General features: G+C 44.3%; 1 protein-coding gene across 2 annotated transcripts; it reads right to left on the reverse strand.

Moving 5' to 3' along the window:
* Positions 1-18,301: 18,301 nt before the first annotated feature.
* bod1 (biorientation of chromosomes in cell division 1) lies at positions 18,302-40,166 on the reverse strand. Of its 2 annotated transcripts, none has more exons than XM_078231157.1 (4): positions 39,909-40,166; positions 29,108-29,232; positions 24,810-25,009; positions 18,302-20,517 (listed from the first exon to the last, which is right to left on the reverse strand). In XM_078231157.1, the coding sequence occupies exons 1-3, from the start codon at positions 40,026-40,028 to the stop codon at positions 24,811-24,813; spliced, it is 444 nt and encodes a 147-aa protein (XP_078087283.1). In that variant the 5' UTR covers positions 40,029-40,166; the 3' UTR covers positions 18,302-20,517; position 24,810. The 2 variants fall into 2 exon arrangements, with proteins under 2 accessions (XP_078087283.1, XP_078087282.1); XM_078231156.1 differs by having other exon boundaries at positions 19,996-20,517; positions 24,822-25,009; positions 39,909-40,116.
* Positions 40,167-72,089: the final 31,923 nt, after the last annotated feature.

Below are 72,089 nucleotides of genomic sequence, written 5' to 3' on the forward strand. Positions count from 1 at the left end.
TCATTGCAACGGGATGAGAAAATCCCACCAGCGTAAACAGTGATAAGATTTCGGCCCATATATATATATATATATACACACACACATATCAGCCCCTCTACCCTGATCAACCCTCTCCATTACTTTGTCAAATAACTTGACCATGCCAGTCAAACACAATTTGCTTTTAACAAGTCTGTGCTGACTTACATTCATAATATACACATCTTCCCTCCACCAAGAAATCGCTTCCATGACTCAAGTATATGCATGAACATACTCAAAATCAGCATTGCTGTGGTGGTCTTCTCAGGTCTAATGGATTCGGTCACTTCTATTCGCATTCTGAGCATCTTTTATCAGTGTTGTCTCACGTTCTTCTCTATCTACTTGTATAATAATTTAACTTGGGACCTATAACAAAGTATCCCTGGCATCCTGAGCCAGATAATCATTACTTTGGAAATTTAGTTCTCCAAAGACAGTTTTAGTAGCCAGTTGTAAATCAATAAGCTGCTTTATTTCACAGTGAAGTGAACACACAGAACAGTCATTAAGACTGCACTCATTTAATTCAAACCAGTACAACCAACCTTTGTGTCATAATGTAAAACGAGTAAGACTTCATACTTTTCCATGTCAATGAGTCACATTACTTGACTTAAACAGAATGGCTATAAAATGTCGTCCTGCATTTGACTACAAAATGTCGTCCTGCATTCCTAACCAGTGCAGTACTGAGGGACTGCTGCACTGTTAGAAGGGTTGCCTTTTAAACTGTTTACTACTTCAGGTGGATATGAACGATCCCATGGCAATGTCATGAAGAACAGCAAGGGATTTCTGTCGGCCAACCTGACCAATATTTATCCCTCGACCAACATCATTATCATCTGGTTATTACCATATTGCTGTATGTGGGACTTAATTGTGCGCAAAACTGGCCACTGCACTCCCTACATTGCAATGGCTACTCTTCAAAAGTACTTCACTGTCTACAAAGCACTTTGGGATGGCCTGAGTTTATACTACACATAAACGAAAGTCTTTCGTTGTCTGAAAGAAAGCCCTTGAATCCGATTGCCCATCTATGACAGTATCTTCTTCTCAGTTCATAGCTGGAGCCCAAACAAGTGCCAGGGAGTGGCGACTAGGGGATTTTCACAGTTACTTCATTGCTGTGTTAATATAAGCCTACTTAAATAAATAACTTTGTTTAGAGAGGAATAAAAGACATTTTGCCACAATGGGTATGAGAAGTATATTGATTATTAAGACAAGTTAAATGATAATGATTCGCAGTCTTGAGGAAAACATTGGCAACCACCTTTCATCTAGAAGTCCTTTTCCAAGTTTGTGAGATTAGGCTTCGCATTAAAAGCCAACACGAACATTGACATTTTCTAAATCTGCTGAAGGGTCATTGCGTAGTGAAGGCTGAAGGAAAGGTTAGGAGTTCCATTATTTCAGTAACCATAAGGAATCATGGAGGACATCACAAAGATATTTTTGCAGTTGATGGTCTTGGTGAAGCAAGGGTGCTCATTGGTGACCTTGAAGAAAACTGCCCAAAAAGATTGAGCAATTTTGTGGGGGGAATTTCCCCTTTTCCGAAGGTACTTTAAATCAGGTGCCAAGTCAGTATCAACAGTGAGATCAGCAAGCAGATAGGCAAACAGTTATATTCACACAGCAAACCAGAAAGTTAAAAGCACTTAACATCCTTCATAGAATCATAGAGTCATGGAGGTATACAGCAAGGAAATAGGCCCTTCGGCCCAACTTATCCATGCCGCCCTTTTTTTTAACCCCTAAGCTAGTCCCAATTGCCCGCGTTTGGCGCATAACCCTCTGTACTCATCTTATCCATGTAACTGTCTAAACGCTTTTTAAAAGACAAAATTGTACCCGCCTCTACTCCTACCTCTGACAGCTTGTTCCAGACACTCACCACTCTCTGTGTGAAAAAATTGCTCCCTCTGGACACTTTTATATCTCTCCCCTCTCACCTTAAACCTATGCCCTCTAGTTTTAGATTCCCCCACCATTGGGAAAAGACTATCTACCTTACCTATGCCCCTCATCATTTTATAGACTTCTATAAGATCACCCCTAAGCCTCCTATGCTCCAGAGAAAAAAGGCCCAGTCTATCCAGCCTCTCCTTATAACTCAAACCATCAAGTCCCGGTAGCATCCTAGTAAATCTTTTCTGCACTCTTTCTAGTTTAATAAATCCTTTTTATAGTTGGGTGACCTTAACTGTACACAGTATTCCAAGTGTGGCCTTACCAATGTCTTGTACAATTTCAACAAGATGTCCCAACTCCTGTATTCAATGTTCTGACCAATGAAACCAAGCATGCCGAAAGCCTTCTTCACCACTCTATCCACCAGTGACTCCACTTTCAAGGAGCTATGAACCTGTACCCCTGGATCTCTTTGTTCTATAACTCTCCCCAATGCCCTACCATTAACTGAGTAAGTCCTGTCCTGGCTTGATCGACCAAAATGCATCACCTCGCATTTATCTAAATTAAACTCCATCTGCCATTCGTCAGCCCACTGGCCCAATTGATCAAGATCCTGTTGCAATCCTAGATAACCTTCATTACTGTCAGCTATGCCACCAATCTTGGTGTCATCTGCAAACTTACTAACCATGCCTACTAAATGACAAGTAACAGCGGACCCAGCACTGATCCCTGAGGCACACCACTGGTCACAGGCCTCCAGTTTGAAAAACTACCCTCTACAACCACCCTCTGTCTTCTATCATCAAGCCATTTGGCTACCTCACCCTGGATCCAGTAATATTTAACCTTATGCAACAACCTACCATGTGGTACCTTGTCAAAGGCCTTGCTAAAGTCCATGTAGACAACAACAACTGCATTGCCCTCATCTACCTTCTTGGTTACTCCTTCAAAAAACTCAATCAAATTTGTGAGACATGATTTTCCACTCACAAAGTCATGCTGGCTGTCCCTAATCAGTCCTTGCGTCTCTAAATGCCTGTAGATCCTGTCTCTTAAAATACCTTCTAACAACTTACCCACTACAGATGTGAAACTCACTGGCCTGTAGTTCCCAGGCTTTTTCCTGCAGCCCTTCTTAAACAAAGGCACAACATTTGCCACCCTCCAATCTTCAGGCACCCCACCTGTGACTATCGATGATTCAAATATCTCTGCTAGGGGACCCGCAATTTCCTCCCTAGCTTTCCTTTTAGTTTAAAATATTCAGATAATGAAATAAGATTTTTTTTTAAATCTCAACTTAATATCAAGATAAAGAGACATTTGACCTTCAACAAATACAGAATTGGTTTTCCACACTAGAAAGGATGTGTAGTATTGATCATGAAGTTCGTACGTGGTTAAAATAAAACTTGTACTTCATTCAACAATGTAGAACTTTTTCTAATGTTCCTTACAGTGATACTAACAGTGAAAAACTGGACGTTTTCATCAAATCATGATTGCAAGGGACACAGCATTTTTAGGAACCTTTAGAGCATATCCTATGGAACAGCCTAGGCTCACTGATAGTGATTTCTAGATTCCTATGCTATGCCATGCAAACTCTCAAAAGTTGCCGTTAATTTCAGTGGCATAATGTTGGCATATGCTGATACCTTGTCTGTTATAGGCTGGCAAAATCCAGGCCAATGTGTAATGAGAGGTATTCCAAAGGTTGAACAAATGTAAATAATTATTGAGTTTATATGGTGACAAATAACACTGGGTTACTGCAAAATGGTAAGAAGTCTCACAACACCAGGTTAAAGTCCAACAGGTTTATTTGGTAGCAAATACCATAAGCTTTCGGAGCACTGCTCCTTCGTCAGATGGAGTGGAAATGTGCTCTCAAACAGTGCAAACAGACAAAATCAAGTTGCAGAATACTGATTAGAATGCGAATCCTACAGCCAGCCAGGTCTTAAAGGTACAGACAATGTGGGTGGAGGGAACATTAAACACAGGTTAAAGAAATGTGTGTTGTCTCCAGACAGAACAGCTAGTGAGATTCTACAAGCCCAGGAGGCAAGCTGTGGGGGTTACTGATAATGTGACATAAATCCAACATCCCGGTTTAGGCCGTCCTCATGTGTGCGGAACTTGGCTATCAGTTTCTGCTCAGCAACTCTGCGCTGTCGTGTGTCGTGAAGGCCGCCTTGGAGAACGCTTACCTGAAGATCCAAGGCTGAATGCCCGTGACTGCTGAAGTGCTCCCCCACAGGAAGAGAACAGTCTTGCCTGGTGATTGTCGAGCGGTGTTCATTCATCCGTTGTCGTAGTGTCTGCATGGTTTCCCCAATGTACCATGCCTCGGGACATCCTTTCCTGCAGCGTATCAGGTAGACAATGTTGGCCGAGTTGCAAGAGTAGGTACCGTGTACCTGGTAGATGGTGTTCTCACGTGAGATGATGGCATCCATGTCGATGATCCGGCAAGTGTGGGGGAGCACTTCAGCAGTCACGGGCATTCAGCCTTGGATCTTCAGGTAAGCGTTCTCCAAGGCGGCCTTCACGACACACGACAGCGCAGAGTCACTGAGCAGAAACTGATAGCCAAGTTCCGCACACATGAGGACGGCCTAAACCGGGATGTTGGTTTATGTCACATTATCAGTAACCCCCACAGCTTGCCTCCTGGGCTTGCAGAATCTCACTAGATGTTCTGTCTGGAGACAATACACATTTCTTTAACCTGTGTTTAATGTTCCCTCCACCCACATTGTCTGTACCTTTAAGACCTGGCTGGCTGTAGGATTCGCATTCTAATCAGTATTCTGCAACTTGATTTTGTCTGTTTGCACTGTTTGAGAGCACATTTCCACTCCATCTGACGAAGGAGCAGTGCTCCGAAAGCTTATGGTATTTGCTACCAAATAAACCTGTTGGACTTTAACCTGGTGTTGTGAGACTTCTTACCTTGTTCACCCCAGTCCAACGCCGGCATCTCCACATCATGATTACTGCAAAATACCATATATACATCAATATATAATGTTATTCCTGTGACATGTAAACCATCATTGTCCTCTGTCATAGCTTAAAATCATTGTTGGGTTTGTGCTTAGTGAAGCTGGAAGAACTTTGTTCTCTAATTCCCCCATATTCCCTCAAAGTAAACTTTATTATACAAATACATGTCTCCCAAAAGCATTGCACTATCAAAGGGCAGCACGGTAGCACAGTGGTTAGCACTGCTGCTTCACAGCTCCAGGGTCCTGGGTTCGATTCCCGGCTTGGGTCACTGTCTGTGTAGAGTTTGCACATTCTCCTCATGTCTGCGTGGGTTTCCTCCGGGTGCTCCGGTTTCCTCCCACAGTCCAAAGATGTGCAGGTTAGGTTGATTGGCCAGGTTAAAAATTGCCCCTTAGAGTCCTGGGATGTGTAGGTTAGAGGGATTAGCGGGTAAATATGTGGGGATAGAGCCTGGGTGGGATTGTGGTCAGTGCAGACTCGATGGGCCTCCTTCTGCACTGTAGGGTTTCTATGATTTCTATGAATTACTAAAACATATATGCAAATAAAATCCCTTCAAAACAATATTTAAAAAATCAAATATCACTTTTACATTACATGAGCAAAACCTTTAGCCTCTCTATGACTCTATAGACAGTTACATGGGTAAGATGGGTATAGAGGGACACCTCTATACCCAAACGCTGGCAATTGGGACTAGCTGAGTGGTAAGAAAAAGGACAGCATGGACAAGTTAGGCCAAAGGGTCGTTTTCCATGCTGTAAATCTTTATGACTCTATGACTCTTGGACCAATGTTTATGAAGGGGTGTGATCGCTACGACTCTCAACAATTTTTACAGAAAGTATCCTTTCGGATGTATCACAGCTTAGTATGGCTTCTGCTCTGACCAACACTGCAAGAAACTACAAAGGGTTGTGAATGTAGCCCAGTCCATCATGCAAACCAGCCTCCCATCCATGGACTCCGTCTACACTTCCTGCTGCCTTGGGAAAGCAGCCAGCATAATCAAAGACTCTACGCATCCCGGACATACTCTCTTCTACTTTCTTCTGTCAGGAAAAAGATACAAAAGTCTGAGATCACGACTCAAGAACAGCTTCTTCCCTGCTGTCAGCTGTTAAGCTGATCTTTCTCTACACCCTAGCTGTAACTGCAACACTATATTCTGCACCCTCTCCTTTCCTTCTCCCCCATGTACTCTATGAATGGTATGTTTTGTCTGTAGCACACAAAAAGCAATACTTTTCACTGTATCGTAATACATGTGGCAACAATAAATCAAATCAAATCAACTCAAATGTATGTGCATGCATGTGCGTGTAAGAGAGATGGAGAGAGGTACCTACATACCATCTCTCGAAAAGATACAGCTTAAAATCCCTACCTTGTAGGAAATATATGTTTGTCATTGTCAACCCATGGAACTCTATTACTTCAGATCTCCCCATAACCAGGGAGCCACACCACTTTTAAAAAAAGCATCAGAAAACAGTTCCAAGTAAACTCCAGAATGGACCTTGACATTCATCGGGCACTCAATTCATCATAATTCTTTAGGAAAATTTGTACAATACAGCTTTGAGCAAAAGTTAACAAAGTATTATATCATCCTAGTAAACATTCACAGCAACACTAAGATGGGTATAACCTTGGATGTGCCAATGAAATGTGACTTTACAAGCTGGATCTGTACTGGTGAGCAGACCATTGACATTTAATGCTTTCCAAATGTGGTTGAATCCTATTTTAAGACTCGACAGTTGAACTATAAAACACCAAGTCTGGTCTCTATACTAGAGTAGAATATTGGATATTTTTTCAGATTTCAGACCTCCATCGTCAAGTTCATCATTATTTGATCTAAAAGATCGTACTTTGTACAATTAGATAAAACCTAGCTGAAGGCAGGGAGTAGATAAACAATGGGGGATGGTATTTTGTGTTGTCAAGTTTAAGATGCATGTTTTATTTTCTTTCTCATGTGTAAGTGCATCATGTCATTCTTTGTAAAATGCATTTATAGGATACATATTTCATTTGGTGTTTACTTACTGATGTGAATAATGATTTCTGGTAAAACCCGGGCAATAATATACCTGCATTTTGTACACCCGGGTTTTTTTGCATGTGTTCCCCTCAAAGTGACTTCCTTCAGTTCAGATATCGGGGCACATGGCCTGAGAACCGCTCCATGATTTCCCCTGATAAGCTGATAAGATTCTTTTACCTCAGTTTACCTCCCTCCAAGCAGAAAGCATTGCCTGTGAGGCTCTCGCACAACAGACTGATCATGAGGTCATAAATACTTGTGCCAAGCCTATTGAATAGCATGCACCCACCAGATATATTAATTTAATGTCAAGGCCTTGTTTAAACTGACTCTCTAATTCACTTGTGAACAGGGTGGAAAGCAGCAGGAAAGCAGAGGATTCTGGAGGCAGGTTGTAGCTGAAGGCTTAGTTCAGAAATTTATATTAAAATAAATGATATGCAATTATGAGGGTGTATCTTGCATTCCTGAAGAAATGATTTACTGTAGTTCAAACATTTTGTAATAGATACTGGACACAGAATTTTTCAGCAATTAACTGAGAGTTATCGTTCGATAAATCTGCAGTAATTATAGTTGATGCTTGTGTGTGAATGCCCTTAGACGGCTGTTGTCAGCATCAAACCTGGCTAAAAACTTGAGTAAAATCATTAGGTACAACGGAAGCAGTATAAATAAATACAAAAAAAATCAAGGAGGAAAAGCAATTGCAGAATTCAGAAGGTACCCATTGTTTTTTGTCAATTCATACTCTCAGGTGCATGTGTTTGAGACTTTATCAAAAATGATTTAATATATCCAATTCTATGAAACATTTTGTTGTACTGTCTTTCACAGAGTCAGGCAGACATTTTGTATTAGTCATCTAAATTGTATTAGGTCATCTAAATGTTTAACCCTGTGCAACAAAATAACTGTTCAGAATACATTTAAGAGTTTTAATTTTACCTGAACTATTCAATTAAGTTTGTTAAGATCAAGTAAATATGGCAATTTATAATCGAGTTTCATAACCTTGCTCAAAATAAACCGACCATTGCTCTTATTTAGGACCTGTGTTTTTCTTTGGCACCTCAGTCTCTTTTCTTTGCTGGATTCCATGCTACTGTATCTACGCTCTTCCACTAGTTTCCATGTTACTGTATCTATGCTCTTCTGCTAGTTTCCCCTTGCTTGCTCAATGTCAATTTTTCTATTGTACCTCCAGTTAAAGGTGAGTAACCATTTCAAAAAGTGCCAGACTCAGTGGGGGAATTTGCCCGCTTTTAGGCTAAGTTCCCATGCCGGCAGGAAAATGGGAGTGTTTCCCACTGGCATTGGCAACATCTTTCAGGTGTGATTCACCCACCTAAAAGATGCTAATATGCTAATCCCGTGCAACCCACTGGCCAGCCCTGCTGTTCAGAGATCAGGGCGCCATTTGTAAAGGGTGCCTTGATCTCCGTACTCAGAGACAGGCCCCTTCTCCCCTCACTAACCAGGGGAGCACCCTTCACCAAAAGGGGCATCCTACCCCACCCCCCCCCCCCCCCCCCCCCACCCGCTCAATACCATGCAGGCATAAGGGTGACCTGATTTGGCCCCCCTGGCACTCACAGCCTGGCCTGGTACCTTAGGTCTGGAAGGGGGGGTGGTCAAGGAAGTAGGTCCAGTGACCATTTGCCCCTCTGTTATTGCCAGGCTGTGGAGGAAGGGTCCCTTCCTCAAGGGTCCTGAGGATTGGGCTTGGGCTGGAGACAAGGGGTTGACCTTGCCACTCTCCCCTAGGATAGGGGTCTCATGGCTGGACTGTCCCTTCTAGTCTTGGCAGACCTGAAAATCACCCCTGGCAAGATGATGTCAGGCAGCTCTGTAAACAACATCTGCATTCCTGCCAGTGAGCTGTAAAAATTTTGGTCGCCAGGTCACTTTAACCTCCATGCCTTCTGGTCACCCGGCAACCTTCAACATCACTGCAGCACTCCATTCTGCAGCAGAGATTTCCCTTTCCCCTGTCAGAAGCTGCAGGGGTGTGAGCAGACCCCTTTGATGACCTCTGACAGATAGGGAGATATCAATTTCACCTTTGGAGAGGGGAAAGGGGAGGTGGGGGTTCCATTCTGCACAGCTGTGCACTCGGCCCCAATGTACCCACACAGCTTAGATTTGAAGTCCCTGAGCCTTCCTAGGAAGCTGAAACCTTTGAAACCCTCTCTACTCCATTGGAAATCTTTGATCTCTGTCAATATCAACGTGTAATGCCTTGAATCTTCCATTGCCAGCTTAATGGATTTCTACTCAGGCTCCAGTCAGCTATGTTTATTTACATTTCCCTTGATATCTGAATGCAGCTCAAGTACATCCATTGATCCTAACTGCAATGTTTACAAAGATTCTAAGCCTGTTTGACACACTGTGCTTTCTTCAAAAGGAATAAGTGGTCTGCAAAATACGGGGGGATGGCCTGTGATTTGAGAGGTTGAATGGAGGATGCCCCTCTCTCTGAGGGGTTGGTGGTGCTTCCCTGGCATCCGCAGGTCTACCCTGTTCCCGCTGGTGATTGCCATCACCAAAGGCTGCCTGGTGCAGTTCCCACTGGGGAGCTGGGTGAATGGCAAGGGGGTTGGTGAATGGACCAACAAGCCCGTTAATTATATTACAATTAGCGGGTTTGTGGGGCAGCAACCTGATGGGGCTGGCTGAGCAGGTCAGGTAAATCCCTACATCACGTCTGCCATGAATTCCAATTTTTGGCCGACGTCCCATTCAGCAGGTCATCGGGATTCCCGTCAGCCATTTGATGAGGTCAATGAATTTTTTTTAATTCATTCGTGGGACATGGGCGTTGCTGGCTGGCCAACATTTATTGCCCATCCCTAGTTGCCCTTGAGAAGGTGGTGGTGAGCTGCCTTCTTGAATCGCTGCAGTCCATGTTCTGTGGGTTGACCCACAATGCCGTTAGGGAGGGAATTCCAAGATTTTTACCCAGCGATTGCAAAGGAACGGCGATATATTTCCAAGTCAGGATGGTGAGTGGCTTGGAGGGGAACTTGCAGATGGTGGTGTTCCCATTTATCTGCTGTCCTTGTCCTTCTAGATGGAAGTGGTCCTGGATTTGGAAGGTGCTGTCTAAGGATCGTTGCTGAATTGCTGCAGTGCATCGTGAAGATAGTACACACTGCTACTGAGCGATGGCGGTGGAGGGATTGAATGTTTGTAGATGTGGTGCCAATCAAGTGGGCTGCTTTGTCCTGGAAGGTGTCAAGCGTCTTGAGTATTGTTGGAGCTGCACCCATCCAGGCAAGTGGGGAGTATTCCATCACACTTCTGACTTGTGCCTTGTAGATGGTGGATAGGCTCTGGGGAGTCAGGAGGTGTGTTGCTGCCACAGCATTCCTAGCCTCTGACCTGCTCTTGTAGCCACTGTGTTTATGTGGTGAGTCCAGTAGAGTTTCTGGTCAATGGTAACCCCAAGGACGTTGACAGTGGGGGATTCAGTGATATTACATCATTGAATCTCAAGGGGCGGTGGTTAGAGTGTCTCTTATTGGCGATGGTCATTGCCTGGCATTTGTGTGGCGCGAATGTTACTTACCACTTTTCAGCCCAAGCCTGCATATTGTCCAGATCTTGTTGCATTTGAACATGGACTGCTTCAGCACCTGAGGAGTCGCGAATGGTGCTGAACATTGTGCAATCATCGGCGAACATCCCCACTTCTGACCTTGTGACGGAGAGAAGGTCATTGATGAAGCAGCTGAAGATAGTTGTGCCTCGGACACTATCCTGAGGGACTCCTGCAGAGATGTACTGGAGCTGAGATGACTGATCCTCCACAACCACGTTCCTATGTACCAGGTATGATTCCAACCAGCAGAGAGTTTGCCTCCTGATACCCATTGATTCCAGTTTCGCGAGGGCTCCTTGATGCCCCATTCAGTCAAATGCAGCCTTGATGTCAAGGGCTGTCACTCTCACCTCACCTCTGTAATTCAGCTCTTTTGTCCATGTTTGAACCAAGGCTATAATGAGGTCAGGAGCTGAGTGACCCTGGCGAAACCCAAACTGGGCATCACTGAGCAGGTTATTGCTGAGCAGGTGCTACTTGATAGCACTGTTGATGACCCCTTCCATCACTTTACTGATGATTGAGAGTAGACTGGGCGGTAATTGGCCGGGTTGGATTTGCTCTGCTTTTTGTGTACAGGACGTACCTGGGCAATTCTCCACATTGTTGGGTAGATGCCAGTGTTGTAACTGTACTGGAAGAGCTTGGCTAGGGAAGCGGCAAGTTCTGGAGACATCTTCACTGCTATTGCCAGAATGTTATCAGGCCCATTGCCTTTGCAGTGTCCAGTGCCTCCAACCATTTTTTGATATCATGTGGAGTGAATCGAATTGGCTGGAGGCTGGCATCTGAAATGCTGGGGACCACTGGAGGAGGCCTAGATGGATCATCCACTCGGCACTTCTGGCTGAAGATTGTTGTGAATACTTCAGCCTTATCTTTTGCACTGATGTGCTGGGCTTCTCCATCATTTAGGATGGGGATATTTGTGGAGCCTCCTCTTCCAGTGAGTTGTTTAATTGTCCACCACCATTCACGACTGGATGTGGAAGGGCTGCTGAGCTTAGATCTGATCCGTTGGTTGTGGGATCGCTTAGCTGTCTATCACTTGCTGTTTTTGATGTTTGGTATGCAAGTAGCCCTGTTTTGTACTTCACCAGGTTGACACATCATTTTTAGGTATGCCTGGTGCTGCTCCTGGCATGCCCTCCTGCACTCTCCATTGGACCAGGGTTGATCCCCTGGCTTGTTGGTAATGGTTGAGTGGGGGGTATGCCAGCCACGAGATTGCAGATTGTGCTGGAGTACAATTCCACTGCTGTTGATGGCCCACAGCGCCTCATGGATGCCCAGTCTTGAGTTGCTAGATCGGTTCGAAGTCACACAACAGGATGGAGGTTATTCTCAATGTGAAGGCAGGACTTAGTCTCCACAAGGACTGTGTGGTGGTCACTCTTACTGATACTAACATGGACAGATGCATCTGCAGCCGGCAGATTGATAAGGATGAGGTCAAGGATGTTATTTCCTCTTGTTGGTTCCTTCACCATCTGCTGCAGATCCAGTCTAGCAGTTGTATCCTTTAGGACTCAACCAGCTCGATCAGTAGCGCTGCTGCCGGGTCACTCTTGGTGGTGGACATTGAAATCCCCCATCCAGAGTACATTTTGCGCTCTTGCCACCCTCAGTGCTTCCTCCAAGTGTTGTTCAACATTGAGGAATACTGATTGATCAGCCAAAAGAGGACGGTATGTGGTAACCAATAAGAGGTTTCCTTTCCCATGTTTAATCTGAAGCCATGAGACTTCATGGGGTTCGGAGTCGAAGTTAAGGACTCCCAGGGTAACTCTCTCCCGACTGTATACCACTGTGCCGCCACCTCTGCTGGGTCTGTCCTGCCGGTGGGACAGGACATATCCAGGGATGGTAATGGTGGTGTCTGGGGTATTATCTGAAAGGTATGATTCGTGAGAATGACTATATCAGGCTGTTGCTTGACTAGTCTGTGAGACAGCTCTCTCAATTTTGGCACTAGGCCCCAGATGTTAGTAAGGAGGACTTTACAGGGCTGTTTGCTTTGCTGTTGTCTTTTCGGGTGCCTAGGTCAATGCCAGGTCATCCGTCCGGATTCATTTCTTAGTTGTTTTAATCGCTACAAAGTCTCAACAAAGTGGCTTGCTAGGCCATTTCAGAGGGCAGTTGAGAGTCAACCACATTGCTGTGGCTCTGGAGTCACATGTAGGCCAGACCAGGTAAGGACGACAGATTTCCTTCCCTAAAGGACATTAGTGAACCAGTTGGGTTTTTCCGACAATTGGCAATGGTTTCATAGTCATCAGTACATTCTTAATTCCAGATATTTTTTATTGAATTTGAATTCCACTATCTGCCGTGGCGCAATTCGAACCCAGGTCCCCAGAGCATTATCTGGGTTTCTGGATTAATAGTCGAGCGATAATACCACTAGACCATCGCCTCTCCCAGTGGATACAATACAGCACAAATTATTTTCCAGATTATCAACTCAAGTAACAATTCAACAAAATGCCTCACTAACCGGAATATAATGCAGTAAATATTTCAGTACACACCCCTTGAATTCATAGACATTATCAACACTGAACCCTGCACCAACAACATTCTGAAGGTTACCACTGACCAGAAACTCAACTGAACCAGCTGTTAAAAAAAATGCTGCAGCTATTGGAGCAGCACAATAAGAAGTCACACAACACCAGGTTAAAGTCCAACAGGTTTATTTGGTAGCACAAGCCGCAAGCTTTCAGAGCGCTGCCCCTTCATCAGGTGAGTGGGAGTTCTGTTCACAAACAGGGCATATACAGTATTTGTGGCTTGTGTTACCAAGCTTGCGGCTTGTGCTACCAAATAAACCTGTTGGACTTTAACCTGGTGTTGTGAGACTTCTTACTGTGCTTACCCCAGTCCACCGCCGGCATCTCCATACTATTGGAGCAGGCCAGCCTCTAACTAGAAACTCATTTCCTGACCTACCCAAAATCTGGCCACCATCTACACAGCATAGGTCAGGAGTGTGTTGGAACATGCTTCACTTGCCTGGATGCCTGTGACTGGAACAACACCCAACACATTCAGCAGTCTGCTTGATCTGTGTCCCATTAACTACCTTAAAAATTTGCTTCCTCCACCACTGGCACACTGTGCCTGGAGTACGCACTACTCAGGAACTTGCCAATACTTCTTTGACAGCACCTCCCCATTGCAGAAGAACAAGAGCTGCAGATGCAAGGAAGCATCAAAGCCTCCAAGTTACACACTATCCCAACGTGCACTTACGTGGGCATAGTCACTGGGCCAAAAAGTCCTGTAACATCCTAACAGTACAGTCCCTTACCCACTTCACCACATTGCTACGGCATCCCAAGACCACCTATTAAAGGACAACAAATACTGGCTTTGTTAACGATGCCCATAACTCAAAGTATTAGTTTAAAATATTAAATTATATTGCATATTAACCACAGGCACTTTAAAAGTTTAAAATCTGTACCCAATAAATGACAAACTAATTTGCATTTCACCACATCACTCTTCTTTTCCAGCCCTGCACCCACCCCTCCATCCCAAAAGGCCCACTTCAACAACCTACCCAATTTTTATTCCTCTCCTCTTAGTTCCCATGCCCAGCACTAATCTCCAGCTAACACTCCTCCAGGTCTCTTCTCTCCACCCAGTATCTCTCCTTAAAAGGTGAGAGGCTGGGATGAGGAGCTCACTGTCTGAGGAACTTCAGATGTGAATGACATTCACATTTATTTAAAGCCACACAATTGGCATTTATTGAACATGTCGGTTCATTTTTGCATCAAGTTACATTGAAGCTCTGAACGAAATGGTGAGCAGACATTTCTTGGGGGGGAATTGCTAAATTTTTATTCAAAATTTGGTTACCTATGAAGTCACCTTTTCAAGAAACAGCATTTTGGATTCGGAACCTTGATTAGGTACGACAAGCAATTCGTACACATAATACGTCAAATATATTGTCAACTTTCTAAAGATTCACCCAGGTTGACATGCTAACTATGTTACAAAGCGGAGTTAACTGCACATGAATTCTGCCTATCGCATCAGGATTCCTTTTAAATTACAACCAACATCAATTTTCCTGGGGTAATTTCAATATTTTTAATAGTTCTGCCAAAATAGGAAGTACGAATAATGGCTCGAATGTCTCTCAGAGCGGCAATCAGCGGCAGGTTGCCACTCCTTAGTTACTTATCTGCACTTGAAGTAGAAAGCAACCTTCCTGACTCATGCTGGGTGAAACTGGAGAAGCATATCCCCAGCTCCAGCAGCGAAGTGCAAACGGAGTGGAGCAAAGAATTACATGCCTCATCTTTAACAACGTTATCTGCCTAAAGCAGGTGAGTTAAAAAACCCCACTGAAAGAAAGGTAAGTTTCTAACACTAGTGAATGTTATGCTTTGGGGTGAGTGTTTGGTCACCAGCGAGTTGGGGAAGGGGGGTGGGTGGGGTGGAGAAGACATCCAAATGTGGGGGGTCTGGAGATTGGAGTAAGGGAGAAGTCATTTGGGTTGGGGTATCTGTTTGGGGGTAGAGGGAGTCATTCAGGTTCTGCGGGGGTAGGCAGGGGGAAGAGAACCAGGCATGGTAGAGTTGGGTTGTTTGGTCCAGTTGGGGAGGTTGGCTGATGCTTGGGTGGGGGTTGGTGTGGTGCCATGCAGTTGGGGTTGAGGATGTGTCATTTGGGTCGATGGGTTGTCACCCGGTCAGTGGTGGGGGGGGGGGGGGGGGGGGGGGGGGGGGAGGTCATTTGGGGATGTCGGGGAATCTCATGCAGGTGGAGTGCTAGTTGGGGGGGATTGTTTGTGTGTGTGTGTGGGGGGGGGGGGAGAGAAAGAGTACCACGCAGGACTTGGTCTGGGTGTTTTAAATAGTTGATCTTGAGTTCAAAGTGCTTTTTCTCCTAACTCTTCAGAGAACTATGAGTTTTAAAACTAACAAATCCAACTGAACATAGCAATTTAAAACAAGGGGAAGTTAGCCCTTCTGGACAATTGCTGGGTTAACCCTTTTGTGGGAACTTCCAAGAGGGATCTCCCCCAGCACATCTTTGGGTTACCCACTTGGGGAGCCAAGACACTATGGTCCACTATCTTTTTGAATCGGACCACTCGGTCAGATAATGAGGGAGTAGGATTGATGCTGTATATTCTTTGGGCTTATCACTGTGTTTTTAGCAATAAACTTCAGCACAATTCACTTGAGTAAATCCACCATATTCATCAACATCAGTACACAGTTTTAGATTTTACTGAAAAAAATGTTAACAATGCTTATTTGGAGTAGCTTTTTAAAAATACATATATAAACTGTGATTAAGACTTTATTTAGCAATTAGCTCAGCATTTTTATCTAACAAATTCAACAGTAAAATGCTAAAAGAAATTTTGTCTCTCACCATTTGCAAATGTTCTGTTTGATTGTAACGTGGATTGTATTATGGTGCACTCTTGGTGACAACTATAATCCCCATGCCGCAACTCAAGTTTTCAAGATGAGCTGAAAATGCATTGAAATTGAACTTAGCCACTGAGATTTTTGACTAAGTGTTAAGTTGCAATGCTCGACAGATACAGTCCATAGGTATGACCGTATAGTCCATGACTAAAAATGAAATAAACACAGCAATTTTCATATCTTGTAGTAAACTTTTATTTTGGTAGAAAGGAAACATTTACAATGTTCAATTTTATTGAACTTACCCAAAAGTTGCATTAGCACTTTAAGTATGACATTAACCCAAAATCACACTTGGATACCTTTTACACAACTCATGAAATTAAATTTCTCTGATCTAGCTTCAAATCTTTTTAAAAATAAAAAAAAATACAGTTTGCAAGTCTTCTACTTCAGAGCTGATACAAGACCATTTTTAGTTTCGTTAAGCCACAAGATTAGGAAAGGATATCTTGAATTTTAATGGAAGAGTAAAACAGTGGAGATTATGTAAAACAAACTTGTGTAACTGCCAGCATTACAGAACAGTTAATTCACAATTACCAAAACTGTAACCACAGAAATTGACAACCTGTCGGAACTAGTGAATCTGGAATTGGATGACATGTGGCCTACTCAAATCGAAGTGAATCTAATCCAGAAATATGGCCTTTAGCAATGTTAGAATCAAATTTAGAAAAATAACAGACATAAACTATTACACCAAGGTGAAGATATTCAAGGCATCTAGGAGCCAGCATATACATTAACTGACAATAAAAATCATCATATAGGTCAACCAGACCCAATGAGCAACACAATTTTGGACTCTACCACAAATTAACCCTAGATACTGAATGCCAGTACAATGGGTGCTTGTGCACCTTTTACATTACTAAAGGTGTGTAACCATGCATTTGCAAGGGACCAGCCCTACAATTAGTTCACAGAACCAGCAATTCTACATCATTTGTTACCTTTATAAATGGTACCCTGTTGACTCTCAGTCTAGACAAAAAGATATTTATGGCTTTCAGTAATTTAAAGATGGTCTACTTTAAGCAGAGTTCTCTGAAAGCATAGTCTTGATGATCCAGTGATTCAACTAAAATTTGGAAGCTGTGCAAAAATATTGGAAGCACTAAAGGTTTCTAACTTGATACCTGGCAAAGTGTGACCCTCTTAAATAGACTATTAATGCATTTGGAATTCAAGGAGGCAAATATCTGTTTTTAAGGGTCTCCAAGCAACATAAATGGTTCAAATTACTTAAACTGGTCACAAAATAAATACACAAAATAAAAACCCTGAGCATTTTGGGACTTTACTCTCCCATATTTTACTTCACATTAAATATTCCAGTAGAAGGAGAAATTATATTGAGATGTGTCTGTAAATTACAAAATTAACTCCTGAACTGATATGGTTGATAAAATATGGAGTGGTTACAAGAGAAAGTATATGTGCAGAATGTAACAACATATATTTGGGCTCTCCAAGTTTTATGCTGGTAGCCAAAAGCATACCTGTTGCTTCAACCTGAACCACTATTCCTTTTTCATTTCTTAATTTTCTTCCCTTCTCTCCTGAAAGTACTGATTGCTCAAGGTGCCATTTTGCACAGTCAAGCCTGCAAAGTTGAGAGCTTGTAGGGGACTTAACCATGGAGGTGGTCTTGCAACTTCACAAAGGGAGATCATCCATTTTAAATAACTGTGGCCAAGCATTCAGAATTTTGACTTTGGGGCTCAGTACTGAATTAGTGCACATTTCTAATGGTCCAAACTTTGGCTTCAGATTTTAGTCACCTATAGATTATTGACACCAGAATCAGAAACCTAGAATTAAGGCAGAAATCTGAATTTTGAACTTCAGCAGGTCGACAGTCCCCAGGCCTATATTACGACATTTCAGAAAGCACTGTACAAAATGACGAAAAATTATGCTTGATTATTCTCTTTGAAATTCAAACCAATAATCAGGAATGAATTGGTGCAATAGCCACGAGGTACTGACATTTCCAATTCCTAGCAGATCAATATTTTCTCAAGGAGAACCCAGATATTATTGTAGAATGAAAAAGCAGGATCATCCAGTAAATGTGTAAAATAAGATACATTTCATTACCCGTGGAGGAGAGGGAGGGCGGGGGGGGAGAAACTATTCTGTTTAGGGAAGTTTTCAAGATTAGGAAAAGGAATCAAATTTAAAAATTTGTTTTTTAAAAAAAATGCACAAACTGTAAACTTTTCATTTGCCCTAATTTATACCTTCCTCCATCCCCAGATCACTTTAAGGCCGTTCATATTGGTGTATGAATAATCAGTGACTATAAAATCAAACAGCTCAAATAGATCTGGACTAACGAGACTGCGAGCATCACTGCTGAGCCTGAACCTGCCATCATCCAATGTCCACAAATCTATTTGCAGTAGCCACTAAGGAGCAGGAACTTATTACAGCAGGGGCTCTGAAACCAGTTGCGGTGATCCATTCTGCTAAAGATTCCCCAAGTTAGTACAGACCACAGACTAAATATGAAGCCTTTGAGCTGCCTTATCCTGGTGCCAGCATTGTAGGTCCACAAAGAAATATCTACTCTGTCACTGGGATAGGAATCTGAATTTAGCATTGTAAATACAGGGAGCTGACTCAAATGCAGGCTCATAGAATCGGAGCTAAAAGAGTGCCAATACGAAAATGGCTGTGTGTGATACAGTCCCATCTCTCAGCCAATGAAGCGGTGCACCTTGCACTATAGTCCAGTTGCACTACACTTTGCAAAGCCCAAGTAGTACAAGATTGTTTTATGGGTTGACTGCATCACTCCTTGTCTAAGAGCTGTTGCTTTCAAACCATGGGCCCCATTATAGAATTATGTTATCCGTTTTATTTTGCTGTATACACAAGTGCATTTTGCATCTCAGATGTAGCACGGAGGGTGGTGGCACAGTGGTTAGCACTGATACCTCACAGTGCCAGTGACCCGGGTTCAATTCCAGGCTTGGGTCACTGTCTGTGTGGAGTCTGCATGTTCTCCCCCGTGTCTGCATGGGTTTCCTCCGGGTGCTCCGGTTTCCTCCCACAGTCTGAAAGGCGTGCTGGTTAGGTGCATTAGCCATGCTAAATTCTCCCTCAGTGTACCCGAACAAGTGCCGGAGTGTGGCAACTAGAGGATTTTCACAGTAACTTCATTGCAGTATTAATGTAAGCCTACTTGTGACTAATAAATAAACTTTACTTTAAAATTGGCCTGCATTGGAAGGGACCTCTGCCAAGACACAGAATGAAAGATGGAGAAAAATCCAGCAGTGTTTCTACACTATCAGATAGCTTGCATGCAAGTGATGCTTTCGTAGCCTCAAATTAGGCAACAATTGAGTTCCTATTATATCTAATTTTCCTGAAGTTATAATGCAATATTTGGCTTTTCAAATACCGAAAAGGGGAAAGAAAAATCTATTATTCAGCATAATAAGGTAACAACTCTTGTCCCATGACATAAGGCTCTTCTGAGAACAAAATTGCAATTGTAAAACTGGACTAAACGTGCTCTCACTGATTACCATAGTTTTCAGTGTACAAAGATCTAGTTTACTTGTATCGAGAGAAGAGCTATAAATTCTGCTGTATAAATTCTTTAGAACAAATAGAAGCTTTCAATACAAAATTTCTAGAGTAACATTTTAACAAAAGATTTCCTGAAAAACTAGTTAACCCTTTCAGTACTGAATTTATATAACCGATCAAATTACTGGCATACAGGGTCTACCAACTAACGTCCCATGAATAATTGGATGCTGAATGTTTTAAAAGTGATGAGAAAAAACAAAGAATAGACAATGATTTTACTCTCAGCATTCTATGAACCCCAAAATGTTAAACGTGTATTTTGTAGAAGAAATGCTATTGCAGTCCTCAAAGGGTTAAACCACTATTTACTTTTTAGAAAGAGGAATTGCTGTTGAGTAGGTTGTTTGCTATCTTTCATGAAATACAAAATTGAAAATTTAAAAAAAAACTGATCTCTTTAGTATACGTCCTCCTTCAATGGAAATCATAATTTGTCCAGTTATAATAAAACATTTTCTTCATTTATTCTGACCGTCTTAATATTTTTCAAAGTTTGAAATGTTGCCCAAAGCATCATAGCATCTGTTCATATTCAATCTTCAAAGTTCCCAAATTCTGTCTGTAATTGAAATCCATCAAATTCCATTTTTACTTCAGTGCCCAGTTACTATCGCTTCCTCAATTTAACAATGATGCAGCAATGCTGCTGTAAACAATAGACAGCATTCAACTTAGTTTATGCTAGATAAGCACCTTTGCCCCAGAGTAAAATTTATTCTTGACTGATCGTGCAACAACAGCTGAAGATATCACTGAAGGTAGAAAACAGTCAGTCGTTGTTATGCTGGTGTTAGGGCATTTGAAGCGTTACCTGCAAGAAAATGAACAGCTTTCAATACTAGTGCAGAATATCGTAAATCTGAACTTTATATATTCTAATAGATCCAAAAATGTTCTTACATTTAGGGTAATTACACACAAGGATTTATTATTTTAAATGTCAAAACTGAGCTGCCTGTACACAAAGCCTTGTCATCCATCATTCCATTCTCACTGAATGATACTGACTCCCTGTCCTCCAGGGTATTATAGTTAAAGTCCAGTTTTTGGTCTTTAAATGCATCTATGGTCTTGCCCGTCCTATCCTTGGAACTGCTTCCAGAATTGTATCCTTCATTTCTCTGACTCTGGTCTTCTTTGCATTTCTTATTCCCATCTCCCTGCATTGAGTTTCAACTGACTGTGTCCTACTCTCTAGAAATCATTACTGCTGCCTCTCAGCACCAGGGACCCGGGCTCGATTCCTGGCTTGGGTCACTATCTATGCGGGGTCTATATGTTCTCCCTGTGTCTGCGTGGGTTTCCTCCGGGTGCTCCGGTTTCCTCCCACAGTCCGAAAGATGTGCTGGTTAGGTGCATTGGCCGTGCTAAGTTCTCCCTCAGTGTACCCAAACAGGCGCTGGTGTGGCAACTGGGGGATTTTCACAATAACTTCATTGCAGTGTTAATGTAAGCTTACTTGTGACACTAATAAATAAACTTTAAAAATTAAATTCCTATACCACACCACTTTTGTCTCTACATTTCTAAACCCCAGGTTGTCATTCATCCAAACTCTCTCACTACGGTTCAATGGGTTTGTTTTATTCATTCCCTCTTTTCCATCTCTTTATTGAAAGCATCTTGAAGAATTTTCCTTGATAAAGAATTCAAGAAATGCAAAATATATTGTTGGCATCCTTTGCTATTTCACATTGGATAGATCTATCAATACTCACATTCATACATATAGAAAGTGCAAACTAAAACACGGTCATAAAGAAAATCACTGTTAGCACTTCAAAACTATATTTAAAATATATTGCACTGGTAAAGCATAAACAACTATACACTGAACAAACTGGAATATTAAACACAATTTAGAAAATTTTCATAAAAGCTAAATATTGCTGGATATCTAAAAAAAATCAAAATGCTGGAAAAAGTCAGGTCTGGCAACATCTATAGAGAGAGAAACAGAGTTAACGGGCCTGGTTTTACCATCACGTTGCGCTTGTTTTCGGGAATGAAACCTTGATAAAGTCGGGCATGAGATGAGTAGCCCGATCCGTGCCTGCCTCCACGCTGGTTCCCCCCTTATCAAGGCTGAAAAATGGTCACAATCGGGCAGGCGCGATGGTCATTTAAATGCGTACGGGTCCGTGCCACTCTGCCTGTGATCAGCGGGTGTGAAAGGAGGGGGGGGGGGGGGTCCGCTGCTACTCTACCTGTGATCAGTGGTGGGGGGCCACTGCCATTCTGCCTGAGATCGGTGGGCGGAAGGGGGGGGCCTGCAATTGCTCTGGGTGGCGGGGGGGATAAGAGGGTCAATAATGTTGTGGGAGTGGGGCAATGTCTGTGGGGGCCAGGAGGAGGCATTATTCGGCCTGGGACGGATGTGGCAGGTGAGCAGCAGTCTATCTTTTTTTTGCACAGAAAAAAAGATAGATCGAGAGTGTGTATGGGGGCGCCTCAGAATGGGTCTAAAAGTCTGATCTGAAACACTCTCAGTTTCATGTCCGCCCAGCACTGAGAATCAAAATGATAAAATAGGGCCCAATGTTTTGAGTCTGTATGACTCTTCTTCGGAGCTGAAAAGAGGTAGGAATGCGATGAGTTTTATGTCATTGGGAGTGGGTGGGGGGGCAGGGAGCAAAATAGAAGGTTAGGATAGGTTGGGGTTAGGAAAGATTAAATGATGTCATGGACAGAAGACAAAGGGAGTGGTAATGACAGGAACGAGAAGGTTATGGTCAGTAAATTTACAGATGACAAAAAATTTGGTGTGGTAAATAGAGAGGAGAAAAGCCTTAGATTACAGGGTGATGTAGACGGGCTGGTCAAAGGGACAGAACAGTGCAAATGGAACTTAACCCTGAAAAGTGCGAGATAATGCATCTCGGGAGGACTAATAAGGCAAGAAAATACACAATGCTAGGACGCTTGGAAGTTCAGAGGGACCAAAGAGTGCATGTTCAAAGGTCCCTGAAGGCTGCAGGACAGGTAGATAAGGTGGTTAAAATGGCACACGAGATACTTGCCTTTATTAACCGAGGCATGGAATACAAGAGCAGGGAGATTATGATGAAGCTGTATAAAATGTTTGTTAGGCCACAGTTAGAGTACTGTGTGCAGTTCTGTTTGTCACATCATAGGAAGAATGTTATTGCACTAGAAAGGATGCAGAGGAGATTCACCAGGTTGTTGTCTGGGCTCCAGCATTTCAGCTATGAAAAGAGGCTGGTCAGGTTGGGGTTGTTCTCCTTAAAACAGGGAAAGCTGAGGGTGACCTGACTGTATAAAATTATGAGAGACATAGATAGGATAGGAAATATCTTTTCCCCTAAGTTGAGGGAACAATAACCAGGGGGCATAGATTTAAGGTAATGGGCAGGAAATTTAGGGGTGATTTCAGGAAAATCATTTTCACCCAGAGGGTGGTGGGAATTTAGAACTCATGGCCTGAAAGGGTGGTAGATACATGAACCCTCACAATACTTAAGCAGCATTTAGATGAGCACTTCAAATGCTCTAGCATATGCTGAAAAATGGGATTAGAACAAATGGTGCTTGATGGCTGGTGCAGGCACGATGAGCCGAAGGACCTCTTTTTGTGCTGTAAAGCTCTATGACCAGAATACCCCAACCTCGCCTGCGGCTGGGATTCTTCAGTCTTGCTTCAGTGGATGGAGTTTTAGCTGAGCGCCAAAGTCTCCGTTCTCACTGGCAGGGCGAATTAGATTGCAGAATCCCACCCATTGACTATGACTCTATGAAAACAAAAAATAAAGAAGGAGTTCAGAGTTCATGGTGTGAAGTCCAGAAGGCTGTAAAGTGCCTATTCAGAAGATGAGGTGCTGTACCAGTTTGCATTGGCCTTCACTGGAACATTGCAGCAGCTGACAAAAAAAATTGATGCGGTAAACAGAGAGGCAGAAATGTGAGCATGAGTGCAAGATGGTGAATTGAAATGGCAAGCAACAAGAAGATTTGGGTCATGTTTATGAACTGAGAGAAGGTGTTCTGCAAAGCAGTCACCCATTTTACGTTTCGTCACCCTAATGTTCCCTCCCACTGTGAGCAGCAAATGCAGTAAACTAAACTGAAAGAAGAGCAAATGAATCTCTCCTTCATTTGGGAGGAGTGTTTGATGGTAAAGGATGAGGAGGTAAAGGGGCAGGTGTTTTACCTGCTGCAATTGCTAGGGAATGGGACAGGGATGAGGTATTGGGACGACAGAGGAGTGGAACAGGGCGTCACAGAGGGAACTGTCCCTTTCATATGGAAAGCATAACAACGTTAATCACATATTAAAATGAGCCCAAGCAGCTTTTTCAACCTCTTGATAAGAACACATTCTGCACTGTTCCCCAAATAATGCTAAGGTAGGGAGCAGTATAGATAGAAAAACAACTTTTCTAACTGACTTTACTTACAAAATGAAACAATGGGAAGACTTCATTAAACTATTGCTAATGCACAAACAAATAGAAAAAAAATTACTGAATCACAATGACAAATCAGGCTAATTAGAGTAAATGCTTTTAATAAAAAGCTTTAATAAAAATTCTGCAGCCAACAACAATCACAAGATGATTTGTGAATCTAAATTTTAGCATGGTGTAAATGAGTGCCACAGCAGAATAGACAATGACCTTCCAAATCCAACCATGCCTGCTGATATGAATATCTGCTGGATGTGAAAGAAAAATGGCAGCCTCAATCCAGAACAAAAATCAGCTCTAATTCAGATACCACAGATTAATAGAAACTCACAAAAGGAATGTCCTGTGGATAGTGCGGCTCGATGGGCCAAAGATCTTCTCCTGCTTAATACTGTTACTAGGTTTTACTCTGCAATTTGTTCTTTTGTATCAGACTAGGTGTGTTTGTTGCTGCACTGGGTGCCTAAGAATACTGCAGACGCAGGCAATTTTATTACCTGTGAGTTACATGTCCCTTTGTTTATATGGCTTCATTAGCAACTTGGAAGAAAATATAAGCCTAATATTTTTAACATTATGACAATGAACTTAAAATTTTACTTTTCTCAATGTGAAAATGATATACAAAAAAACAAACAAATGAATGCAAAAAGAGAAAAATAAAAAGATGATACAAGACCTCAGGGTGTACCTGAAGCTGGAGCAGGGAGCTCCTGTTTTTCAGGCTCTGGAGGTGGATTTGGCACAACTTCCTCATTCATTTCTGTAGCCATAAATTCATGGACCGCCTTCTCTATCTGTGGTTTGAATATGTGATACAGTTTTGGATCCACGACCTGAGAAATAATTCTGTCCACGCCCGATTCCAACATGCCTGATCTTGGGTACATAAATAATGATAAAATTATATAGTGCCCTTTTTGCAACATCAATTGCTTAGACCAGAGCTATACTCATTCTCCATACTCCATTAAAGAGACTACAAAGGTAACTTACATGCATCTCATGAAAATGTCTGACATTGCCACCTCATTGCAAAGTAAAATTGAGACCAATAGGTGCAAAAATGTTCCAAAATATAAAGAAACCATAGAAATAACTATTGCAATAATGTTAAGCAGACAGTAGTCACTTTAGTAAACTTAAAGCACTAATTTTTTTTGAAAAACTAGCTGATGTTAAGTTACCATTGCAAAAGATTTGCTTGCATCAAAAATGCTATATAAATGCTAGGAGTGAATCTTGTATCAGAAATTAAATTTAACAGTATTTGCACAACACATGTCTAGGTTTAAATTAGTAATTGAGATAGTTTCTACTTATCCCTCCATATTGAATGCCATATCAAACCGAAATAAAGTAATTACTTCCAGGGGACAGAGGTTGTGTAGTTGATACTGACAGCACTTGGGTAAGAGAAAAACATCAGTTTGGCAAACTATTTTTTAAGCTGTTTAATTAGGTATTCAAGTAAAGAAAGATTACGAAAGGACTGAAGAAAAAGATTATAAAATGCAGAAATGGTTCCTTCCATATTTATATCTAAGAGAAGCTCAGCAAAAATATTGGGCAGAATTTTCCCGTCCCGTCCGCCACCAGAATTATAGCGGGCGGGGCACAGACCATGCAACGGTCCTTTGACCTTGGGTGGAATTTTCTGGCCTTGGGGCGAGCTCGGCCTGAAAATCCCGCCCATTGCGTTTGTTACTGAGGTCACAATACCTTTTACATATCATTTTAGATGTGCTATTTCTTCAGTAGAGTCATGCACTTTTATTAAGATAATTAGCAAATTCAAAATACATGAACAGAGGGACTGCAATATAGGCAGCCTAACAAATCCACACACTTGCATTTCTAGGCTACATGTAACAGCAGCAATATGTTGTGGAAAATGGTCACTGGGTGAAATTTTCAAGGAGAAAAAAAATCACAAACTGTTTTGAGATTGTTGACTTTTTTGAAAGGACGAGGAATTAATTATTTTTCAGACGCAATTCCAAGTGTGTCAGAATAGTCTGGAGGTAACAAAAGGATGGATGAGGTTTCAGCAGCAGAACATCTAAGGCAGGGGTGGAGATTGACTATGTTAAGGAGGTGAAAATAGGTTGTGTTAGTGACAGAATGGATATGTTTAAAGCTCTTCTAGGGGGCAAAATGTTGAGGTTGCTTACAGTCTGCTTCAGCCTCAGACAGTTGTCAGGGAGAGGGATGGAATCAGTGGCAAGTTAGTGGAGTTTGTGGTGGGGACTGAAAACATTTGGCTTCATTGTGTTCAGTGTTTAATTGGAGGAAATTTCTGCTGATCCAGCGTCAGATAAGCAGTCTGACAATTTAGAGACAGTGGAGAGGTTGACAGAGGTGGTAATTCTGGGTGTCATCAGTGTGTGTGAGAAAACTGGAATGTTTTTGGATATCACAGAGTGGCTGCTTGTAGACCACAAATAGGTGGGATCCTTGGGGAATACCGAAGGAATAGAAAGAGAAGCCATTGATAGTAAATCTCTGATTATGATTAAATAGATAAGAATAGAACCAGGCGAGTGTCTGGAGAAGGACTGGAGGAGGATGGTGTGATCAACGATACCAAAGGCCTCAAACAGTTTGAAAGGAAATAGCTTGCCTTTGTCACAGTCACGTAAGATTTCATTTTGGACTTTGATCAGAACAATTTCAGTACTGTGGCAAGAGCAGGAACCTGACTGGAGGGATTCAAACATTGATGTGGGTACGAATTTCAAGGCAACAACAGGTTCAAGGATTTCGCAGAGGTAAGGAAGGTTGGAGATGGGGCAGTCGTTTGTAAGGACAGGGAAGGTCAAGGGCTGTTTTCTTTTAGGAAAATGGCGATGATAACAGATTTGAAGGAAAGAGGACAGAACCTGAGGAGACAGAACCATTAACTATGTCAGCTAACATGGGAGCAGAAAGGGAAGTTGGGTTGTCAGGAGTTTAATAGGAATAGAGTCAAGAGAGCCAGAGCTGAGTCTCATGGACAAGATGAGCTTGGAGGGCATGAGAAGAGTTAGGAAAGAGAGAAATAAAAAGGGAAGACAAGTTCAGGGGGAAGGCAGGAAGTGGCATCTTAGAAGTTTTGCCCGCAGGGCCAGAGGAAAGGAGGTAAGTGACAGAGGCAGGTGATCGGATGGTCTCAGTCTTGGTGATAAGGAAATCCATGAAGTCCTTGTCTTCATCATTAGAGGTGAAGAGAAGAGAAGAATTTAAGAAGATGGCTTGCAGTAGAGAAACAAAGTCGGATGTTACCTTTGCATGACCTTTGCAGAATGAGTGGGACCTGATAAAGCTTTATGTGGCCCAGCATGATCTGGTAGTGAATGGCTAAGCCAGTTGTCCTCTACATCCTTTGAAGTCTATATCACTTCGACTTGAGGCAGCAGATATGCTGGCCATACCAGGACAATAGCTAGGGTGAGAGAGAGCAATGGCTTTAACAGGGACTAGTGCATTGAAGTTGCATGTGGTTTAGAAGATTGGTAGCTGCCGAAACATCATGGTGAATGGAGGACCAAAGGCTAGATAGTTGGCATTTTGAGTGTGCAATTTTTAAGTGAATTGGGTGAAGAATTGGCTGAAATATGGAATGGAAAAGGGAGGAGAGTGGAAAATGATACAATGAAGTGATCTGAGATGGCCTTACCTTTGATTGATAAGGTCATGTAAGTCAACTGGCAAGGTCAAGCTGGGAAGTCCTGAATAGGAGTTGGAGAGTTTATATGGAGAATAGGAGGACAGTGAACTCTGGAGGGAGAACATGATGAATTGAAATGGAGATTAAAATCACCATGGATGAGCGGTCGCGCACTGTAAAGACTGAGGAAGGAAAGAAGTGGAAATAGTTTGTTGAACAAATTAGCATGGTACTTAGGTGGGCATTGAAAATCAGAACTTTAAATAAGCGGCGAGAAGGGTGGAAATGGAGAGATGTTCAAATGAGGAGGCAGTGCCAGAGAAATAAAGGAACAGATCAAGATGAGATTTAGCTAGTAGCACTATACCACCACTGCGGCAGTCAAACTAAAATATGTGATGAAAGCTATAGCCATGTGGGGAGGCTTCAGTTAAGAGGAAAGTGCCACCACCCCTCAGTCAGGTTTCAGTCAAGACCATGACATTGATGTGATTATCCACAATAAGCTCCAATATGATACAGTCTTTGTTTGTGAATGAAAGGACAGTCTGAGAAAGAGGTGCAGAGGAGCAGTGAGAGGTGAGATGTTGAAGTGCAAAGGGTCAGCAGTGGGAAGGGCAAATTGGATATGGAGTAGATTGACAAGACCAGTCCTTACTTAGCCAGCACACCGAGTGGGAATATAGTGAGAGAGTAGGATGGGGCAGTTTGGAGTGCTGGCCATAAGGGGGCAGCACAAGTGTCTGTGTACATTTTGGAGGATGCAGAGAGACAGAGGGAAATTGTAACTTTATCTAAAAGGGAGCCAAACCTGGCTCAGTGGCAAAAGAGTAGTAAGGCCGTGAGTACTGATGTGTTGGGAATTTGGGAGGGCAGAGTATGTGACAGGGAAGAAAAGATGCACAACGATTAGACAGACGAGTCTAACAGGGGCAGAGAAAAAAATAAAAAGTAAAATAAGCCACATTTATGCAATCTGTCCTGAGAGTCAACTCTCTAAGCCCCAATATCTTTCTGGTGAATCTACATTACACTATCAACTCGACAAACAGATCTTTCCTGAAGTGCTTTGCTCAAAACTGAACAATAATCTAGATAGAGTCCAGCCAGGTTTTTAAAAATCTAGAAATAAAACAAATTGTGATCAGTAAAGTGATATTAAAACTGTCAGATTGTGGCAAAAACCCAAATAACTTGGGCCGTAAAGCCAAGATGAAAGCTGCATTTCCAAACTTGATGGAGGTGTAAATCAGGCAGCATGAAAGTAGCCAGGCGATGGATAAAACTCTGGAAGCTGTGAAAAGATTTAAATAAAATAGTGTACTCACTTACAGACCCTTTGTCGAAGTTCATTACGTAGCTGATTTTTGTTAAGACTTGGATTCCACTCATGATTAGCCAAGTGATTGGATACAAAATTATCAACTCGCTGTCTGAGATTCTGATAGGCTGGCTGCACAGGTTAACAGAAATAGGTTAAAACAAAGCAAATTAGGTATCAACAATTTAAATGTACTGTATAATACTGTACACTGAACACAATCAAAATCCCATCCATACTGCTTAATGCAAATGGCACCTCCTTAGAGTAACACATTGATTTATTAGGCAAGGACTCCATTGACTTATCCACAGTCAATGTTTTGCTCTCTAAGTTGAGTCATAAAGCCTTAAAAAGATGGTAAACTGTCCCACGTGAAACAGAAGATGTCCAAAAGCAAGTAACTTGGGCACTCTCTTAGCCACACATGAACACAGTGCAGAACATTGAAAACAAAAAAAGACTGCAAAACAAATGCTCCAGAACAGCAGCTACAATCATCCTATCCACAAAAAATGATTCATCATAAACTGACCCCAAAGCTTCCTATCCAAGACCATCAAGTCTGCAACATTGCCAAATATACGTACAAACTTGTGGTTATAATGTTCAGATACTCAAGGATAAATGCAATGTACAGCATAAACTGGAGATTAGAAGTCAAAACATATTGGGGCTGATTTTACTCAATGGACGGGACGAGCTGGTAAAATCACACGAGTGGCCAGAAATTAGGTTTGTGCCCGATTTCGCGCCTCTCGCAATCATACTGGCACCAGATATCTGGCGCATTTAGCCTCCCACCCATTTCTGGCAAGAGGCTGAATAAGTTATTCAAATATATGTAAAGACTCATTTCCATGTGATTAGCAAGCCCGAGATGCAATCGTCCCAGCTTATTTGCCTTTGTGGCCTTGACGAGAGAGGTTCTTTCCGGCAAGATTCATGTATGGTCCCCACAAATGAGAACCATTCATGATGGCCTCCCCGGTAGAACCAGAGGCCATTGAGCCCCCCCAGGGAGGTCAAGGGCAAGGGTGGGTGTCCCTTGGGCAGTGCCAGCCCAGCACCCTAGCAGTGCCCAAGGGGGACTGGCACTGCCCACTGGTCAGTGCCGGGGGGGGGGGGGGGGGGTGAGGCCTGAAGGGAGCAGGGCGATTGGATAGGGAGGGTGCCCCGCTGCCACTCTGCAGAAGATTGGTGGGGGGGGGGGGGGGGGAGAAGAGAAATTGATCTTGGCAGCGAAGGGAGGGGCGGCAGTGGTATTTCCAGGCGGTGAGGGGCCCTCGATTGGCACCCCAACCACGACCCTCAAAGTTTACTCCCTTCATAACCAACGCACAGTATCAGCAGTATGTACCAGAAACAAGATGCACTGCAGCAACTCACCAAGGTTCCTTCAACAGCGCCTTCTAAACTGGGGACCTCTACCATCCAGGACAAGGGACGCAAGACACATGGGAACACCAACACTTGTATGTTCCCCTCTAGACTACTTACCATCCTAACTTAGAAATATATCACTGTTCCTTCACTGTGGCCGGGACAAAATCCTGGAACTCCCTTCCTAACAGCACTATGGATGTACTTACATCACAAGGGCTGCAGTGATTCAAGATGCTAGCTCACCAGCACCTTCTCAAGGGCAATTAGGGATGGGTCATAAATGCTAGCCTAGCCAGCGATGCCCACATCCTAAGAAAGAATAAAGAAAGGCTTCAGAATCGGTATGACATTGTGATGATGAATTTCTGCTCTCAGCTGTTTACTCCGTTTGTATCGATTGTCTGCTGGCTTTTTGCACTCATCATGAATGATGTGGAGAGTTTTCCCATCGTGACCACATCCTTGAATCAGAGCTCTGGGCACTCAGCTGGTCTTTTGGCATCGACTGTCTCCCTGTACAGCATCCTTGGGATGCATCCATCTTCTATCCTGCACACATGCCCAAGCCAGCAAAGCCTTCTTTGCTTGATAAGCACTAGCATGCTCGGCATGCTTGGCCTAGAAAGGACTGCATCATTGGTGAATGTCTTTCCATGTGGCGCCAAGGATGTGTCTAGAAATCAGATATGTGAGATATTAAGTTTTTGTTCTTGGTAGGTGCACGTTGTCCAGGCTTCAGTGCTGAGGATGCAGGCCTTATAGATAAGCATCTTGCTTCTGCAGGTCAGTTTGCTATTTTTTAAACAATTGTTTTGATAGCTGGCCAAAGTTGGTGGCTGCCTGATGCATGACCTGAGCACTTTGTCAAGACACAGGTTTCTGCCATTATAGACCCATGGTAACAATTGCTCGTAGTGATGTGTTGAGTCTGACCACCAGCAGAGACATAAAACCCTGCTCCATAACTACAGTTTTCTTGACATTGATAACGAGGGATAACATGAGCCAGGTATGGGGCACAATGACCCATAAGCCTTTGGAGCTTGTCTTCTGTCTGGGCAACTAGTGTAGCATCATTAGCATAGTTCCATGTTCACGGCATGTCATACATTGTCTTGGCTTTCAGTCTGGATAGGTTGAGGAGTTTCTCATCATGTGTGGAGGGACATTGCTTCCACATCAGCAGGGAGAGTATAAATCAGTAGGATCCAGAAAGGGATAGCAAAGAGAGCTGGGACTAAGACACAGTCCTCGTTCATTCCATTCTTGATCTCAAAATGGTCAGATGTGGAGCCTTCAAAATAAATGGTGCCGTGTTTGTTATGAAAAGGCCATATGAAACTGCGAAGCTGGGAGGACCGCTGATATCCTCTACTACCCAGTACAGGCCTGTCCTGCTCACTGTGTCAAATGCTTTTGTGAAATCTAGAAAAGTAAGCATTTGCTGCTCTTTGCACTTGTTTGAGTCTGCCACCAGACAGTCCATGTAGGTGGGAACTACAAGATGGTCTGTATACAGTGGGCTGACATCCAGCAGGAGGCTCACCTTCAGATGGCATGACTACTTACTCAAGGGTTATATTCCTATCATTTTCTCAGTGATTGTATTCCCACCCAAATCATAAGGGCTGGGTTCAGGCTCCACTTCAGACTTCCCCAATGAGCAGTGCACAGAGTGCCAACAGAGGTACCGTGTTTGCTGGGTGTAGGTGGCAGGCCACAGCACAAATGTTAAGTTGGGGCTGGGTTCTTGCATCTTGATGGTAGCCCAGCCATAAGATACTCCAAAAAATGTGAAGATGGGTACAGAGGGATACGGACCAAACATGTGCAATTTGGGCTAGCTTAGTGTTTTTAAAAAAGGGGCAACATGGACAAGTTGGGCTGCAGGGCCTGTTTCCATGCTCGAAACCTCTATAAAGGGGGCACCAGAACACTACCTCAGCTCTTTCCCTAGCAAGTGTTTCAAGATTCCCATGAGAGACTGGTTGCGTGGTATCCGAGGATAGAACACAATAGACTAATTTGGCATATGTCATCCACTCTGCAAATATGTTTATAGAGCACAGTTTTAAATTAGCCCCCACTTAAACTGTCCAAACTCAGTTTTTGAGGTCAGAATAAATTCCTAGAATTGATGATGGGATAACAGAATACTAACAATTTTATAAATAAAATATTGGATCCAAGGCAGTAGTTTTGCTCTCCTTGTGAATGCACTCTTCATCATCCAGTAACCTTTATGAATGTTTGACATAAAGCTCAGGCAATGAACTCAACCGGAGGTAAATACAGACAGAATTAGACCTCGACTGATAGATTTGCATGCTTATGCAATGGCTCCAAAATCACTTTACAGTTATATACACACACATCGAACTTATTCCAAACAGTGAAATAAAACACTGTAGAGGGAATACAATACAATAAATATCTTGTGCCGCTTGTTGCAACTTATTAGGGCTGATACATCAGTCTATTGCAGAGATGTTGAATTTTTACTATTAACCAACTAAAATACTATTTCCTACTAACGAACATCCAATCCTGGCTCCATAGAAAGTTATGATGTAGAGATGCCGGCGGGGTATAGAACATAGAACATAGAAAGCCACAGCACAAACAGGCCCTTCGGCCCACAAGTTGCGCCGATCACATCCCCACCTCTAGTCCTATCTATAGCCCTCAATCCCATTAAATCCCATGTACTCATCCAGAAGTCTCTTAAAAGACCCCAACGAGTTTGCCTCCACCACCACCGACGTCAGCCGATTCCACTCACCCACCACCCTCTGAGTGAAAAACTTACCCCTGACATCTCCTCTGTACCTACCCCCCAGCACCTTAAACCTGTGTCCTCTCGTAGCAACCATTTCAGCCCTTGGAAATAGCCTCTGAGAGTCTACCCTATCCAGACCTCTCAACATCTTGTAAACCTCTATCAGGTCACCTCTCATCCTTCGTCTCTCCAGGGAGAAGAGACCAAGCTCCCTCAACCTATCCTCATAAGGCATGCCCCCCAATCCAGGCAACATCCTTGTAAATCTCCTCTGCACCCTTTCAATGGCTTCAACATCTTTCCTGTAATGAGGTGACCAGAACTGCGCGCAGTACTCCAAGTGGGGTCTAACCAGGGTCCTATAAAGCTGCAGCATTATCTCCCAACTCCTAAACTCAATCCCTCGATTAATGAAGGCCAGTACGCCGTACGCCTTCTTGACCGCATCCTCCACCTGCGAGGCCGATTTAAGAGTCCTATGGACCCGGACCCCAAGGTCCTTCTGATCCTCTACACTGCTAAGAATGGTACCCTTCATATTGTACTGCTGCTTCATCCCATTGGATCTGCCAAAATGGATCACCACACACTTATCACAGGTAAACACAGTAAGAAGTCTAACAACACCAGGTTAAAGTCCAACAGGTTTATTTGGTAGCAAATGCGTTTGGTACCATAGCAAATAGCATTTGCTACCAAATAAACCCGTTGGACTTTAACCTGGTGTTGTTAGGCCTCTTACTCCATAGAAAGTTAACATACTGGGAACCTCAATTTAAAGGTTAGCTTTCACCTGCTTCAGCCATCTTGATGCTCAGTGATTACCCCCCACCCCAATATTTTAATCTCTGGGTTTTGCTGACACCCATAAAGCACTTCAGCTTTGTTCGAACAATTTATAAATTGTTTAAATTGTTTAGTTGAATTATTGTTCGTTACATACTGTTCATCATCTATTATACTCCATATAAACACACGCAGCATCCCTCCCCACCGCCCTGCTCCCCCATTCCCATAATTATCCTTGACATCCCTTATATAAATCTATGAACTGCATTAACAAAGTCAATTTAATATTACAAAAATGAATCACAATCTAGTTAGCCCTCCAGGATGTCAACATTCTTTGCAAGTTCCCATATTTTCAACTTGTGTTAAAAATATCCAAGTATTTGCCAAGAAAACATTATTTATGTTCATATTTGTTTACTGATAGAACTACTATGTTCATTGGTGTGTCTGACACATCCAGAAAATATACTGGAAGGTTGTCAGCAAATTGCGACATAGTATTTCAACTCAGTAGCTTGAAGCATGATAAATCAGAAGAGCAAAGCTCAAAACAGTTTATATCTGTCAGCTGAACTCCCTATTGGATTACGACATTCCAATTCACTGACAGCAGTCCAATATCATTTATATTTAAACAGTGAAGTTTAAACAAACAGCCATCAAGCTGTGTGATTGAATATAGAGTCTTAAATTCCTTTTTTGCAAAACTTCCTGCTCACTAACATTGGCATATGATTGATCGAGAACCAAAATCAGTCTCTTAACAAACCACTGGGTGTCTTAAAGTGTCTCTCTCTCTGGATGCGGAGTTGCCAGCGTTGGACTGGGGTAGGCACAGTACGTAGTCTCACAACACCAGGTTAAAGCCCAACAATTTGCTGGTACAAGCTTTCGGAGTGCTGCTCACTCACCTGACGAAGGAGTAGCGCTCCGAAAGCTCGTGCTACCAAATAAACCTGTTGAACTTTAACCTGGTATTGTGAGACTTCTTACTGTCTTTCTCTAGAATCAGTGCTCCCCCAACTCTGTCTCACCCCCACCCTGGAGCCATGTGCTCCCCTCTCGCCCCCCCACCACAGAGCCGGCGCTTCCCTCTCGCCCCCACCCCGGAGACGCGCTTCCCTCTCGCCCCCACCCCGAAGCTATGCGCTCCCCTCTCACCCCACCCCAGAGCTATGCGCTCCCCTCTCGTCCCCACCCCAGAGCTATGCGCTCCCCTCTCTCCCCCACCCCAGAACGATGCCCTCCCCTCTCATACCCACCCCAGAGCGATGCCCTCCCCTCTCGTACCCACCCCAGAGCGATGCCCTCCCCTCTCGCCCCCACCCTGGAACCTGCGCTCCCCTCTCGTCCCCACCAATGAACTGCGATGCGCTCCCGTCACCCCCTCGGCCTGCAGTGACTGCTCCCCTCTCGATCCCGTCTCCCAACAGCGAGTGTTTCACACCCTCTGTCTTTCAGTCTCCCTGGAGTGGGCGCTTCCTACCCTCTCACTCCCTCCCTAGGGTGGGTTTTTTAATTTCATTGATGAAATGTGAAAATGGCTGGCTCGGCCAGCAATTATTGACCATTCCATTGTGATGCTAATGTGCCTTTATGGAATGTTTTTTAAAAAATCATGTTCTCTGCAGTTTGTAAGCAGTCCTTTTGGTTTCATTGTGGCACCGGCTGCCTGCATAGATGTCTTTTTATTGCTCCTTCATTGGTTTAGCTGGGGTTTTGTTTATTTTTGATCTGGGCTTAATGCACTGGCTTGGAATTTACGACTGGGTGGCAGGTCATGTGTTTTGGACTTTTTTTTCATAGTGAACTCAAGGTTTAATTTTCAATTTGGCTGCTGGCTGCTGTTTTAGTTAGGTGGTGTTTGGATATCAGACTGAAAAGCAGTGTTTCTGTTTTTCTCTTTCCCTGGTATTGTACATTCTGCTGGCTAGCTGGAAGCAGGTATCCTTGCCTTCCTGGAGTGAAAATTCTGCTGTTGATGGTTTGCTAGTTAATACCGACAGCCTCTGTCTCTCTCCCTTGTGTTTTGGGAAGCTGTTCTGACTTTAAGCTTGTGTGCGCGCATGTGTATGTGTGCGTATCAAGAGGACTGCAGCATCCAACCCAAGGACTAAGTTCCAGCATCATGTGAGCATTCACATTTTCTGTGCTAAACCTGTGGCAAGGGTTTTATTTATGGGATTTGTTTGGTTGGAAGGATATTTAGCTGTTAGGGTTTATTACAATATCATGTTTTTTTCTTGTTTGTAATTGGTAAAAGTTGTTAATTTTCTTTCTATACATGTTAACTGTATTCTTAAATAAACTTTGTTTGATAAAAGCCCCCTAGTGGGTCAGTTGAATCATATCGGAAGTGAAACATCTCATGCTTACCCTGGCCAAATTCAAATTGCAAAAAAATGACCCAGGCGGACTTCATAAAACACTTGGGAGTTTCTGACCTGAATTATAACAACTAACTGCTCTTGGGAAAATGGTGGTGAGCTTGTCTTCTCGAACCACTGTAATGCTTGTGGCTTAGGTACACTCTTTGTGCTGCTAGGAGGGTGTACCAGGATTTTGACCCAGTGACAGTGAAGGAACGATGATTATTTCCAATTCAGAATAGTGGATGGCATGGAGGGGAACTTCCAGGTGGTACTGTTCCCATGCACCTGCTACCCTGGTCCTTCTGGATGGTGGTGGTCGATGCTATCTAAGGAGCCATGGTGAGTTCCTACAATGCATCTCGTAGATGGTACACACTGCTGCTGTTTGTAGGTGTGGTGCGAGTCAAGCAAGCTGCTTTGTCTTGAATGATGTCAATCTTCTTGAGTACGTATGAAGCTGCATACATCCAAGCCAATGAGAGTATTCCATCACATTCCTGACTTGTGCCTTGCACATGGTAGACATGGAGAGTCAGGAGGCGAGTTCCTCACTGCAGGATATTTAGCCTTTGACTTGCTCTTGCAGCCACAGTATTTATATGGCTAGTTCAGCTTCTGGTCGATGGTAACACCAACGATGTTGATATCCCAGGATGGGGGTTTAGTGATGTTAATACCATTGAATACCAAGGGATGATAGTTAGATTTTCTCATGTTGGAGATGGTCACTGACTGGCACTTGTGTGGGGTGAAAGTTACTTGCCACTGGTCAGCCCTGGATATTGTCCAGGTATTGATGCACTTGGACATGGTTTCTGCTTCAGTATGAGAAATTGGTGCTGAATGTTGTACAAACATCAGCGAATATCTCCATTTCTAACGTTATGATGGAAGGAAGGCCATTGATGAAACAGCTAAAGATGGTTGGGCCCAGGACACTATCCTGAGGAACCCCGGCAGTCCTGGTACTGAGATGATTAAACTCCAACAACCACAAGCATCTTCCTTTATGACTCCAACCAGTGGAGAGTTTCTCCCTGATTCCCACTGACTCCATGTTTTGCCAGGACTCTTCGATGCCTTACTCGGTCAAATGCTGCCTTGATGTCAAGGGTAGTCACCCTCGACTCACCTCTGAAATTTGTCTCTTTTGTCCATGTTTGAACCAAGACTATAAGTGGTCAGAAGCTGAGTAACCCTGGTGGAACCCTAAACTTCAGTGAGCAGGTCATTGCTAAGTAAGTGCCGCTTGATAGTAGTGTTGATGACCCCTTTCATCACTTTACTGATGGGGTGGTAATTGGCTGGGTTGGATTGATCCTGTTTTTTTGTGGACAGGACATAACTGGGCAATGTTCTATACTGCTGTGTAGAAGCCATTGTTATAGATGTACTGGAACAGCTTAGTTAGGGGCACAGCTAGATCTGGAGCACATGTCTTCAGTATTATTGCTGGAATATTGTGAGGGCCCGTAGCCGTGGCAGTATCCAGTGCCTCTAGCCGTTTCTTAATATCATGTGGAGTGAATCAAAGTGGCTGAAGGCTGATGCTGGGCACTCTGGATTATCCACTTGAAGATTGTTGCAAATGTTTCAGCCTTACCTTTTGTACTGATGTCCTGGGCTCTTCCATCATTGAGGATGGGTATATTTTTGCAGCCTCCTCCTCCAGTGAGACGTTTAGTTGCCCACCATTATGACTGGATTTGGCAGGACTACAGATCTTAGATCTAATTGATTGGTTGTGCAATTGCTTCACTCTATAATTTGCTGCTTATGTTGTTTGACATGCAGTTGTAGCTTTCACCAGGTTGACACCTCATTTTTAGATATGCCTGGTGCGGTTCCTGGCATGCCCTCCTGCACTTTTCATTGAACTGAGGTTGATCCCCTTGCTTGGTAATAATGGTAGAGTGGGCGATATGCCAAGCCATGAGGTTACAGATTGTGGTTGAATACTCTGCTGCTGCTAATCGCCACAGCAACTCATGAATGTCCAGCCTTGAGTTGCTAGATATGTTTGAAATCTGTCCCATTTAGCATGGTGGTAGTGCCACACAACACAATGGAGAGTATCCTCAATGTGAAGATGGGACTTTGTCTCCACAAAGATTGTGCGGTAGTTACTCCTACCAATATTGTCATGGACAGATGCACCTGAGGCAATCAAATGGTGATGATGTGGTCAAGTGTGTTTTTCCCTCATTGCAGACTGAATCTAGCAGCAACGTCTTTTATTGATGACACTGGAGTCCCCCACCCACAGTACTACATTCTGTGCCCTTGTCCTGCTGTGCTTCCTACAAGTGGTGTTCAACAGGGAGGAGTACAGACCATCAACTTGGTAGGAGGCAGGTATGATGCATTGAGCCTTCATGAGGGCCAGAGTCGACGTTGATGGCATGATAGCAATGTTGATGATCGCAGGTCAACTGCCTCCCAATCGTATACCACTATGCTGCCACCTCTGCTAGTGTCCAGGACGTGATCTGTAAAGTACACAGTTGTCTGACTGTTCTGTGACACAACTCTTCCAATTTTGAGAGAAGCTCCCAGATGATAGTAGGAAGGACAGGGCTGGGTTTGCCGTTGTAATTTCCAGTGCCTAGGTCAATGCCGGGTGGTCTGACCAGTTTCTTTCTTTTTTACTGACTTTTTAGCAGTTTATCAACTGAGTGATTTGCATTTGAGTCAGGCATATTGCTGCAGATCTGGAGTCAGGCCAGATTAGGTAAGAATGGCACATTTGTCTTCCCGAAAGTACATTAGTGAACCACATTCATCCTTTCCTGACGTGGTCCCAACCAGGGTTCCCCTTTATCCTAAGTCTCTGGTTTACTAGTCCAGGGACAATATCCTCCTACTCCCTTTCCTACTTTCCTGGTGCCCGGAGGCACCTTGAATCACTGTGTTGCTGGTCTATGGGATAGTAAGTCACTCTTAACTTGGATTAATTCCTAGACAGAACCTGCCCGGCACCGGCTCTCCCGGGAACCGAAGGACATCAGAGTGTCTGAAACCCACCCATTGCCCCACCAGGTCCCAGATTGCCTGAGGCAAACAAATGGTGAGGATGTGGTCAAGCGTGTTTTGGCACCACCGCAGACTTAGTCTAGCGGTAATGTCCTTTAGTCTATACTGGTGTAGGCTACCTTGGCGAATGACATTGGAGTCCCCTACCCAGAGTACATTGTGTGCCCTTGTCCCGCAGTGCTTCCTACCAGTGATGTTCAACAGGGAGGAGGAGGGTGAGGCGGTATTGTCCCTGGGCTGGTAAACCAGAGACCCAGTGTAAAGCTCTGAGGGACCCTGGTTGGGGGGGACCAGGGCAGGAAATAAAATGCATGTGGGTTCACTAATGTCCTTTAGGGAAGACAGCTGCTCGAGCCGGACGCCAGAAACGGGGCCCCCTAACCCAACCGCCGGGCCCCTTGGCGGCCCGAGGGGGGCCCAAACCCGGGCCTCGCTCTCTCTCTCACCTTGGTATCGACATCAGCCAGACAGTCTCTGCGGAACTCGTCGAACAGGCCGCGGCTCTTCAGATGATCCACGATCATGGCGATGAGGTTGGGATCTTCGGGCGGCAGGTTCTTGGCCATGATGGTGGAAGGGAAAGCCGGGGCCTTGCTCTGAACCTCACTCGGGATTGTCAAGCGCTCGGCAGGGCAGGCAGGCAGCGGCGGCAGTGCGTCTGCGCACCCAGCGGCGCGCTGCTTTCTGGGGGATGTAGTTCCTCGCCCACTGAAGCCGCGCGTGCGCGACTCCAACTCCCAGGTGGCCGTGCGAGCAACAGGGCCCGACCAGGGAGCGCGTGCGCATTAGTCTTTGCTTTGGCAGCTGTCATAGAATCCCTACGGTGTCCTTTTGGTAAAATTGGAACTGACTAATAGTCGACACTGTTCCTTAGATGCAGGTAAAAGTCACACATAATAAGCAACAAAGCTGAGAAAGAGCTTCAAAAATGTTGATCCCATCTCCTTCCAAGAAAATACCAAAAAGCAGCATGAATAAAGGTCAATTGCCTTAAGGTGATTGCACAAGTTATTTTCACATTAACATAGAATTTATCCTTCATGTTGCATAATCCAGTTATTATTCCTGAAAAATGTTCCACCCTTCCAATCATTCAGGTTATAAGTTCCTACAGCGTGATAATAGGTGCATCTCAATGGGGCCAAAAAGAAAATATCCACAACAGCTCATAGAACATGCATGCTGGCCTGGCAACACATGATGTGAATAGCAGAATACACTCACAGCACTTTGCTACTAATGTCATTGTAAAGTCATTGCACCGACAAGGAGTTTCACAGTAACTTCATTGCAGTGTTAATGTAAGACTAATGAATAAACTTTTTAACTTTACTTTTATGGATCAGATGTAATCTCTGCAGTCTTGCCACATCCAGTCGTGAATGGTGGTGGACAATTAAACTACTATGGCGAAGGAGGCTCAACAAATATCACTGTCCTCAATGATGGAGGAGCCCATCACATCAGTGCAAAAGAAAGGGCTGAAGCATTTCAGCAATCTTCAGCCAGAAGTACCAAATAAATGATCCATCTCGGTCTCCTCCAGAGTCCCCAGCATCACAGATGCCAATCTCCAGCCAATTTGATTTACCCCACATGATATCAAGAAATGGTTAAAGGCACTGGATACTGCAAAGGCTATTGGCCCTGGTAATATTCAAGCAATAGTATCGATGACTTCTCCAGAGCCTGCCGGGCCCCTAGCAAAGCTGTTCCAATACAGCTTCAACACTGGTGTCTATCTAGCAATGTGGAAAATTGCACTGCTGCACGGTGGAAGCAATGTGCACCATCCACAAGATGCACCGTAAGAACTCGCCAAGGTTCCTTAGACAGCACCTCCTAAACCCATGATTACTACCATCTAGAAAGGCAAGCGTATCAGACACATGGGAACACCACCTGGATGTGCCCCTCCAAGCCACTCACCATTCTGACTTGGAAATATATCACCATTGCTTTGCTGTCAGTAGGTCAAAATCATGGAACCCACCACTGCCCCCCAACAACATTGTGGGTGTACCTTCACCACATGGACTGCAGAGATTCAAGAAGGCAGCTCGCCATCGCCTTCTCATTGAATTGGGGATGGGCAATAAATGGTGGCCTAGCTAGAGATGTCCACATCCCATGAATTAATTTTTTAAAAAATGAAATGGGCAAGCTTCACAACAGCATGAAACATTTAGATATCAGCACCATGCATCCCAAGGCACTACAGAGGAGTAATCAAAAATAAAGAACCAAAGAAGGTGATATTAGGAGGGTTGAACAAAAGCTTGTTTGAAGGGCGACACGGTGACACAGTGATTTGCACTGCTGCCTTACAGCACCAGGGACCCGGGTTCAATTCTGGCCTGTCTGCGTGGAGTTTGCACATTCTCCCCATGTCTACGTGGGTCTCCTCTGGGTGCTCCGGTTTCCTCCCATAGTCCAAAGATGTGCGGGTTAGGTTAATTGGCCGTGCTAAATTGACCCTAGTGTCAGGCGGATTAGCAGGGTAAATATGTGGGGTTGTGGGAATAGGGTCTGGATGGGATTGTGGTTGGTGCAGACTTGATGGGTCGAATGGATTCATTCTGCACTGTAGGGATTCTATGATGATATCGATTTTAGGGATGGTTTAAAAAGGAGAGAAAGAGTTGGAGAAGTAAAGGGGATTATCATAGAAATCATAGAAACCCTACAGTGCAGAAGGAGGCCATTCGGCCCATCGAGTCTGCACCGACCACAATCCCACCCAGGCCCTAACCCCGCATATTTTACCCACTAATCCCGCTAACCTACGCATCTCAGAACTCTAAGGGGCAATTTTTAACCTGGCCAATCAACCTAACCCGCACATCTTTGGACTGTGGGAGGAAACTGGAGCACCCGGAGGAAACCCACCAGACACAGGGAGAATGTGCAAACTCCACACAGACAGTGACCCAAGCCAGGAATCGAACCCCGGTCCCTGGCGCTGTGAGGCAGCAGTGCTAAACAATGTTGCTCCAGGATATAGTTTAAACATTTGGCTTCCAATGGAGAGGTCAAGGAAAGAGGATTGGAGTATTTGTGTATCATGTAAATAGGAAAGAGGGTGGGCGCAGGGAGTAGGGGTGAGAAGAGAAATCAATTACTGGAATCATAGCATCATATAATTTTTACAGCACAGTAGAAGGCCATTGGCACATTGTGACCATGCTGGCTCTTTTAGGAGCAATTCACGTGCTGCCACTCCCCCACCTCCCTGCACATTCTTCCTTTTCAGATAGTTAGAAAATTTAGGAAATGTAGAAACATGTACAGCACAGAAAGAGGTGATTCTGCCCATCGTGTCTGCACCAGCCTAGTCCCATTTTCCAGGACTTGTTCCATATCCCTGGAGGTTATGGGACTTCAGTTGCATATCTGGACACCTATTAAATGAGTTGAAGGTTTCTGCCTTTACTATCCTTTTAGGCAGAATGTTCCAGACCGTTACCACCCTCAGTGAAAAATCATTCCACACTCCCACCCTCCAATCCTTCCACCAATCACTCTAAATCTATGTCTCCTTCGTCAACAACCTCTCTACTAAGGGAAATAGGTCCTTCCCTCCAATCAATCCAGGCCCCTCACACCCTTGTACATCTCAATCAAATTTTCCGTCATCCTTCTGTGTTCCAAGGAGAACAACCCCAGCCTATCCTATCTTTCCACCTAGGTGCAACTTTACTGCCTTGGCAACATCCTCATAAATCTATGTATTCTCTCCAGTGCAATTATATCTTGTCTATAACAAGGTGACCATAACTGCACACTGTACTCAAATTGTGGCCTAACTAGTATTTTACATAGTTCCAGCAAAACCGCCCTGTTTTTATATTCTATGCATTGGCGAATAAAGAAAAGTATTCCATATGGCTTCTTAACCACCTCATCAACCTGTCATGCTACCTTCAGAGATATGTGGATACTCACTCCAAGGTCCTTCAGTTCCTTAATGTCACTCAGTATCCACCTATTTATTGTGTATCCCCTTGCCTTGTTTGACATCCCCAGATGCATCACCTCGCACTTCTCTGGGTTTAATTCCATTTGCAACTTTGCTGCCCACTTGACCAGTCCATTGATGTCTTTCTGCTGCCCACAGCTTCTCTCATTATCAACCACACAGCCAACTTTTGTGTCATCTGCTAACCTCTTCATAATTCCCCCTACATTTATGCCCAAATCATTCATAAATACAACAACAAGCAGGGGACCTAGTAGTGAGCCATGTGGAAACAGCCTTCCAGTCGCAGAAGCACACATCAACTATTACTCTTTGATTCCTGACACTAAGCCAATTTTTGAGTTTTTTAGCCAGTGAGACATTGTTAAAAGCCTTGCTAAAGTAAATGCAGATCACATCTATTCTCCTTGTTACCTCCTCAAAAAATTCAATCAAATTAGCCAGGCATGATCTCCTCTTAACAAATCCATGTTGATTACTCCATACCTTTCTGAGTAACAGTATATCTTGTTTCCCAGAATTGTTTCCAATAATTTGCCCACTACTGAGGTTAGAATGGCAAGTAATTATTCGGTCTATCCATCATTCCATTTTTAAGCAAAGGTGTGATGTTAGCAGTCCTTCAATACTCTAGCATCACACCTGCATCCAGTAAGGATTGGAAATGATGATTTCCTGGTGATTTATTCACAAGCTAGGATGCTAATTCCTTAATACTTCCTGTCTCACTATGTCTTTCACTCTAACGTTTCACACTCCTCCTCCTTAACCATAATGTCGGCATTATCCGCCTCTTTAATGACGACAGAAGCAAAGTATTCATGAAGAACGATACCCACATTTTTCGCTTCCGCACGCAGGTTATCTTTTTGGTCTTTTGTAGACTCTACACATTCCTTAGTTGTCCCTCACTCTTATTGTATTTATTAAACATCTTAGGGTTCTCCTTGACTCTGCTTGTCACTAGTCTTTCATATCCAATCTTTGCTTTCCCAATATTTTTTTTGATTTCACCCTTGCATTTTCTATACTGCTCTTGTCTTTGTATTGATTCCTCAGTGTCTGACATCAGCTTTGTTTTTTGCCTTATCTTACCCTGTAAGCTGCTTGAATCCAGGGGGCTTGAGATTTGACCATCCCACACTTTTTCTTTGTGGGATCATGATTACTCTGAATCTCCCCTTTGAATGCCTCCCACTGCTCTGACACTGATTTACGTTCAAATAGCTGTTTTCAGTCCACTTTTGTTAAATGAATCCTCAGCTTAGTAAAATTGGCCTTACCCTGAATCAGAACATTAACTCATACTGTTATAGTATGCTTGATGTGGATCATAGTATGCTCCCAGCAGTCTGACTGATGCTGTTTTACTCAGATCAATCCACTTGGCCTCATTTGATTACCCTTTCAGCATATCATCCCTCTTCACAGTTGTAATTATTTCTCTGATAAAAATTGCCACTCCCTCTCCCTTTTCTCCCCTATCTCTATCTCTGAAAATCCTGGAATCAGGAACATTGATCTGCCATTCTTGTCCCTCTTTAAGTTATCTTTCTGTAATAGATATGACATTATACTGTCACATTTCTATCTGTGCCCTCAGTTCAAATGCTTTTCTTTGCGATACTCCCTGATTTGAAGTATATGCTCTCGAGCACTGCCAAACACTTTTTTCCCCCTAACCCTTGTTCCCTCTTCCTTCCAGATTAATTCATTAATTTTCTGCTTTTCATTTTCATTTCTGATTCTGCCCCATCTAAATTCACTCTCAGGCTTCCTTTGCAATCAACTATGTTCCTTTCCAGTCGGGCATCCTGAGTTTTTACAGACATCTTGGCAAAATCAAGTGTAGAGCCAAGGAACAGCAGTAGGAATGGTGGCCAGGGATTTCCATTGAACAGACAGTTTCCAGCTCTGTCACCTGTGCCATCGGCAGGCAAGAACAGAAAGAACCACTTCTGCCCTCCTTCCCATCGAGGCTTTGGGAACAACTTGGCATAAGTTTATTTGACTATAAAGGGAAAATATGTCCTATAGTGATCAACTATTACTCCTGCTGGGTAAAGGTGCAAAAGCTATGTGGCTGTTGAAGCCAATATTACCTTCTTGAAGAAAATGTTTCCTGCATATTGCATTCCTGATGTCATCTCCAATAATAGATCACAATTTGCCAATCGGTGCTTTCAATTCTTGTAAAGTCGTATGGACTTGTACATAGAACATAGAACAGTATAGCACAGGAACAGGCCCTTCAGCCCATGATGTTGTGCCGAACACAACGCCAAATTAAACTAATCCCTTCTGCCTGCTGTTGGTCCATATCCCTCTATTCCTTGCAAATTCATGTGCTTATCTAATAGCTCCTTAAACACCCCCATCGTATCTGCCTGCAACACCACCCCTGGCAGCACATTCCAGACAACAACCACTCTCTGTGCAAAAAAACTTGCCCCTCACATCTCCTTTGAACTTTTCCCCTCTCACCTTAAGTGCATGCCCCCTAGTATTAGACATTTCAACCCTGGAAAAAAGATTCTGACTGTCAACCCTATCTATGCCTCTCAATTTTATAGACTTCTACCAGGTTTCCCCTCAGCCTCTTGCTCCAGAGGAAACAACTCTAGTTTGTTCAGCCTCTTCTTATAGCTCATACCCTCTAATCCAGGCAGCATACTGGTAAACCTCTCCTGCACCCTCTCCAAAGTCTCCACATCCTTCATGTCATGTGGTGACCAGAATTGAACACAATACTTTAAGTGCGGCCTGACCAAAATTTTATAAAGCTGCAACATGACATCCTGACTCCTGTACTCAATCCCCGACCAGTAAAGGCAAGCATGCCATATGCCTTCTTCACTACCCTATCTACTTGTGTGGCCACTTTCAGGGAGCGATGGATGTGAACCCCAAGTTCCCTCTGTGCATCAATGCTGTTCAGGGTCCTGCCATTAACTGTATACTTACCCTCAACGTTTGATCTCCCAAAGCGCAGCACCTCACATTTGCCCAGATTAAACTCCATCTGCCATTTCTCACCCAGATCTGCAACTGATCTATATCCTGCTGTATCCTTTGACAACCTTCTAAAACGTCCACAGCTCCACCTATCTTTGTGTTGTCTGCAAACTTGCTAATCCACCCATCCATGTTTTCATCCAAGTCATGCCAAAATACCCTTAGTCTAACTGTGAAGGTGAGCAAGGGGTTACGCACCATCAAAAGCCTCTTGAAGAAGAAGACAACCTTGAGCTCACTCTGCTTGGCTATCGTTCGACACCATTACATAATGATGGCCACAAGCTAAAGACCCAACTTCCTTTCCTGACCAACACCTTACTACCAAATGTCATGGTGTAAGAAGGAAGAAGGCTACCGAGCAAGTCAAGCTCATCCGTTTAACCGGGGGCTCCAGATTTTCCGACTCTTGGAAGGAGAGAGAAGGTATGGATCAGAGACCAGGAATGGTAAAAGCTGAAATAATCTAGTGTAAGATGTTAGCCTCATAAATAAAACAATCCTTGTTTAAATAGTAATCTCATAGATGAAAAAAAAAATCCTGCTATACGGATTTATAAACAAACTAGAATTTGGAGTTTTTAATTTATCAATTTCTGGTGAGATTGATTTTATTTAATTGATGAGGTGACATATCTACCTTTCTGAAATGTGTATTGAGCTAGTGTCTGTAGTGTATTTTGCTTCCATTCTCTAACTGTGGGAAAGGTCCTCACTCAGTACAGTACATCAAGGCAAAGGGATGTGATTCAATGAACTTTAGGACAGGACAGTGTTTAATTCCTGAGAAGACTCACCAGACACACTTTTCAAAATATTCCCTCGGTTGTCCACTTGGTGGCAGCAGACCTTCTTCTGTTTTCAGCACACCCACCTGAAATCAAACTTGATGCTTGAAGTACAAAGGGACTACCAAAATCGGTCACTTTGAAAAAAATACAGTGAATGGAAGTCAAAACAGATTCCAAGGCCGGAATTCTCCGGCCATTCAATCCCCGCCCCCACTGCCAGCGAGAACGGAAAATTTGGCGCTCTGCCAAATCTCCATTCACTGTAGTGGGACCGGAGAATCCCAGCTGCGGGTGAGGTCGGAGAATCCAAGGCCCCAGGTCTTTCAAATGTTACAAGCAAATTTCTATTTCTATTTATATGGTGAGCATGATCAAGGTGACGCCAGGTTAGGGCCTGATTTAACTCTGTAAGTAGGTTTTGAATAGGTTAAAATTAAGCCCGAAATGTTGACCAACACTCTCCCTAGTTAGCACTTAGAGATACCTCTTATTTTGCAAATGGTGCATTTTAATTAACCTTTCGTTCTTCTAATGTGACTCTGCAAATTTAATGACAAGCTATGGACACTTTTGTCCTTCGGACTTTAAAAAAAATTTCAGCCATGGGTTTTGGATATCGCTGGCAGGGCTAGTTATTATTGATGTGGAGATGCCGGTATTGGACTAGGGTGAACACAGTAAGAGTTTTAACAACACCAGGTTAAAGTCCAACAGGTTTATTTGGTAGCAAATAATGCTAAACCAAGCTAATGGTATTTGCTACCAAATAAACCTGTTGGACTTTTCTGCCGGCATCCAGTGTCTGTGCCCATACCCACTTCCGGCAAAAATTATTGGAGAATGTTCCTGAGCAGGAATCTTGGCTAAGTTTGACCCGTATTTTAGTGTGAATCTTCTGAAGCCTATGACACAACTGTCCCATCTGACATCAGCGGACTCCTCAGAGAAGAGGAATCAGACCTGCAAAGCAAGCCATCAGTGTTAGACTAAACCCAAAGCAGTGGAAATGAATTGTTATAAGCAGAACACAACTAGCTTGTCCCATGAGAATGCCAAGAGATTAAAGAGTGACATAAGAGACAGATAACTTCTTTTCATAAGGAGTGATAGAAATATTGAGTTTCAAATACCTTTCCTATACGATGCTGAGAAAAGCTGTGGAGGTAAAGAGACTGAAGGCAGTAAACAGCATGTTTTGAGATAAATTTTTATACAGCATGTATTTACCAACTGAATAGTTGGCAATCTGTATAACAATGTCCAGACAACCGTAAACTGTGAGATTAAAAAGTCAGTTATTCAGTGCTGATTATAAAGCTTTAGTACACCATTCATTATTGAATGGATGTCTGGAAGAGGTAGTTCTGGCCAGGAACATTATGTGCTGAATACTAATAGGATAGCCAGTGTAGCAAATTACAACGAGATCACTCAAATGTTGTATTATGTACACATGGGCTGTATGTGAATATGGGGCCTTTTCTGGTTGTAATTACTCTGTATTCTCATAGTCTCTACCAGAAGCTTCTAAAAAGCTGGTACTCCTTTAAACTCACACATTACATGTTCAATATACCATGTTATTTTATAATACAGCATTTTATTTTCAATGTTTTAATTTTTCTTGGACAGCATAGGCCTGTAGGTTATGTAAGTAGCAGACCAGAAAACATTTAAAAACAGGGCTCTTCATTTATAGGTGTCGGGATTCTCCAACCTCGCCCAGGGCTGGGGTTCTCCAGTGCTTTGGCTGAGCACCAAATTCTCCATTCTTGCTGGCAGCGGATACGACATCGGAGAATTCTGGCCAGGATCTAAGAAGACAGAGGTCGGGATTCACTGGGCCTGGTAGGAATCCCAACAGTCCGTTGAATTGGGCGTCGGGCCTAAAAATAGGATTCCTGACAGGTGGCCAACCCGTCACACTTCTCCTGGCTCGCTGCACCGGCCCTGATGAAGCTCCCGCCCAGAGAGGGCAGGGACACAATGAATGTTCTGTTAACATGCATGTAATTATTGGGCTGGAAGGCTGATTCAGCACCCTCCCACAATGCACCCGGCCCCCGCCCCCTCCCCCACCACCCGCCAGCCGTCACTCCACTGGATGGGCTTTGGTGCAGGTCCTGACAAACATGGATCTGGTGCTTTGTCTTTGAGAGGGGGCAAAGAAGCAAGTGTTGTGCCCATGTGCCTCTCTGCCACTTTCACGTTGCAGAGGGAGGGTCCCCCAAGGAAACTGGGGGTTGGGTGGGCTCGGGCTGGGGGGGAAGGAATTGACCTCGGGACTCTTCCCCCAGGATGGTGTTCTCATGGTTGCACTTATCTTTCTTGTCCTGGGAAAGGTGGTGTTCACTCTCAGGATGTCAATTTCAGACACCATTCTGGCAAATGCATTATTGCCTCTGTCCTTTAAAACCTTCAAAGTGCCCTGGCCACTTTGATATTCATGCCCCATGGACACCTGAAAACCTTCAAAATCACTGTAGTACTATATTCCAAAGTAGGGATTTACACTGGTTAATGTCATAAGCTCCAGGTGTTAAATGACTTCGTTAAAGCCCTCTTATAGAAAGGACCTGTCAGCTTTACCAGGGAGATCCCCTTATTTTCTCTCATAAGACCTAAGTGCTCTGAAACCTCTTTGAAGTGCTTTGACGGACAGTAGGGATTGAGTTCCACTGAGGAAAGGTCGAAAGTGTCTTTTAGCATTTAGTGTCTGGCTACTTTGAAGTGATTTGATTGACAGGTTGTTTCACTGAACCACTACCCAGGAGCAATGTTTGTTTTTCTTTCCCTTCACGATTGAATGCATCTCAAGTGTTACCCTTGCTCCTAACTTCAATGTTTATAAACATTCTGCCTTTAATTGACAGGTTGGATCAATTATGTGGTTTCACTTCATCTTTTCTAAGTTGGCACTGCTAAATTGGCACTGCGAAGGGGCAGGCATGAAGGAGGGCCAAAAGGGGTTTGGGGTCTGAGGGGACCCCATCTCAGAGTCTCCCTAATGAGGGGGGGGGGGGGGCGGCACAGTGAAGACCTGTTCTTTCAGTAGTTAGGGGGAGGATGTTCTTCTGTGCTGAGGGGTTGGGGGTGCTCCTCTTATCAGCAAGGGTTGCCATGTTTGTTGTGGGAAGGTGGGTGGCCTGCCTCTCAGCACTGAGATCGGAGCATCTTTTAAAATGGCACCCCGATCTCTGTAAAGCTGGTCTGGCTGGCATGTTTCACTCTATGGATATTTTTAAATGGTAAAGGTGGGAGAATCCCACCTAACATGCTACTAATGCCAGCACTCCGGAGTGAGCAACACTCTGATTGTCGTTGGGCGAATTGCACCCAGAATATCTCCATGCATTTAGGGAGTCTTTTAAATGACTGAATGACTTTATCTTGAAAATAATGAATGGCTGGGTCTGATTATAAATAAATGATCTCATTGAAAGGCGTTGATGATGCTTTAAGCCCCTCCAATGGCAGTCAACAATCTTGGCCCTAAATTTTGGAATTCTCTCCCTACACCTCTTGGCTTCCATCTCCTCTTTAAAATCTATCTTTTTGACCAAGCTTGTAGTCACCCCGTTCAATATCTCCTTCTTTGGATTTTATTTCTACCTAATTAATCATCTGTGAAATACCCTGGAACAATTTTTCCACATTAAACAACAACAACTTGTATTCATATAGCATCTTTATTGTTACAAAATCCCAGGGCTCTTTACAGGGAGCATTATAAACAAAGCACTGGGCCACACAACATAAGGAAATATTAGGGCAGACTTGATCAGAGGTAAGTTATAAGGAGCATCTTAATGGCTATAAGGAGATTGTTTAAATGATTGTTGTTGATTAATTTTACTATTCAAGTATGGTTATTCATTAGTTTTCAACATCTGACCTCAAGGGCATTAGCTTGCCTGCATTCATGTCTATTTGGGACCAATGTGATATGTAACCTTGCATCTTGAGTACCAACCTGGATTATGAGCCAAGTGTTGATGTGAAATTGAAACCCATTTCAACTGAGACAAACTGACACAATTGCTCAGTCAAGCAGGCAAGCCATCTAGTTTCCACCAATGGCAGTTTGTGACCAGTTTTTGGAAGGTGTCCCCATCAGCTTTGGCTGATTCACCCTCTGAATTTTATCTCCCTCCCGATAGCTTCTGTTGAGCGCTCCAATGGAAAGCACGTTTGAAGTCAGTATGTGGGACAGGACATATGCAAAACCATGTCCTGTAATTCATTTATTTATACAATGACGATAACACATTGTGCGCTTGCTACCCATAGGAACCAAGAAATACTGAGGCAGTGGTAATTTTGACAAATCTGAGTGCTCTTGCAAACCCCACTCTGATCTGTCTTTTGAATTGATAATTACTCTGCAAGGGTTCAGGAATGTTGTTTACTGCCTAGTGCAGCTCATGGCGAGGTTAGTGGAACAAGTATTATGCCCTTCGATAATCCATAGTTTCAACCTAGGTTAGTTGCACAACATTGTCTGTAATCAGACTAATCCTAGTACTAATGTCCTTCTCACTTATGCTTCAATCATTTATCCTGATTGGTATTATCTTGAAACAGCAACAAGCAGTTCAATGACAATAAAAAAACAACTGGGGTCTGGCAACACATAGCAGAGTCAGGATTTGAGAATGAGAGAGCCTGAACCCAGAGTGCTCGGAATGAGAGAGAGAGAAAGAGAGAGAGAGAGGCATAGAACATAGAACATAGAACATTACAGCGCAGTACAGGCCCTTCGGCCCTCGATGTTGCGCCGACCAGTGGTACCAATCTAAAGCCCCTCTAATCTACACTATTCCAATATCATCCATATGTTTATCCAATAACCACTTGAACGCTCTCAACGTTGACGAGTCCACCACTGCTGCAGGCAGGGCATTCCACGCCCTTACTACTCTCTGAGTAAAGAACCTACCTCTAACATCTGTCCTATATCTCTCACCCCTCAATTTAAAGCTATGGCCCCTCGTGCTAGCCAACACCATCCGAGGAAAAAGGCTCTCACTATCCACCCTATCTAATCCTCTGATCATCTTGTATGCCTCTATTAAGTCACCTCTTAACCTTCTTCTCTCTAACGAAAACAACCTCAAGCCCCATCAGCCTTTCCTCATACGATTTTCCCACCATACCAGGCAACATCCTGGTAAATCACCTCTGCACCCTTTCCAACACTTCCAATTCTTTCCTATAATACGGCGACCAGAACTGTACGCAATACTCCAAATGCGGCCGCACCAGAGTTTTGTACAGTTGCAGCATGACCTCCTGGCTCCGAAACTCAATCCCTCTACCAATAAAAGCTAACACACCATACGCCTTCTTAACAACCCTATCAATCTGGGTGCCAACTTTCAGGGAACTATGCACATGGACACCCAGATCCCTCTGTTCATCCACACTACCAAGTATCTTACCATTAGCCCAGTACTCTGTATTCCTGTTACTCCTTCCAAAGTGAATCACCTCACACTTTTCCGCATTAAACTCCATTTGCCACCTCTCAGCCCAGCTCTGCAGCTTATCTATGTCCCTCTGTAACCTGCCACTTCCCTCCGCACTGTCTACAACTCCACCGAGTTGATCCGCAAATTTACTAATTAGGGGTGGGTTTTGACACAGCTGGAACCAAGACTGCGACATAGAAGAATGTGGAGACCTGGCACCTGGGGCTGGAAGAGAAGTAAGTGCCACTTGACACTGAAATCACATGTGAGAAAGCCTAACTGGGACTCAAACAAATGGAGCTGAGTCCCAGGACATGGTACAGCCTGAAACTGAGCGACAAAAAAGCCCCATGTAAGACTAGGGCTGAGCAGGAGCTGGACTGCAGAATCGAGCCTCAGCACAAACATTGAGAGAAAACCCTACATAGCTAGTTAATTACTAGCACTTCATTCTATTTCACCTAACAACTTCATATTCACTCGTCTAGGGAATACATGTGACAGGGATGGAGAACTTAGTTGTAGCTAAAAATGGAAGTGACAATAGATGCACCGTGATCAAAGTAGAGCAGTAACCCTTAAGGTTAAATGAAATAGATTGGTCCGTGATGCCTATAACTGGTAATGCAGAGGGAAACACAATTAACTTATTTGCTGTTAACTCAACAAGTTGCCACTGATGGGGAAACGAAGGACACTATAATTAGCTGGCACCAGATCTGACAGCTTATGTATACTACAGTCGTGATCCCCAAAGGTTGAACACAAGTTAATGCCTATGGATCCCTCCTGAGACTATCCAACATTAATTTTAAAATAGGAATTGCATTTACGTCTAGATTGAATCATTGGAACTGGGTTAATATATTCTGTGAGTGGTACAGACGTATTTGATTATAATAACACTTCCATTTAGATAGCTTTGAATAACTTTGAAGCATCTCAAAGCACTTCACTCAATAAGCTACTTTTGGACTGCTGTTTTCTATTCTTGATGAATAGAACACCATAATGGTTAGCATGTGTCGCAACATTCAATATTAATATCTTAAGGAACACGTTATCAACAGAGAAATACAGCTTAATAAGCATTGCTCTATTTTTGTTGTTACAATCCTTTCTTGGAACAGTTTAGTTAAGTTAACTGTTTAAAATCATATAATAGTGCTAAAGTTGCTAGCTTTGTTGCATTTTGTGGCACACCAAGTTTTCTGGCAGACAGATCAGGCATTGTGATAATGCCTAAGTTCCAACAAATAACCATCTGCCACTAACATAGAAACATAGAACATAGGAGCAGGAAGAGGCCATTTGGCCCTTCAAACCTGCTCTGCCATTCATCACGATCATGGCTGATCGTCTAATTCAATAGCCTAATCCTGCTTTCTCCCCATAACTTTTGATCCCATTCGCCCCAAGTGCTATATCCAGCCGCCTCTTGATTACATTCAATGTTTTGGCATCAACTACTTCCTGTGGTAATGAATTCCACAGGCTCACCACTCTTTGGGTGAAGAAATGTCTCCTCATCTCCGTCCTAAATAGTCTACCCTGAATCCTCAGACTGTGACCCCTGATTTTGGATACACCAGCCATCGGGAACATCCTCCCTGCAGCTACCCTGTCTAGTCCTGTTAGAATCTTATAACCCTCTATGAGATCCCCCCTCATTTGTATGAACATATTAACATATTTTAACTTTACTGTCCTGCTTTACTTGCATTACGATAGCTTATGCTAGAGGAGAGCATCATCCTACGCAGAAAAATTGTGGGCTAGGTTTTCCATCTATAAAATACAAATGGATGGAAATTAGTCTATTACAATCCCAGTCGAGACTGATAACTTTTAAAAAGAGATATGAATTTTCCAATGACCCATTCGAAGAATCCCAAGACATGTTTTAAGACTTTTATTGTAACACCCTAAAATCTACTGGGAATAAACATTACTTAGTGGACAACTAATACACAAAACTACAGAAAAGATATTCCCTATTAACTTATTAATACAAATAAAATCCTGATGTCATGTTTGTACATTACACCACACTCTCAGCAGAAACTTAGTCTTGTGTTGCAATTACCAAGCCCCTTATTCTCCACCAGGGTGAATCTTCCAATGTCCTTTTAAACAAGATCCCCTTAATTCAACCCCTTGAGGATAATCAAATGGATTTCCAATAGCGAGGTGATTGCATTGTTTTTAATTCTTCACAAGCCTCACTTCTTTGAACTGGGAATCCATTCTCATCATACACTCTTGTTTGGTGGTTAACCCAAAATCAGTCCTTTTTCCTCCTTGGCATAGCTGCGCTTGTTGTGGGTCTTCTTCCCCACAAATTTCTGAGGCCTAGAATTTTGCTCCTGAGGCGATTGCGCAGTCAGGAAATTTCCCAGCTTGCACACCTGCCTTGGGGAAAAGTATCCTGAATAATGAAATCTTCATTCAGGAGCGGGGGTGCAGGCACTTGCTAGAGTCAAGCCCATCACTCTAGAAGCAGTTTGGAGAGGCTATAGAATGCTGAGGTGGGCTGCTTAAAAGACCAACCTCTATCCTCAAGGACTTCATCCCGGTTGTTTTATTCAATGTTAGGCCTACTATCTCTCACCCCTCACATCCCCCAACCACTACCCATTCCCTATATCCCTTCATGCCAAATCGTGCCAACGCAGGCCCCCATTCAGCTCCCATGGCCCCCCATAACCCCTATGTCAACACATGCCCCTCTATCGACCACCATAGCTCCCATGTGCTCTGGCCAACCTATGTTCCTGTAGCCACCTGCCCATGTCCCTTAATTTCCCTATACCAGCTTAGTGCCAACTCAAGATAACACATGATGCCCACTCATTCCTGTGGCCACTTATAACCCCTTGGGTTGACATGGATGGAGCACGGGAAATATGTGGCTGGGTGAAAAGGGGAGGGGTGAGGATTGGAAGGACGGTGCATGTTTTATTCTTTATTTTTAAAGTTTGGTCAAAGTGCCAGATTCCCGAGGCAGGCCATCTGCCTAGCCTGCCTCTGCACCTACAGCCTCCTCAGTTCTGCCAAGGTCGCCCACCACAAATTCTAATCCAGCTTGCTCCTCTGGAGGCAGCAGGCCATTTAATCCAATTAACTGCTCTAGTGACAGACATATTGGGCCCGATTTTACCATCATGTTGTGCCTGTTTTCAGGAATTGGGGGCGGGGGGTGGGGGGGGGTGGTGCTATGATTGTGGGGAGCATGTGACTGGGGGAATGTGGGAGGGGGTTGCTGTGACTGTTGATGTGCTAGGAATAAGCAGCATTCCTTAACCTCTACAGGTGTTCCTCTCCATCTCCACCCCCCCCCCCCCCCCCACCCCTTCAGAGTGATGAGATGGCTTTTGCAATGCAACCAATCGATCTTGCTGTTCTTTTGATTGCTGCTGGAGCTGAGGAGGAGGAGCTGGAGGAAGGATTGTGGGCACAGGAGGCCCAGGCCTTACCACTTGCAAGACTTGAGGGAGACAATCACCAGAGTCAGGAGGTGGCCGCCATTCACCCAGAAGGGGGGTTCAGGAGAAGGAAGGAGAGAGACCTCGGAAGTTATGTGCACGAGTGTCATTTGAACAGATGTCGGACACCGTGTGTCGCCGATGTCTCTGCCTCCGAAAGGAGACAGTGCAACACCTGTGCGACCTGTTGCAGGACCTGGCACCTCGGGGCAAGGGGGGGGGGGGGGCACCCACTCTCGGTGGCTGTCAAATTGACGGCCGCTCTGAACTTTTATGCGACTGGCTCCTTCCAGACCCCTAGCGGAGATGTCAGTGGCATTTCCCAATCAGCTGTGCGGACCTGTGTCAAGCAGGTCACAGAAGCCCTGTATGCCCGGGCTGGGCAGTACATCAAATTTAACCTGGACCAGGCATAGCAAGAAGCCCGGGCTGCAGGGTTCACAGTCATTGTGGGGATGCCTAACATTCAGGGGGCCATCCACTGCAAACACGTCGCCCTCAAAGTCCCCCTACAGAATCTGCAGAGATTCATCAACAGAAAGGGGTTCCACTCCCTGAATGTTCAACTTGTGTGCGACCATAACATGAACATTATGCATGTCTGCGCAAGACATCCAGGTAGCGTGCACGACAGTTCCATTGTCAGGAACTCGGACATCCCGGAGGCATTTGAGGAGGAACCCAGGCTGCAGGGGTGGCTCGTGGGTGATATGGGTTACCCGCTTCGGACATGGCTGATGATGCCTGTGCGGAGGCCTGTGTCTGAGGTGGAGACCTGCTATAATGAGGCCCATGTAGCCACCCGCGCGATAGTGGAGAGGTGCATTGGGCACCTCAAAATGTGATTCCGGTGCCTGGACCGACCTGGTGGGGCCCTCCAATACAGCCCAGTGATCTCTTCCCGCATAGTGGTCGTGTGCTGTGCCTTGCACAATCTGGCTCCACAGAGAGGTGACCTATTGGAGGAGGAGGAGAACATGGAGACTGACCAGCCAGGTGTCGCTGGGGAGGATGACCAGCAGGAAGAGGAGGAAGAGCATGCCGAGGAACACCAACCAGGCGCTGGAGGGCTGGCAGCCCAAATGAGGCATGCGAGGGCGGTAAGGGAGACCCTAATAACCAGACAATTCACTCGCTAGGGGTTTGTGTCTGTGGGTTCCATCCCCATCCCCCCAGACCCCCGCAAAATTCCTTCTATATCCTGCAACATTGTCACACTAGAGTGGTGGGGTTGGGTACTCTGTGTTAGCGAGTTTTTTGGCAGGCAGCAGAGTGATGACAACTCGCTAAGCACCATTATGAAGATGCCCTGGCGCAAACTAGTCTGACTCCTACCTGAACTCCGCATGCCACGTCTGTGTAGTGGGTAAGGGATCTGAAACCCCCATAAGGGCCCCGGGACAGGTGCGGCGGGGACGGGAGGGAATCACTCATGGGGTCTGGGGAACCAATGCCTTCCTTTTCTCAGTGAGACAGCATTGAGGGGCCTCCCAAACTGACATCAACATGAAGCATCCCTCCGGCGATCATCAATGGAAGAGGATTCGTAATTGAGACAAATTAGTGACAGGTGGGTGATGAAAAAACATTTATTTACAATGAAGGTGTTTAAATAAGATGTTCTAGCATAAAAACTTGTGAACAGAAAACGTTAACGTGCTTAAATATCTTTCTAACTCGTCAGCCATTCATCTGTGCCATCTTAGTGCAATTACAACTTCCTAACCTTACGTGGCCTATCACTACGTCTCAGTGACTCCCCAGACTACATCGGGGGTGGAGGGGGCCAGCTGCCGACCTCGCCCCGTGGCCTGTGATGCGCGTGGCGGGCGTCCTCTGGAGGCTCTGGACCTTGAGGGCCCTGGTCTGCTTCCAGGTGTCTGGGATGTTTCTATAACACCCTCTTCATCTCGCTGCCCCTGAGATGCCCCGGTGTCAGGAAGCGGGGAGTCAGAAGGTGTAGCCACAGCCAGAGTCTCCTGGCCGGAAGGCCCCGGCATGGGCCTGAGCCCTTCCTCCTCTCTTGGGGTTCCTGAGTCGCTCCAAGGGACAGCGGTGCTTCTGCAGTGAGTTCCAGAAGCTCCAGCGTCACCTAGCACTGCCAGTCCTGGAGGACCACCTGCGTCCTGCCCATGGTGGTCGAGCCATCTGCGATGGCCACTTGAGTCGGGGGCCACCTCTCAATGGCCGCAGCAAGTGCCCTCTGAGACTGGGCCGTGCTCTGCAAGCCCTCAGAGACTGGGCCGCATTCTCAAGGGCTGCTGCCATAGCCCACTGTGTCTCAGTGCTGTCCCACTGGGTCTCCTGCAAGCTCTCAACCATGGGCCGCAGAATCTCGCGAAACCTGTTCAGTCCCTCAGTTGTTTCCTGCTGAGACTTGGCCATCGCTTGGAGCCTGCCACTCATGGTGAGGATCCCCTGCCCCAGGCTTTCCAATGCAGACACCACCCTTGCAGTGTTGGCCTGGGAACCACGCAAGATAGGCAATAGCTGGTCCACCTGAAAACTTTGGAACTCCTCCCAACAACCTCTCCGTTGGTCCAGTGTGGCCGTCAGCCCCTCCTGCATTCCCTGGCTCTGTTGCTGCATCTCCAGCAGCTGAGGGAGAAGTGACCTCAGAGGACCAGCATGTAGCCTGGGGCCAGCTGAGTCCTCGCCTCCGGCAGGCCCCTGCATGCCAGAGGCCTCGGACATTCCCTCCTCCACCTGATGTACATTATCAGATGTGTCGTATGCACCAGAGAGTGACCCAGAAGCCTCAACACTAACTGGACCCATGTGTCAGTATCTGGGATGGTGAGTTGTGAGGTGGCAGCTGACACCAAAACGGTGCCACCTTCGAAGTTCCCTTCACCCTCTCCTCTGAGGACTCGTCCGAGCTTCTTGACCAGGATGGGTGGGAGCTGCGGCTGGGGCCTGTAGTCCAGAAGGCTCCGAGGCGTCCGGATCTGTCCCTGCAACACAGGACACAAGGTTAAGTACAAAGGAGGGAGAGGAATCCGGGATGCCAAACACATGATTCACATTTCTCCATTGAACATAGAACAAAGAACCAACAAAATTACATCACAGGAACAGGCCCTTCGGACCTCCAAGCCTGTAGCGAACAGGCTGCCCATCTGATTGGTAACCCCCTCCCCTTCCGGGGACCATATGCCTCTATTACCATCCCATTCACATAGCTGTAGAGGTGCCCCTTAAAGGTCACTATCGAATCTGCATCCGCGACCTCCCCGGCAGCGAGTTCCAGGCACCCACTACTCTGTGCAAATAATCATGCCTCATACATCTCCTTTAAACCTTGCCCCTCGCACCAGAAACTCGTGCCCCCAAGTAGTTGCCTCAAAGTGATTGAAAGAATGACAGGTGCTCACGTCTTGATAGCAGCCCGACTATGCTGTCGCTGACAGGCCACATCTCCCCTTGCCTTGAGACCTCCAGCGCCCACTCCTCAAAGGGGGTGAGGGCCCAGAAGTCTGGCTCACCACCCTGTCTTCGTCCTCTCACGGGTGCTGTGGTCGGTCTTCTCTTGTGGAGACAGAAGGAGCCATGAATGAAATGGTGGCGTGACTCCTGCAAAGTATCCGACAGTGACCCTTAGAGGGCAAGCGCAGTGAGGCTCTTGCGGAGGGGATTGATGCACATCAATTTAGACACGAGGCTCGAAGCTCAGTAAATGAAGGCTTTTATTTACTATTAATGAAGCTATCAGAACTTATGTACACTATCCCAGACTGAAGGGGTCCCGGCCAGAGCAGGGACTCTTATACCTCTCCCAGGAGGCGGAGCCCGACTGGGATGTGCCACAACAGCAACAAACACAGGTGTAACAACCCCACCCTAACCCAACAGCAACAATAGCACAATCCAACAGTAACATATGTACATCCTTGTAGTCCTGGCCAGCCCCTGGCTCAGCACTATCCAGTGGGAACCAACCATGGTTCACCACAGGGATAGGAAGGAGATGCTTGGGGGTCGGGAGCTGGGAGCATGCAGGGTGCTGGGGGAGGGAGGATCTGGGCGAGATCTGGGGAAAGATGCTAGATGGGGTTCAGCACTCACCCTTGCTGAACGTATGAGGTCATTGACTTTTTTCCGGCACTGCTTTGTGGTTCGGGAGGCCAGAGCCCTGGCACTGACCAAGGTGGTGACTTCCTCCCAGGCCGCATTTCCATCAGCCCCCCTGGGTCTGCGTTCTCCTGGGGGAAGATGGTGTCCCGCCTCGCCTCTGCTGCATCCAGTAACCTCCCCAGGTCGCCCTCAGTAAATGAGAGGGCTGGTCGTGAGTACATTTTGTGCAGGAATGCCTGCCTGTCCATTCTTGAGTTTTTAATGGCGCTGCCCCTCGTTCGGGCAGATCAGCGGCAGGCAGTTTGGCAGAACATTCCAGCAAGTTCCATGCAGTTTGCTTGTTAGCATTGAGGAGAAGGCAAGTGAGCACTTGCAGGTATCCTGATAGGGAGGGGAGGGCGGTGGGCTGGTGGTGGATCACTGCCTCAATGATTGGGAACAGGGGAGAGAGAGGAAGGTATCACAAGCCATCAGAGTCCAGAGGAGATGGGGGCCTTGTGCGGGAGGGTCCGGGTGGGGGGGAGGGGGATCGCCCTGCCTGATATTTGTAGGATGGAGGGGGGAGGGGGGAATCTCTCTGCCTGCGATGAGTGAGGGGGAAGAGGGGTCCGCTGCCACTCTGCCTGAGATGAGTAAGGTTGAAGGGGGGTCCGCTCCACTCTGCTTGAGATCAGTGAGGGGGAAGGGGGGTTCCGCTGCCTCTCTGCCAGAGATCGTTGGGGGGAAAGGGGGGAGGGGGTGCGATCAGTCTGGGTGGCGGGCGGGTGGGGAGATAAGGGGCTCAGTAATGTTGTGGGGGTGGGACAATGTCTGTGGACATCAGAGGGAGGCATTATCCGGGCTGGGCACGATGTGGTAGGGGAGCAGCATTCTATCATTTGTTTTGGTGAGCATGTGCAGTTGGAGGCACTGATTGGAGCAGCAGGGTTCCGGGCACGATAAGCCCCGTGCACAGGCTTGTGCAGCATGATTGGGAATTGCTGATATTTTTGCAGGCAGAGTGCATATGGCGGCGCCGGAGAACGGGTCTAAAAGCCGGATCTGAAACACTCCCAGTTTCAAGTCCACCCAGCACTTAGAATCAAAATGGTAAAATAGTGCCCTAAGAGTCTAATGATGATCATGAAATCATTGTTGTAAAAATCCATCTGGTTCACTAAGGAAGGAAATCTGCCATTCTGGTCCGATCTGGCCCGACATGTGACTCCAGGTCCACAGCAACGTGGTTGACTCTCAAATACCCTCTGAAATGGACATATAAATGCTGGCTGGTGTAAACGTACTGGCAATCTATCCTGCATTTCTGGCATTTTCTGATTTTGTATATTTACATATGGAATTTAATTGTTATTTTGCCTTATTAAAGATAGTTCAAATTAATTTTTGGACCTAATTATATTTCCACACATTGAATGTGTACTTATTGTGGATAAGCTGTGTGACTTATCCAGGTAAAATAATGCATTCAATCTCCGCAGTGGCCGCCCCAGTTCCCATGGAAACTTTAATTGCTGCCAAACCAGTCATGAAGCAAACAACCCAGCAGCAATAAGGAAAAGAGGCTTTTGGATATTGAAATCCAATAATCTCTTTACATATATAAGAACAATAAAAGTTAATTAGCTACTTAAAAAGACTTACTGCGATGAAACTGATGAAGTGAGAATACATTTTGTTAAATGAAGAGAAAAAAGAAAACATATTATTTAACATTTTTAATTCAAGAACCTTTTCTGACAGAGAAACAAACATAAACTGTGCAAAATAAGGAGCAACTACTGTTTTCAAAAGGATCAGTACATTCCAGAAATTAAACGGACATTTATAAATGATTTTGGTTCAGTAGATTACATAAATAGCATGGTTATTGGTTTTAATTCCACAAAACAATTGAAGGGCATACAAATATTTAACATGTCAATGCTCCATAATGCTGAGTTGACATATATGCAGACAGTGAGAAGCAGAAAATAGTGAACCCCTTGTCTTTGACTGCCTGTGACACCCATAGGTTGGATTTTCCTTTCAGAAGGCAGGAGGCAGAGTTTGGTTCCAAACCCGCCCACAAGGCGGGTGATTTTCCCAGGGGCACCGAATGAATGGTCCCGGGAGAGGCTCACTGGTCAATTATAGATGGCAAGTGAGCTCTCGGAGCTGGAGAGACATTCACCTTGGGAGGCTGTGCAATCTGCACTGGAAGGTAAGATAAAGAAATGTTGTATTTTGATGGAGGTGCTCCATCGCCAACTCTTTCGATTCTTCAATAAATGAATAGATTCAACAGCCCTTTCTCAGTGCCTGCCCTCATCCCGTCCTCCCTGGCAGTGCTGAGCCTTTCCCAAAACACGTTTCACACTGGTTGCCTGTTAATTGGCCAGTAAGTGTGAAATCATGTTCCGGGGCTATTCATTGTCCAAAGTGTGTTTCATGCCCGCTTCCAGGCTCACCGAGTGTGCGCACCCAATGGGTGAAAAATTGAGGCCATCATTATGTTCTAAATTTTCACAGAATTGTTGCATTGCAGAAGGAGGTCATTTTGCCCATTGTGCCTGAACTGGTTCTCCAAACGAGCACTATGACTTAGTGCCATTCCCCTGCCTTTTCCCTCTACCCTTGCACATTGCTTTTATTCAAGTAATCATCCAATGCCTTCTTGAACGCCTTGATTGAACCTGCCTCCACCACACTTCCAGGCAGTGCATTCCAGAGCCGAACCTCTCGCTGTGTGAAAAAGTTTTATCTCGCGTCACATTTGCTTCTTTTGCAAATCACTTTAAATCTGTGCCCTTTTGTTTGAACAGCAAAGTTCAAATGATTTTTCAATGTCATCTGAACTAGAAGAAGTGTTATTCTCTTTTAGTGTCCTTCAGCCTCTGGTAATCTTTATAAAATATGCTTAGATTTCGTGAAGTTGCTTTTTTTTGTTTCAAGTATTTGTCACAGCCTTCCGTTTAATTTATAACAAATTAAAGACTAAAATTAGCAGCAGAACCTCAAAATGTTGATCTCCAGATTACTTTGGATACCATGGTTGGAATCTTGCCGCTCTTCATGCCGGTGGGATTTTCCCATCCTGCCACAGTGAATGGAGATTTGGCTGGCTGTCAAATTCTCCAACCTCGCTGCAGCAGGAGCATGGCGTGAACCGGCAGTAAGATCACACCTCACATGCAAATGAGTATAGAGATAGGATAAAGCAGTTGAATGCGTGGCTGTAAAGTTGGTGCAGGAGGAAGGGTTTTAGATTTCTGGGACATTTGAACTGGCTCGGGGTGGACAGAAGCTATACAAGTCAGTTGCACCCGAACAGAGCTGGAACCAAGTTCCTTACGGAGCGATTTGCTAGTGATACTGAGGAGGGTTTGAACTTGGCAGAGGTGTGGGAACCAGGAGTTAATATTAGAGAGGAGTACCAAGGTGCACAGAATATTGGAAGAGTTAGGTGGTTGAAGACGAAGGGGGAAAATAATGCAGCCTAAATTAGGGTAATTGTACATGCATATAAATGTGCATGGTATGGTAAATTAGACAGGTTGGTGAAATGGGTGGACAAATGACTGATGAAGTTTAATGCAGAGAAATGTGAGATGACATATTTTGGTTGAAAGAATGTGAAGTGGCAATGAAAAATAAAGGGTACAATTCTGAACGGAGGTGCAGTGGCAGAGAGACCTGGGTGTATATGTGCATAGGACAGGTTAAGAACGTATTCAGTAAAGCAGGTCTTTTGGCTAAGATCAAGCCCAAGATGGGGTGCAATGCCTTATCTTAACAGCTTGGATCTTGTTCATCTCTCTTATGGGAACCATGAGTTGGATTCAATTAAATTTTGAATTTGGTTTTGGAGCAAGCAAAGAATGGATTTGGGTCTGCCTGGTCTATTCGGAGCATTGGCTTTGTAACTTTAAGAATGGAATTTTTAAAAATTTAAAAAGCATACTGCATCCTAGATAGGGGCATAAAAAAGCAAGGAAGTTGTGTTTTCCCTCTCTTTCTCTTCAGGTACCATGCCCTCATTCATGACAATGGACCTCCATGTTAATCCTGCACTAGAGGTTGGTGCTTCATTCATCCAGTTTGCAAGGCTGTTCAAAACATTCCATTCTTGTCTACTTTCATCTCTTAACATCGATCATTCCTATCAGCATCAGACTTTCTAAATCATGATTTCTTATTATGAGCCCAAGAAATTCCAACTCTCTTTCTGATCTTGGTCAGCAGAGTTCCTTTGTTCTCAGATTTTACTAGCACCTCTTCACTGGTAATGTGACTTGTCCAAGATATCTTCACTATTCATCTCAGAAACCACAACTCTACAGCTTTAATTCTTTTTGGCATTGCTTGCGGTTTGGCTGGTTCAGCTGAACACTGGTTCAGCCTCAGCTGGAGTATTGATCATGCACCATAAGAAAACAGATAAACCCTGTCTGTGACAAAAGTTTGAAACTTCCACAAAGTAGAAAAACTATTCCATTTATGATGGATTATTGTCTTTTTCCTTTCTTGTAAACCCAGCAAGCAAGTTACAGAAACAGTGGGGACATTTTTAACACAGGATCTAATTCACATTTTTATCTCCGTTTCCTGGCGGGTGGGTAGCCTTTTGGCAGAGGCCTTGGAGGATTTGGAACCACTGGTATCAGGGGAGGGTAGCACTTTTTCCAGGGTGGGATGGGGGAGCTGGGTAAGATACTCTGTCAGAGAGCCGGTGCAGACTCAATAGGCCAAATGGCCTCTTCTGCAGTGCAGGGATTCTATGAAAGCAGATGTTACTCACTTATTAATACCCATTTACATTCTCAGCGAGGTTGCACATCTACAACATGCAACGTGTGAAGTTCCTTTTCTAATCATAGTCTACTAAATTGGACAATCTCTCTTTCTCTCCCTCTCTCTCTGGTAGTGCAGTCGATTATGAACTTTCCTTATTTTCTTAATTGAAGTTGTATGTAGGTAATTAACAAGGGCAGGTACAAATGAAAACACCAGTCAGATTTAATTTTCTTTTTGTTGTCTGTTTGGCTGTTAGTAACTCTGATACGTTTTTCAGAAGTATTTTCAAATGTCTGTATTTGGTCTCCCCTCTTGTTTTCCTTTGTGCTCATCTTCCATTGTGCTGTGCTTTGTGACCAGCGGAGATTTATCCCCCTGGTTCCCATTGACTCTAGTTTTGCTAGGGTTCTTTGATGCCACATGTGGTCAAATGCTGCCTTGGTGTCAAGGGCAGTCACTCTCACCACACCTCTGGCATCAGTTATTTTGTCCATGTTGGAACCAAGGCTGTAATGAGGCCAGGAGTTGAGTGACCCTGGCAGATACCAAACTGAACATCAGTGAACAGGTTGTTGCTAAGCAAGTGCTGCTTGATAGCACTTGATAGCCTGATGAGTCCTTTCATTACTTTTGAGGTCACATACCAACCAACTCAAGAACAGCTTCCTCCCTGCTGCCATCAGACTTTTGAATGGACCTACCTCATATTAAGTTGATCTCTCTCTACACCCTAGCTATGACTGTAACAGTACATTCTGCCCCCTCTCCTTCTCTATGTATGGTTTGCTTTGTATGTATAGCGGCAAGAAACAATACTTTTCACTGTATACTAATACATGACAATAATAAATCAAATCTAAAAATCATAACTTTACTGATTGAGAGTAGACTGATAGAGCGGTAATTGTTTGGGTTGGATTTGTCCGGCTTTTTATGTACAGGACATACCTGGGCAATTTTCCACATTGCCAGGTTGATGCCAAGGTTGTTACTGCACTGGAACAGCTTGATTCGAGGCGCAACAAGTTCTCGAGCATGTCTTCCTTTTCCCAGCAGGAGATCTGCAGATTCACAAACCTTTCATAATCTCACCCAATACATAGCTTTCCTGGAATTGAGAGAATTGGCAAATTTTACCAGGTGCGCTGGCCTCCTAAACATCTCACCTACAATAAGATTGGCCAACATTCAGATAAATCTTGATTTCACTTTCTGAATATTTCCAGTGATCATATATGTCGACACAGGATATGTATAGGAGTCAACAGCTTAATCTTTGGCTTGTAACATTAATTATTGAAAACATGATTTGATTTCTCATTTTAATTTATCAGTGATAGTATATTGTCCTTCACAATATTTGTCATTCACGCACGTTAACTATTAAGGCCTTTGCTCAAAACCAATTTTAGTAAAAAGAGGTTAGGTTAGGTTTCATGCAATGAGCAAATCACACCAATTAATATAGGCGTCAGTGTTAGCAATAGATTCACCATCACATCTATCACAGTAAATCATCCACATCCACTATAACCTGTGTCTACGAAATGAAAAATATTTTTCGATCTACATCCATGCACCTTTGGTGTATATTTAGCACCTTTGATCTGTGGGTGCATGTACAAAAACAGTCAACAGAAGTGATAGTTGAGAGCTAAGTATAGAAAGGAACAGTGCCACTCAAATCACTGTCGATAATTCACTCAGGGAACTCAATTTCTTTTTTTAAAATTCAATATTCTTTCAGAGAATTTCAATAAGCCCTTTTCCCCTTTTATTTAGTGGTTTATGCCAGAAAAAAAAACATGTTAATATAAATCTGAAAGCCGGATCTTTAGTTGGAGCCTCTAATTGGGATAGGTGTTGAGGAGGTAAATATTAAAAGATTCTTTCACTGATTGAGAGGGACTATAGACTCATTGGAGAGAAGAGAGATGTCAAAAGATTTTTTTTTTTGCAGAGGGTTAGCGGAACTTGAAATATTTTAGCAGATGTGACAATGCAGGTAGGGGTTATTATTTAACCTAAAAGAGAAATGGGACAATATTTGAAAATGAAGAATATAAAATATGTTGGGAAAAGAAAGTGAATGGGGTTTAAAGCTATAAAGCTATCAATAGCACAATGGCCTGAATGGACTCCTTGAGTGGAATTTAATGCCCTCCGCTGAAGTGGGTTTGTAGACAGGGGTGTGCTTTTAATTGGGATGAAGGGTGTCTGGTGGGATCCCCACCATCTTTCTGCCTCTACTACAATTAAATCTGGAGCGGGAAGACTTGTGGATGGTCTTCCCACCGCACTGCCAATCGAGGCCTTAAGTGGGGAATCAATGGCCATTTAAGTGTCTCATCCCACTACCATAGGCATTCAGCCAGAGGCAGTCAGCACACAGGAAGTCCAAAAAGCAAACACTGTCATGTTTATCTATAGGCATCTTTTTGGCAAATCCCTGACAAGATAAATCGGTGCACCCCACTTTGGGCTTGATCTGACGGTTGATCTTAGCCAAAAGGCCGCCAATACCAATGAGAAGTTTGGGCAATTAGTGATTATCTATAGGCTCCAAGGGTATCCCTCATTCAAAGACACTCAGTGCCTGATTAAAGGGTCCCTTTTCAGGAGGGGAGTGGCTCATGGAGAGACACCCCTTAGCCTAGCTACTGACACCCCACCTCCAACCCCCATCTCCCATGACTCACCACCCTGCAATCCCCATCCCACCCTCACCCATCTGTGGCCCAGGTCCCTCAGAGATCCTAGGCATCTCCCTGGGTGCATTGCTGGAAGTTGCCACTGCTCCCATTGATGCTGCCTGCTATGGGCAGTGCAAGCCTCTGATTGGCCATCAGTTCTGGTGGCAGGATTTCTGCCCTCAAGGTCCTTGATTCTGGGGAAGGCCACCTAAGTGCCTGAGAGTCACTTAATACTGGTGAGCCTTCCTCAAAGGAGGTGATGCGTGGCTCTCATTAGCTTTCCAGCTGGCTGGTAAATACTGCACCTTGAATGCCAGTACTTTGAGTTTGATCATGGGAGAAGAGTTATGCCTTTTGGCAAATGATTGCCTTTCATTTTCTGCCCATATGTTTCTACCACTATTAATATAACAAAAGAGGATTGAAACCATGGCCTAAACATTTGATCATGCCCCAAAACACATAGATAGGGGAAAAAATACATAGTTCACCCACCCGTTAGTATGCTGCCCCAGACAACAACAAAAATCATGCTGCCTGCACAATATTATAAGCCAGTCATGTAGTCAGCTCTCCTTATTGACTGTATGCCTGTTCAGAGGGCTGGATATTAGTCACCTTACTTTTGCACTTTTTAAAGTCAAAGAAGAAGGATGCTAAAAGGGCAGCAGGTTCCTTGCAACCACTTTAACCATATATACTTCAGCCAGCTATCTGGTCATGCTTGGTAAGCTTACCTTGCCAGCTGAACCTCCCACCAGCCATTTTGCAGTGCTGACCTTTGGGGAGAATAGGAAAAAACGACCAGAACCTTGTCAGACAAAACTTACGCAGTGCAGTATCTCATCCACCTTACCTGTCATAAAGCTACAGGTCCATGTGCTGCACTTCTCCAAAACTCTCCAGAGACTTCATTACCCGCGCCGATATATATTTTGCCAGTTCATATTACCGGTATTGTACTGCCTTTTTAAAGAAAGTCCTGATGTCTGGGCAGAAAGATATAATCACTTTTCCCAGTGCCCATGTAATCTGTGATTTCTCTTTGACTGGATGCATCCATTTAAATTTTCCACAATGTGATTTGCTGCCACATACCATCCCTCCTACAATTTCCAAATGTGAGCCCTAATGAGGGGCCAGATTCTCTAACCTCGCCCGCAGCTGGGATTCTCTGCTGCCACTGCTTTGAATGGAGATTTGGTTGAGGCCAAATTCTCTGTTTTCGCTGGCGGGGAGGGAGGGGCGTACCAGAGAATCCCGGCCTTGGTTTGAGAGCTCTCCTGTATGAATGAAATGGGACAACCAGAGGGACATGGGGCCACAACAGTAAATTTTAGTGCCTGCTCCCCCGCCCCCTCCTCACCCCTGCAAAAACAATCACTCAATCATATCTTTTAGAACACTTATTATCTGTGTTTAAAATTATCCCGATAATCATCAATTCTATGCTTGACATTTATCTTTGATTGGATGCATCCACTGTTTTCTACATAAATTACTCAACACAGCATTTCCTACTCTGACAGGGCATCTGTTTTACCTACTGTTCCATGTTGGTTCCATATGTTTCATTGGGGCTGGGCGCACCAGTATCCCAGGTTTGAGTCATCTACCTAAGTGGAACTCACTGGAGACTGGCAGTCAAACTTACCATAGACTTTAGCTAAAATATTCTCACTGAATTTATATTGCTAAAGGACAACTCTCCCACTGTGGAAGCTTAACATACGACTGCTGTCAGATAGTTCCATTTGGAAGTCTTAGGCTTGTCCCACTCAAGTCCCACTCTAGGTACACTCTGTACAAATGTTTAGCCAGCTAGACTTCTCAAGGAGGTAATAAGACAGAAACAGGTATTAAATCTAGCTTAGCCACAGGAACCTCCTGCTGACATTGCGACTTTACTCAGCATTCATAGCAGTGACCCTGCCAGAGCAATAGAGCAGTAGAGCATGGAAATTACTCACGATCAAAGAGGGAGGGCAAAATAACTTCAATCACGCCTTGACAACTTCATTTGAACAGCCCAAACAGCAGGTGATCCAGGTAATTACCCACAATTTCTCTATTAAACCTACTGCATATTGTTGTGTTAATGTAACACTGGCTGACATTAAGATCTCTTACCTCCTGCCAATAATACAATTTTATTCACAGCATTATTCACAGGTTCTGTGACTCCTTTCTTCCTCTCCCCAACCCAAAGGCAGAATTTACTTCTACAAAACAGTCTTTTATAAAGTTGTTGAATAATTTCCAATATAGCCCAAGTAATAGTCTTTTAAAATACTTCTAATCCTTAATACATTTGCACTGAGTATCCAAATCTAGCAAGGTCACTCTGAACGTTACACAAATCAACAGAATGCAAAACAAATCAACAATACCCATAGTACATTAACAATTTAGAGTTAGTGAAAGCCACTTATCCTTTTATATATTTAATAAGACAGAAGTCCAAAATGACAACCCATTTTTACATATCTCCTATATATCTATTGTGAGTAATTGATGGATCCACAGCTACACTGAATTAAAGATGAAAATATCACTCAATTTACTTTTTGCAACCAAAGTTCTCATTGCTTCAAGTTTCTTCTGAAAACCACTGGATCCAGTTTTACTAATCCTAATTCCCCATAGCACAGTGGCACAATGGTTAGCACTGCTGCCTTACAGCGCCAGGGACTCAGCTTTGATTCTGGCCTCAGGTGATTGTGTGGAGTTTGCACGTGTCTGCATGGGTTTCCTCCGGGTGCTTTGGTTTCCTCCCATGTTCCAAAGATGTGCAAGTTAGATTGATTGACCAGGCTAAATTGACCCTTAGTGTTAGGGGGATTAGCAGGATAAATGCGTGTGGTTACAGGGCCTGGGTGGGATTGTTGTTGGTGATGGGTCGAATGGCCTCTTGCTGCACTGTAGGGATTCTATTTTCCTCAGGTTTTTGGGGCATTTTTGTCCATCCCTAGTTGCTGTGAGAGCAGAGTCAATTATATAGTGTGGATTCAGCGACTCAAGCAGACCAGACAGGTTAGGGTGTGGCAGGCTCCTTTCCTTGAAGGACATTGGTGAACCAACTGAGTCTTTACAATAAATTCAGATGGAATTAGTATCACTTCTTAGCAGTTTAGATGTGTTTGCAACCAAAGTGGAAAACCAACCTCACTGTACTGATTCTTGGTAAGCACAGTCAATAGGTGCCAACAATCCTCCCAGACTGAACTGATCTCCAATCTTTCTGCGCGAGTTTAGACAGTGAGAAACAGCAGGCAATTTCACCATGAAGGATGATAGCTGCAATCAATTCTGTTCTGCTATGTATATCTGTAATTGGTCCAGCAAGGATCATTAGATAGTCATTAAGAGTGGCAACCTTTTTGAATTCTATCCTTTTAATTGTCATTGTCACCTGAAATTAGCTGCGTTCACAGAGATGGGTGAGTTTGGCTGGGGGCAGTGGGGTGGTGAAGCAAAAATATCCAACCTGCCACCAACCTGCCCACACTCATGAGTTTTAAGGGTGGTGGCTCAAGGGCTGGTAACTGAAGTCTTTCCAGAAAGAAAGGCCAGTTCCGATGGCTGCTGCCGGTAATACATTTGGGCCTTCACCAGGGATCATGAGGGAAAGTGTCAACAATGCAGATGCTTGCCACCCATGTCATACTTTTCACTGAGAGAGCAATTTGTGCGCTAAAATTGAAAATTGCCAAATATATAGACGCTAAAGTTTTCCGGCCCTGCCTGCTGATGGGATCTTCCTGTGCCATAGCTGGCGTCCCTCCCACAGCATGTTCTGTGACAGGGGCGGGGGGGGAGGGGGGGTGCGGGGCATGCAAAACCCCATAGACATTGATGGGACCGGAAGATCCCGCTGCTGGAAAATACACCAGGGAGGAGGGGGTGGCAGAAAGTCCCGCCCATAGATACTGGAGATGACATAAGATGGAGGAATCTTAGCACTCTTTATTCTCCACAACAATCAACTAAACTCTGTTTCATGAGGTTTTTGGCGGAATTCTCCATTTTTTTGTCTAAGAGACGAGTGGTTCCGGCTGTGCCATTTCCACTGGCCGGAATGGCAGAAACACATGCCTCAGTAATTGTGCATGAGTAAGTATCTCTCTCTGAAACACCGGGTGAGTCAGCAGTTGATTCATCCGCCCACTGTCAGCTGCTGGGTTCAAACGTTTCAATGCCATATTTAAACACCTCACTTTCTCTCACTCTCCAACCCTCCTGTCTTCAGGAGGTTGCTCAAGATGCATCCAGCCAGAAGCAATAGGCTATTCCTCGTCAAAAAGAAGGCAGCTCCCTGCTTCAGCCACCAGGCCCTCAAGGCCTTG

The sequence above is a fragment of the Mustelus asterias genome, chromosome 16, assembly GCF_964213995.1.
Source record: "Mustelus asterias chromosome 16, sMusAst1.hap1.1, whole genome shotgun sequence".
NCBI lineage: Eukaryota > Metazoa > Chordata > Chondrichthyes > Carcharhiniformes > Triakidae > Mustelus > Mustelus asterias.

What these genes read in the sequence shown, in the direction of transcription:
- bod1 (XM_078231156.1), bottom strand. Translation starts at nt 40,028, where the DNA reads ATGGCCAAGAACCTGCCGCCCGAAGATCCCAACCTCATCGCCATGATC. An exon ending in CTTCGACAAAGGGTCTGTAA is followed by an intron (nt 25,010 to 29,107) that starts GTGAGTACACTA and finishes TATGTACCCAAG; the next exon opens with ATCAGGCATGTTGGAATCGG. An exon ending in GCTCCCTGCTCCAGCTTCAG is followed by an intron (nt 20,518 to 24,821) that starts GTACACCCTGAG and finishes ATTTTCTTGCAG; the next exon opens with GTAACGCTTCAAATGCCCTA.